The sequence below is a fragment of the Gordionus sp. m RMFG-2023 genome, chromosome 5 (genome assembly GCF_954871325.1).
Source record: "Gordionus sp. m RMFG-2023 chromosome 5, tfGorSpeb1-WG-v2, whole genome shotgun sequence".
Classification (NCBI taxonomy): Eukaryota; Metazoa; Nematomorpha; class Gordioida; order Chordodea; family Parachordodidae; genus Gordionus; species Gordionus sp. m RMFG-2023.
The window spans coordinates 2,906,424-2,975,780 of record NC_088779.1 but is presented as its reverse complement, the minus strand read 5'-3'; the positions used below and the strand labels follow the sequence as shown (position 1 = coordinate 2,975,780).

The following is a 69,357-nucleotide window of genomic DNA, read 5'->3' as shown; positions in this document are numbered from 1 at the left end:
TCTTATTTTAAAAAGCGTTTTCCGCGCGTTTCGTTTTTTAATTTTATTGTTATTCATTAATTTTTAATGTTTTTTTTGGCCTTATGAAATAAGATATGTCTAGTAATATAGGGTATGAATCGATAGCTAATCAAAAGATCTATTCAACTGGAAGTCAATCTCTCCCCCATAATGGGCTGGTCTAGGTTTTGGGGTGAGAAATGTTTTTATTACCTTTTATTTAATACCCATATCAAAAAAAATAATTTTTTACACCCCCCCCCCCTTCTCCACTCCTACCCTCCAGATCAAGTCATACCCATCCAGACCAAGAATGAAAACCTTCAGTCAAACCATATCAAAATTAGCTTTTATTTAATACCCATATCGATATTTTGTGTTGATAAAAATATTTCTCACCCCCCCCCCCCCAAGACCTAGACCAGCCCATTATGGGGGAGAGATGGACTTTCAGTTGAATAAATCTTTTGATTAGCTATCGATTAATACCCAATATACATATCTTATTTCATTGGGCCAAAAAAAACATTAAAAATTAATGAATTACAATAAATTTAAAAAACAAAACGCGCGGAAAACCCTTTATAAAATAAGATTCTTCTATATCATGGTTTAAACGTGATAATGCCGTATAGTTCTTATCCTTTAAAAAATTCTAATTTTAAAGGGATCCCCCCGGATAGTTATGATCCCTTTATAAATTACGACATATGTATGATGAAAAAAAAACGTATAGAATTGTTAAAAAATGGACCAAAATTTATAAATTATTTTTAAAAATACAAAAGAATTATCAAAAATGAGAAGAAGAAAGAAAAAATATAGTAAGAAAAATAAATTGAGAAAAGATACAAATAAAGAAAAGAAATCGCAAAAAGTTAGAAATAAAATAAGAAGGAATGACAAAAATAAATAAAAATTTAAGAAAAATTGAAAAATTTATTTTGAATGGGAATTTTCCTTTTTCGATTGACACTTTTCCTTTTTTGATTGAACCTTTTCCTTTTTTGTTTGGACCTTTTCATTTTTTGATTGAACCTTTTCCTTTTTTGTTTGACACTTTTCCTTTTTTTGATCGGACTTTTTCCTTTCTTTTTTGGGAATTTTTCTTTTTTGATTGACACTTTTCCTTTTTTGTTTGGACCTTTTCATTTTTTGATTGAACCTTTTACTTTTTTGTTTGACACTTTTCCTTTTTTTGATCGGACTTTTCCCTTTCTTTTTGTGAATTTTTCTTTTTTGATTGACACTTTTCCTTTTTTGTTTGGACCTTTTCATTTTTTGATTGAACCTTTTCCTTTTTTGATTGGGACTTTTCCTATTTTTGAATGGGAAACCCTGTAATTACATGAAAAAATGATCAAAAAATGTTTTTTTTTTAAAATTAATATGTAATTTTTTCAAAATTAAAAAAAAATAAATCTTGAACCCTGAACTAGTGTTGTTTAACGCCTCGTTTTGAGCCGATTTTTAAAAACGGCTATCTCTTAGCCAGAAAAATATTGCCTAGGCCTCAAAATTTCGCAAATATATGTCTAGACCTTTGTTCCTTCTATGAGCAAAATCTTCGGGCCTATTAGGTAATATTTTTCTGAATGAAGTTTCGAGTAAGCCGTTTTTAAAAATCGGCTCAAAATGAGCCGTTTAACAACACTATCCTGACCCCTAAATTTTAAAAAAGGGTTTGGTTTTTGGTTCAATGAAATATTGAGGGTTCGGGTTCTCGTTCCTGGATTACATATATATATGATATCACATTTTCCAAATTTACATATCGTTTGGCATAGTTCAAATCGATTCAATTTTTACGGCAATGTGTTATTTTTTTTTCAACTTTAAATCATTTTCTAAGCGCTTTTTTTAAAAAATTTAAAAATATGATTTTACCGGAAATGTATGCCGTCATGTTAGGAATATTTATCCTACGAATTTCCCACAATTTTCCCGCGAACTTCTAAACTCAATATAATTTATATTAAGTTTTACTTATATTTTTTTTATATAAAGTATAAATGACTCAAAGGTTCAGTCCGGTAAAATTTTTAAAAACACCCTCAAAAAATGATTTAAAGTTTGTAAAAATAACACATTTGCCGGAAGAAAAAAAACACATTGACGTTAACGTATACATTTATAACCAAACTATTAATTTAAAATTTGATATGCAAAAAATATAAATAAAATTGTTAGAGAAAATAATAATTAAATAAATTTTAAAAAAAATTAAAATGTAATAAGGAGAAGAAAAGGAAAAAAAAAGTTAAAAAATATTTTAATTAAAGGAATGGAAAAAAAAAAATAATTGTTAAGAAAAATTAACAGAAATATAAAATAGAATAATCAAAAATGAGAATAAGAAAAGATATAGATTAAAAATTAACTTAAAGAGATCGCAAAAAAATTAGAAATAAAATAAACTACAAATTTATTAGTGAAGATCAACGGTCGGGTCTCGGTCCGATTGTCGGACCGATCTTTTTTTGAGGACCGTGGTCTGGACCGGATTTTTTGACCGGTCTTTTATTATTATTTAAGTGCTTTACTATTCAATTAATATAATTTTTTTTGTATATTTTATAATTATAATATTTTTCTAGATAAATTATTTTAGATTTTGTTAATTTTTTATTTACAATATGAAAACCATAAGTTTGTCCAAAACATTTTACTTATAGTCCCAATAAAAAAAACATAGAGTATGTGTTCACTGCAATAACAAATTTTATGTATCGTCAGCAACAAGTAACAAAATAATTGTTTACAACTGTTTAAGCAATAAATTAATCAAAATAAGCAGTATTATTATTAAAATATTTTGGTTATTATTTATATAGTTCTATTTTTTCTTAAGAAACTGCCGGAATAATTCATTGTCAAAATAACTTAACCTTATTCTTAATAAAATAATTAAGTACCTTAAGCAGACATCTGATAAAATATAAAATATATACTTCTAATGATGAAAATGAAAATATCTCAAAAACATAATCTACTCATAATTTTAATATGCCCTCCACAAGCACAAAATCACTTACTTCAATACTATTGGATAAATTTTATTGTTTATATAATACTCTTATATTTAATAAAATGATAAAACAAATTAAATTAGGTTTAAAAAAATATGTTACTGGGTATCGGTCCAGTCCGGACCGTGACCTTCACTAAAATTTATAAATAACGATTTTCCTTTTTTGACTTTGATTGACACTTTTACTAAGCCTTTGAAACATTTCCTTTTTTTGATTGACACTTTGCATTTTAATTGATGCTTTCCATTTTTGATTGACACCTTTCCTTTTTTGTAATACCAAACGACATATAAATTAATAAAATATAATCTTATTTTAATATTTATATTTTATACAAACAAACATTCAATACTTCTGAAGCAAGCATAAATATTTTTTTTGTAAGTATTTTTAATACTACATTCTTCGATATATGAAATACGTAAAAATGAGGCAAATGTTATAAGCCATTCAGTCTTTTTTTAAGATAGCATTCAATTTGATGAGTATATCTTTTAAAAAGGATATATTATATGGGTGGTAACAATGAAAAAAAACATAATAGTACAACAAAAGCCCCCCCCCCTTCCCACATCCGCTGTCTGCGCGTGTGACTTAATGGTTCGATATTTTGAATTAGTGTTTCTAAAAGCTTATCTCACCTTTATGCTTAAAGCGTGGCGTCGTCATAGCCTTCCATTTTGTTTATAACTCGGATTCTTCTTTGTGATTCCCATATTGAGGAATTAATAATAAGTAATAATCAGACACTTAATATTAGTGGATAACAGATATAATTTTTCTATATTTTCCATTTTTTTTAGCATGATGCCATTTTTTTTCTTATTTTGCCTTTTCGTTATATCACTACTAAACGGATTAAATTAAAATGCAGTTAAAGAAAATTCAGAACAAATGCTTTCAAGTCGCTTTTCAATCGTATATTTGCGCAAAAATTTTGTTATTAATTATTATTTTCCTTTATACTGTCTACTACACTGGTTACAATTGTACATTCCACAAAACATTGGCATATTTTAGAACTAGCGCTTCCAATTATTCAGCTAGAGATGATATAAAGATGATCAAGGAAAATCAATAAATTAGAAACTTAATTGTTTTTAGGGAAAATCTGACCAAATGCTGGGTAATTTCAACCCCTCTCCCCACAAACGCCACTGAATATACAGTCAACAAATTTAAGAATTATTTACATTTTAACAGTTTTTATAATAAGCGAAAATTTTATTTTAAAAGGGGGGAATATAAAAATGAATTATTTTTTCCAAAGAATAAAATAATTATCCTATTAATATATTATTAAATTACATTTTAAACACTTTATTAATATTCATAGATGATTGTATTTACATAAATTATATATTAACATAAACTATAATTATATGTTATATTAACTATAAAACAGTATGGAAATATTATCTATTTTTTTTATTTTATTATAAATAATTAAAAATCATCATAGTTATAATATATTTAATTAAAAAGTTAATATTTAAAAAAAAACTAAAACAAAATTGGTTTAATATATTATTTTTAAAAGTTTTTTCCAAAATTATGAATAAATAAGCTTATAATATAAAATATAGATAACAACATTAAAAAAAAATTATATATTGCATAAATATATTTAATTACAGCATATTAAATTTAGTATATATTTTTTTTAATGAATTATAATATTAATGATAGGTAATTAAATTTCGAAATACAAACTAATTTGTTTTAGATTAGTGTGTATATGATAATATTAATATTTTTTAATAATTATTCACATTAATTTTTTTTTCGTAATGTATAATAATAATATAATAATAATGCAAAATATAAAGGTTTGGCGTTTTATATGCATTGATAATAGAGTTTGACAATTTTTCTAAAAAAAAATATGTATAACCCGACTAGACCTATGAATTACAAAATTAACATTATCATAACGAGAGGATTTAGATATAGATTTTTTTTTAAAACGCATTTAGACCACCTTTTAAAATATAAAGATAAGTATACTTTGACAAAATTTTTGGGATAAGTTAAAGTTTAGTGGTTACTAATGTAGAGCAGAGTCCCTCTCCCCTAGGATATAAGATTTATATAAATTTATTTAGAAATTGGGCTATATTATTATGTATTTGAATCAGGGACCTCCATGGACCTAATTGATCGGATCCGGCTCAGACCCACGGTGAGGCCCAGGTTAGGGCCCTGCCCATGGCCAGCTACCCGAAGTTAGCATGTAGGTTCTCAGCCCTAAAAATTTATTCTTCCTCCTTATAGATATAGTTTGACAGGAAGAGAATCTTGAAGGATTTTTTAAATTTGGATAAAGGGCTCAATATTATGGTATAGAGAATAGTGATCAAATCTATTAGAACCGGTTTTAAAATTTTCGAACCGAACCGATATTCGTTACGGTTTGGATCCCTGGATTTTGTTGTTATTTTATTCATGAAAAAAAATATTTAAGAATTGCAGGTTTGTCTTGCCCTAAGTCGAATAAAAGAATAAGAAAACGAAAAATCATAACACTAATGGGCTCGATAGTTATCCACCGTACTAAATCGCCGTTATCCCAGCTGATTTATTAAAATTTCTATTCGTTTATTTATTAATCTCATGACCTGTCAGTTTGGACAGGTTATAAATTTTAATATAAAAAAAACTATTCAAATTTATTAAAACCATTTGTTAATATTATCTTAAACACTAACCTATAACTCTCTAACCTTTAATCCTATTCCTTACCTTTCAGAAACTTGTTTAATTTTAGATATATTTCATCCCAATTAGAATAAAAAATTTTCAATTGAGCATTCCTAGAGCTGAGCTATTATCCTTTAGTCCCTTTCTATGTATAAGGAAACATATGTTACCATTTTTTGCTCATTTTAAGCTATGAATAAATATACTTGATCATGTGGAATTTTGCTATATTTGTTGTTGTTGATATTTTGGTTAATTTATTCGCATTAATTTATTTGTTTTTTAAAACATATTTTATTATCTTCTGCTTTAAAAAAAAATAAAATAAGAAGAATTCCTGAATAATTTCTCCACGTGACTATTTATTATATTTTTTTGTTTTACTAAATATCAACCGAACTAGAATTTTAAAAAGTTTTCAGAAAGGGAGAGATGTTATGTTAAGTTTTTCGAACCAAAGATTTATCCAAAGACCAAAAAAGAAGAAAATGTCAATTATCTCAGTTTAAAATAAAATTTAGGCCCATAGGAGGGGAAGGGGTGAGGGGAGATTATAAATTAAATGGCAGGCTACCTCTGGTCAAATTGGAAGGGTTAGATATTGGCGGGGTGAGCAATATATGGTCATGGTGAGGCCCTATTCAAAAATAAAATGGCGCATTTATTTTTTTTGTTACAACATTCTTCCGTAAATAGTTCTCTCCAAGCACTGAGGTGACAATGGATAAGATATCATATTCCTCCAAAAACATAAACACCCCCCCCCCCCCATATCCTCCCATCTTACAAATTAAGGTCATGGAAAGAACAAAATAAAAAATAAATGACGATGATGACTTTTTTGGAATGGTTCTGCGTTCATCGTTATATTTTAAATGACGGCTCAAAAGTCAGAGCCTAACCCTAATCCTAACCCCTGAGGTTCGGCAGTTTATTTCAACCCAGTCTTTAAAGAATTTGATGTTAAATGCAGAGTCAGAAGCCCTAATATGGTTTTAGGATTAATTTTAATTCATAAAATTTCCACATTAATTCGTAAGTTGCTATCAGCTGTCATCGATAGAAAATAATATGTTAAAATATTATTTACTCATTTATCCCCTTCTTGCGGAATTCCTATCACCTACTCTCCTAAAGGATAAAATTGACTAGTTATGTCTCATTCTTTTAAATATTAAAATATTACGAAGATTTGGGCATCTAAACTATGACCTATTATCAAATATAGTTGAATTTTAATGGTTGCTGTATCTCGTGACCATGGGATTTAGCGTCAAAAGATTTACGACTTTTTTAACAAAAAAAATATGAATGTTTTATTATTTGTAGTTAGCGCTTGTTAAACAGCTCGATTTGAAGCCGATCTTGAAAAATGGCTAACTCGATATTTTAGCCAGAAAAATCATGCCCATGCCTAGAGATTTCGCTGATAGGTGCCCAAACCTTAGTCACATATTTATTTAGCAGTTTAAAAAAAATCACCTCAAATAGAATCGTCTAAAAGATACTTTATAGTAACTTTATGTTATATAATCAATTTCCTTCTCTCAAACCCCATTTTTCATCTAATTCTATCTCCCCCCCCCTTCCTCCTTCCCCCAAAAAGGAACATTCATTTTGTAATTTTATCATATATATATATCTAATTCTACTATGTAAAAGATATTAACAAAAAAACATATTCCAATAATACAAAAAAAAAAATTTAATATTTTTGAAATTAAACATATTGCAAAAACACAAAAAAAAATGACGGTGTCAAAAAAAATAATCATATTCTGTTAAAATCAAACGCGTGTTTTAGATTAGAAAAATTACATTTTATGTATTTTTTGATAAATTGACAATTATGTGATAACTATTAAAAAATTATGTAATTTAAATAAAAAAATCTAAAAATTAACATTTTTTTTAAACGAAACACACTTTCCCACCACTTCCCTTGTATATATTATATATTATATTTTTTTTTCTATATCTATCTATCTAAAAACTAAGCATGTTTTTGTACAAAATTAGAGATAAATTTTAAAATCATTTTTACGGATGATTTTTCTTCTTCTTGAAAAGAGTAAATCGAGGTTGAAATTCAAAATATGTGAACCGGAAGTCAGGGTCCTCTAGCATAGGAAAAATGGAGGTGGGGGGGGGGGGTTAAGATAAAATTTCTTCGTTTAAAATCATATGGCGGGTTAACTCGGAGGGGGAGGGGGGTGTTAGGTCAACATACATACTCAGGTTCCATCAAATATCTGAATCTGGGACCGAAACGTATAAATAGGTTATTAACCGTTATTATTTATAAAAACCGAAACCGAAAAGTTAAAAAATAAATTATCACCCGAACATAACAAAATAAAACATCTAAAAACGGTATACTAACCGCCTGGTTGTATCTTTTGATATCCATAACTCTTTAAAAGTTTAAATTAATAATAAATTATTTTTTTTTAGATATTTATTGTATATTGCTAATTGACGATGCCCAGGGATCTGAAACGAATATCGGTTCGGTTTAGGTTCAGGTTCTATAAAATAACCGTTAATACCGGTTTAAGGGTCCGGTTTAGGTTTGGTTTGGATCCCTAACGATGACAGTTATCTACGGTAACGTATAGGAGAAGTGTTCTATTATGACTCATATATGATATGACCAAAGCCGATCTTATATAATATATATATAGGCTCATATAAGTGTTGTTAAACGGCCCCCCATTTGAGCCTATGTAAAAAAACGGCTTAATTCAAAAATTTTTGCCAGAAAAGTTTTGTTACCTTAACCTCGAGATTTCTCTGCTAGATATCCAAACGATTGTGCCATCAATGTCCAAACAATCTTAAGGCTTTGCATAGTATTTCTCCTAGCAAAATATGGAGTTAGCCGGTTTTTAAGAATCGGTTAAAATCGAACCGTTTGACAACGCTACCGGATCGTTATTATTTTCTCGGGGATTTGGGATAAACTTCTTTTTTTTTTAAAAAAAAATACGCTCTCTTTACATAACTCCAAATAAGTTAATATGGGATAAGGTTCTAACTGGCTTTGTATAGGTTTATAAACTGAGTCTATGATTACTCTTCACCAAATCAACCCGAACCCGTTATTTTTATTCGAACCTAAACCCGAACCGAACCCGGTATTTGTTACGGTTAGAATCCCAAGTTTCTTTAAAAACTGAATATCGGGGGGGGGGGGGAAGGCGGGTATCTCAGAGTTATTGGCATTCAACAATTTTAAATAGAATTTGTGCCAATATATAATAAGCAATTTATTTAAATTTTTCTTTTTTAAAAAAGAGCTATTATTACATAAATAATTATTCATTTTATAACTTAGAAGGTTTGAAAAAAAAATGCTCAAAAGATTTGAGCAAAAATATTTGAAGATATTTTTTTTTGAAGATTTTATATAAAACCCTTTATTTTTAAAATTTTTTATTTTAATCTAAATTTACTGTCATCTAACATGTCGCTCAATATTCCTTAAACTCATATTCCAACAAAAAAAATTGATATGTGTCATATCAAACTAAGAAATTTTCGTTTCTAACACTAGGGAAAGCTATAAGACATGGCATAACATGAAAATCTTTTCCTTCCTCAGGGCCTATATTTGGAGTCTGCTTGAGTCAGCTGTTTCGATAAAAAAACTTGATTTCTCCCTACACCGGTGAAATTGTAGGAGGTGCCTGTTATTCCTTCTAGTATTAAGATATTTGTAGTCTTAAGAACTCGGCATTAGAAATACTTTATGGTGTATACGTGAGAATTACATTGATTTTTACTATTTTTCTATACACATCATAATTTTAATTTTTATACTGACAATAAAAAATATAAAATCTCCCTTTTTTTTATTTATAGCCTATATGCTTAGGTATTTGGCATTTAATAGATTACGGTAAATAGTAGTAAGGTAAAATAAAAACGTAATAATCTAATCTAATATTTATAATGACTTTTAAAAAAAAACATTATGATTTATAGTTCATTTTTTTTTTTAGTTTTTTATTTGCCGTTTTTTCATTTTTATATATAAACGTTCGAGAGATAATTAAGGGATTTGAACATATAATCTAACAGCTTGAATAATGTAATAAATATTATCATTAATTGTATAAGGACCTCAGATCTATTTTTTTTCATATATTATATATATATTATATACATAGAGGAATTATATGGATAATGAATAATTTATAATCAAATAAGACTTTTCTGTATTATTATATTGTATATATATAATAATATAAAAACGATATAATATATTAAACCAAAAAATATCTCATTTAATATCTAATTAATATTGAAAAAAATATATATAAATATAAAAATAATATATATAAATATAAACATTAAATTAAAATTTTATATTTATATATAATAGATAAATAAAGTATATCAAGTAGGATATCTCTATATATATTTAGTTTTTTTTTGAAATGTTTATTTCGGATGATAATTATATGTGTATACCTGTTATAGCTGAAGCAGTTCAAAGATCATTAATATATTATAGGTTGATATAAGCTAGCAATATAATATTAGTTAAGGTAATTAAATATGTATATACAAAAAAAATATTATATAATAAACTATATAATAATTTCCTTAAAATACCAAAATAAAAAATTAATATATTAATTTTCGTTTAATTTTTTTGCTTTTTAAAATATAAAAAATGTCGTTTTTTTGTATTTTTGGTGAAAAAAATAGATGACGATAAAATGATTTAATTATATATTTTTATCTAAAAAATAACATATAAAAAAAAATATAAGATAAGATGAGATGAGATAAATACCTTTTCCTTAGATCATTAATAAAATAGCACCAGATTTGATTTTAAGCGATTGCTTGAATTTTTTATTTAATATTTAATTTGATATATGGTGAATTCCATATCAAATCAACAAAAAAAGTCGATTTTCAACACGATCCCCTTCAATTTTCCTTAAATTTTGTATACTGGTAGTATATACTATAACTAAGAAAAAAATAAAATTTTACCTTCCAACACTGTTTACCCACTAAGATATGACCGTTTAAAGCGCGGAAAAATGACACATTTTTGACAAATTGCACCTCATCTATTTTCAAATATCTCGAGAAATAATTATGTTAGAAAATTTTTTTTTGTAGCTAGTAAAAGTTCTTTAAAATGACATAAAAATAAATATGATAGACAATTAATTAATATCGAAAACCGGATGTGTAAAACCGGAAATCTGTAGATAGATATCACACTGCTTTATATTTGTACAAAATCCTAGACTGGGATGAACATAAATTTAGGAGTTATCACTCTTTATATAGCTAAAATTGAACAAATTTAACATTAATAGCAATTTACTGAATAGTTATGAAATAGTGTTAATTTAAAAATTATGTTTAAATGATAGGCCCTACTTTTTTTATCTTTATAAATTAAATTTGAGAGGTGGCTGGGATAATGAGCTGTTTAAAACTTTAGTTAAATTTTATCTCGATTAAAATTACTTGACTAAATAATTTAAATATTATATTTAGCATAAAATAATCTACCAAAATTGAAATTCAACAATAAATTTTCCCCTATATTCAAAATTAAAAGAAAGCATTAATATATTATTTGACGAGAATTCTATAGATTATAAAACATTCAAACAATGGATAGCAGTTCGAACTACCCTCGAAACACTGACAAAATCCGCTGACGAATTTGTTGATTATTTAATTAAATAATTAAACAATTTAATTCCTCATTTGTTGATAGTTTCACGATAATCATTAATTCGAAACTTTTTAAAATTCAATTTAAATGTTGGCGAATTCTTAGTTATTGCAGACTTTTCAGAAAACTATGCATTTGTAGTGCAGAACCATGTACAAGGATTTAATCAGACCAATAATCAAGCTACTATCAACTCTTTTATAATTTATTACCGTGAGAACAACATAATAAAACATGTAAATTTTGTGGTTATATCAGATATTTTAAAGCACAACGCATGTGCATTATATTTATTTTTAAAATTGATCGTATTCTTGAAGGAGAGATTTAATTGAGTGGTAAAATTTATTATTTTTCTGATGGAGCAGTAACCAATATAAAAATAAAAGATTTCATTAATCTCTACAATCATGAAATTTTGGGATAAAGGCTGAGTGACATTTTTTGAAACCGCACAAGGTATAAGTCCATGCGACATTTTGGGGGCCGTCTAAACCGTTAGCAGCTAGAGCAAGCTTGAAACGTCCATATGAACATCACATATTGACAACAATAGATTTATTTAACTATGCAAGAAATAATATCTATGGGGTAAATTAGATATTTGTGAGCAATAATGAATATATGAGCATAGAAAGTCATCTTGAAAGCAGATTTTTGAGAGAAAAGAGAATTTCTGGAACACAAAGTTCCAAGCTTTTATTCCGCTAGACGAAAACAAAAGTCATAATATATTAAAATTCCTTGGATGATTATAATATATGATATTTTTTATTTATAAATTTTTGATTGTACTATATGTAATGCAATTATGTAATGCAATTTGAGGCAAATAAAGTTATAAATATGTTTAGAATTATTTTGTCAAGTAACTTCGAGACAAAATTAAACTAAAGTGTTAAACAAAGCTCATTATTCCAGCCACTTCTCAAAAATTTTGATAAAGATTAAAAAAAAGTAAGGGTCTGTCATTTAGACATAATTTTTAGATTAACATTATTTTATAACTATTCATTAAATTAAAATATGATGATATTAATGTTAAATTTGTTCAATTTTAGCCATATAAAGAATGATAACTCCTAAATCCATGTTCATCCCAGTCTAGGATTTTGTACAAATATAAAGCAGTGATCTATCTATAGAAAAAAAATTTTGATAAAAAATACCTTTTTTTCTATGGCCATTTCCGGTTTTACACATCCGGTTTTCGATATTAATCAAATGTTCATCATTATTTTTATGTCATTTTAAAGAACTTTTATTAAGCTACAAAATAAAATTTATATTATTTTTTTAACTTAATTATTTCTCGAGATATTTGAAAATAAATGAGGTGCATTTTGTCAAAAATGTACCATTTTTCCGCGCTTTAAACGGCCATATCTTAGCGGGTAAACAGTGTTGGAAGGTAAAATTTCATTTTTTTTCTTAGTTATAGAATATACTACCAGTATACAAAATTTAAAAAAAATTGAAGGGGGGTCGGTTTGAAACCTTGGTTTATTTGATATGGAATTCACCATATATATATTATAATAAGTAAACTTTATTATTAAAAACCATGGAAAAGAAAGAAAAAAGGATAATTTTTTTTTATAGTTTTAGGGTTTAGGATAAAATGAAATGATGGTCTGAGACTATATAAAGATGCTAGTTCTTGAAACATTAATTTTCTAAAAAAAATGAATCAGGGGGAAACTGGGGTAAAACGATCCGTAATTTTTACAATTTTTTTTTGTACTTAGCAAAATTTTAAACTAAAAGCTATTATAAAACACAAATTATATATCATCGTGTAGATCAGTTTACCCTGCAAACCGCCATTTAAATCCTCTGCCCTAAGGTTATAAGAGCCAAGTCACAAATTTATTGCATCTTATTGAACCACAATATTAAGAATTTACACATTTAGCACATATTGACTGTGCCTATTTTATGGCATATGATACATTTTAATTATTCTTTTCCATTTGCTAAGATTTTTTTTTTTACACTTTTATTCCACATATATATGTTAGGGGTCAATGTGTTTTATTTTCGGGAATGTGTTCTTTTTATTTATTCATTTATATAAACTTTAAATAAATTTTTGGAGCGGCTTTAAAGTAAATTTTTTTAAAAAAAAAATCTGATTTACCGGAAACGTATTCCATCATGTTAGGATATAGTGTTGTTAAACGACCATCCAGAGAAATATTACGCGACCCCTGAAGATTTTGCTCATAGAAGGAACAAAGAGTCTAGACATATATATTTATCGAAATCTCCAAGCTTAGATAATTTTTCTGGCTAAAATATTGAGTTAACCATTTTAAAAAAATCCACTCGAAACGAGCCGTTTAACTACACTTCGGAATACCAATCTTACGAATTTAAGACTCCTCTTCCACGGAAACTTTTAAATTTAATATAATTTAATAATGAGATTTTTCCATAGAATATATTTTGACTTGAACATATATATATATATAAATATATATTTTTTGGTTCTCTATCTCTCCCCCCTTAATTTTCATACTTTTAAGAAATAAAAGAGGAATTTGTTATTTGACATTTTATGTGACAAGTCCTAATAATTTCGGTAGTTTAGGGACTGTAACACAAAGGTACTCGGGTTGACCACTAAATCGCATTGCTCAAAATAACATATGTTGAGTATGTTTTAAAAACCGTCTTCAAGAATAACATATTCAAAAAATGGCCGCCATATCTGAAGAAGAGATATAAAAAAAAACAACAAATAAAATTAAAAATTGTAAGTTATATAAATATAAAAATTGCAAAATTATATTTTCGTACTTTTTTTTTTGAAATATAATAATATTTACAGATGTTACCGACTGTCGCCAATAATACAGAATATACTTATCTTTAGTATTGTTAAATTTCCTAACTTTGACCATATCAATTGCGGCTTAGTCTTTGATTTAAACCCTGAAAAATTGAATTAAGCCACTAAGAAGTCGAGTCTCAACTTGAAGATTGATTGGAATATTTTTGGCTAAAAACGTGGCCGCAGTGTTTTATAGTTGATTTAAGGTTAGGGAGTTTAACAACAATACTTATCTCTTAGAATAACAAAATCTTAAAAATTTGAAGTAATTATTTAACGGTATAACAGGTTTGGATTTTAGAAAATATATATATTTATAAATATATGTTATTTATATTATTTAAATTTTTCTAGTGGTAACATTAAAGTGAGTATATGTATCGGCTATTTTGATTAATTTAGATCCAACGGTCTAATAGGGCTAAAAGTAGAAGTTAAATAAAGTGTAAAAACAAAGAATTTTTAAAAAAAAATTCCTACACCCCCCCCCCCCCCCTTTCCTCCTTTCTTTTTTAGATCACTTATCATGAAAGTTATTTAGTTCTATAGAAATTTAAATGGAATCGTTTTTAAACATGGCGTGATTTCTAAAAATTGTCAAAACGTTTATATCCGAAAATAAAATGATCGACAATCACTAACCTTGTTCTTCTGGTGGAAATGAATAATCACGGAAAATTTTCTTTTTAAATCATCTTATAAAAGAGTATACCTTATTATTTCTATGAAAATAAAGAAAGAAGTAATATAATTAATAAATAATTAGTCAATCACTTTAATTTTCGAAGATATCTCCGAATCGCGTGAGGAGAAAAAAAAAATCATAATATATGGTAATTTAAATTTAATTTTAAAACACTCTCTTATTTTATCGATCTTAATATGGGGGGGGGGGGAGAAAGGAGTAAAACATGACCAAAGATTCTCAGTTGAAGATTCGTGAATCACAAGATTCGGCTAAATATTGGCTGAAACTTTTACTTCAGAATAATCCCCACCCCCTCCTTCCCCTTATAATTTTTTATGTATATTTGGTTCGTAGATATTTTTTTTGTATTATCGTTAATAAGTGTTGTTAAACAGCTCAATTTGATCAGTTTATCCAGAATAATATTAGGCAGGGCCTAAAGATTTTTCTCGTAGATGGCACATAGGGATCGAAAATCTATTGGCGAAATCTTGGGCGCTTAGTGCAATATTTTCCCTACTATATAAATGTTGAGTTATCCATTTTCAGAGTTGTTAAAGGATCTAGATACATAAAAATGTGGTATCTGTATCTGTATCTAGATAGATTTTTGATTAAGATATCGGTATCTAGATATTATTTTAGACGATGTATCTGTATCTAGATCCATTTAAAAAGTATATTTTAACAACTCTGGCCATTTTTAAAGATCGGCTCAAAATCGAGATCGTTAACATATAGTATTAGTGGCAATTTAGACTAAGGAAAATTATAATATTTTTATTGTTATAATTTATCATAAAATTTTTTTTTCTTTCGTGTTACGCAAATTTATATAAAATAAACAATTTAATACAATAACAATAATAATTAGTTCGAGGAATTGATAAACACTTTCTGGAATTATTATTTTATTTTTTTTTTGGAAGATTTGACTTAAATAAAATCAGAAAATATTAGCACTTCCGTTTCAAATTTTGAAGAACAAAAAAAAATCTTCTGAATCTTAAAGGATTGTAGACTTTTAGGGACTCGCCTTTTTCTTTTTCCTTTCTTTTCCTTAAATTAATCCTCTTTTTTTTTCTAAAAAATAATCTTCCATTTTATTAATATTATTTTATTTTAATTTTTTTTAAAAAAAATAGACCAAAATTTTTACTAGGATATTTAAACTAACACGTATATAACAGTGCTTAACCAATGAGTCTTTAGTCAAAATTGACTTCTATCCCGTTACGCCGGATATATTGATGACGGTATTCTTAGTGGATCCAATGAGGAAGTCAATAAAGCCAAGGAATCCTGGGACTTCCTATTGGAATCTCTATATCAACCCAGAAAAATTCGATTAACTGAACCCAAACAACCGAACTGACAACCCTAGAGCAACTAAATCATTTAGACGTGCCCGTTGAAGAATTATACTACAATATCTTCCGTCCTTCTTTCCACCCTTGATGGGCATTTCGAGTTGGCTGATTTTATTTTCTCTTCTCCCCTCCCATAAAGCCTTTTTTTCCTCTTGAGGTGTTTATGAAAATGGGAATAAAGTCCTAATCGAAAATATTTTCGAACCTTAAATTAAGGTAAAATAGTGTGGACTCAAGCCACTTTACCCGCCAAGAAAGGTGGGTGGACTAGGTATCAGATCTCCTTCCAATCTTGCCTTAATAGCCATCATATCCAGTTGCCTATTAACATAATACATTGTAAATTCCCATAATAAAACATGTGCTCTATTTTCGAGAGATAAATCACGAATTGTTGTTGATTGCCCACTTTCAGAATAGAATAGGCAGAAGGACTGAGTTGGACCTATTATTGCGAGCTGCGTTGAATCACTCCTTTCCAGAATACAATTATCTGACCCTCCATTATTCTCCTTACTGCGATCTGGTCATGAGTTTCTTGAAACTATTCCCTCAGTTCATTTACAATTACAACTAAACCCAAAATAAGCACACTCACGCCATTGGTATTAGTTTAAGCTACCCTAATAATTTACCCTACGAGGGTAATGGAAGCCTCCATTATTTTTATTGTAAAGATCGAATTGTTAGACACATAATTTACGTAATTCAATTATCTTTAGAGCTTTCAGATCAACTCAAATTCCATCTATTCTTGAACCTTCCTGTTTTTTTTTGTCCTGTTGGGATTTCTCAAATTCCTTGGAAGCGAGCTAAATTCCTAGGTCGGGGATTACTCGCGCATTGATCCTTTGGTTCCTTCCAATCAAAAACTTAACATTTTCGAGAAAAAGGAGATGCTAAAAAAAATAGCATAATATTCTGAAATATCACAAGAATACATATTCATTCCCATTATTCCCACCACCCTAACAACCCTTGTGAGTCGTGCATTATTCTTTATCGAGGAATTTGGATCGCACATTCGTAAACTTACAGATGAACCTAGGGAAGGCTTTTTTTCTTTAGACAGAGACTAGCCGTAGCTATTCACAAGTGCTAATTATGTTAGCTTCATGAGTAGCCTCATCCCACAAACTGACTATTTTTAACCAGGGAGGTGAACCCTAACCCGTGTTCAGGTCTATTTAGCGCAAATTTTGATAACAGGAAGTTAATCAAAACCGATTGTCTGAGAGGGATCGATAAGTTGTACATCGGTCTCTGTTTGGTCTGTTGTATCAAAATTCCCAACCAAACAATTTTTGTTTTTAACATTAATATATGTTGTGCGTGTGGGATTTTTTTTTTTAAACTAAGTGAATATGTAATATTCTAAATGTTTTTTTAATGGTTAATTTACTATTTATGATGTTTGATGTATATATAAAATAAATTATAATTAAAACAAAATATATATATATATCTATTAATTTTTTTAATTTAAAAAAAAAAGGAATAATAAAAATTATGATGGGTTGTTTATAATTATCATTGGGTTAAAAACGGCTAACTCAATATTTTAGTCAGTTCATAGTGGATCCGTTCATATACGATTTAACAGCTGATCGATTTTTAAATCGGTTTATGAGAATCAATTTTTCTTTATTAAAACCAATATTCCTTAGGTTATCATCATGTATAAAATTAAAGATAAAATTAATATTATTTTAAAAAATTGATTCTCATAAACCGATTTAAAAATCGATCAGCTGTTAAATTTTGTCGGATGAACAACTTGTATAACCTACATAAGTAATATTTACATCTCTCTTTCTCATATTGTATGGCATGTTTTAAACGAAAGTTGTTTAAATTTAGGTAGTATAATTTATGTGGCAAATATTTCTGAAATGATTCTAATCCAAGGTTCATGACAAATTTTTTTTTTTAAATTCATGGAGTATTCTTCTCTGGAATACATTTCCGATACTTTTTGTTCTCACTTCCCTAATAAATAATATATCTTACTTTACAGAATTCATAAATAGGAATACCAGTATCTGAGTGGGCTTGTTAGATAAATGGGAGTTCCCCTCTAGAGCTAAATCAGCTGGAAATTTATTCGGTTCAATTTTCCCCATCGATAAATCTTTCAGTAAAAGAAAAATAGGTCGGGGTAAGTTTGGTATTTAGGATCAAAAACTCGAGACCGGGTAGATCAAAACCGAACGATCTATCTGAATGATTATGAGACAGTTTGGGTTTCTATGACAGGTCTATTTTTGGACCGTCGACCTTTATTTTCAAGATATTTTATGACATTCCATTCTTATATCTTGACACTAAAACATGGTCAATGACATATAATAATACCTAGACTGACGAAACATTCATTAAATAAAAAACAGCTGGGGACGCCATTTTGGTTACCCATATCATTATTAAAAATTTTTAAACGAGATGCCATTTTATTCCCATGCCTGTCACAAAACTTTATTAAAGAATTGCCTGATCATCGAGATAATTAAGGAAGCAATTTACCGATTTAGTAGTATTTTTAACATGAGAATAATCACTATACGGGTTACCAAAATGGCGGGTCCAGCTGATTTGCATTCAACGACGCTTACAAATGCATTATTATAAATTCACCATCAGTCTAGGTATCATTATATGTCATTGAACATGTCCTTTTCCAAAATATAATATTTCCTCGAAGCTGATTGTGCAAAAAAATCTTAGACTTATTCTTAATAAATCCAAGATGGAAATTTTTTTTCTTTGCAATCCGATTCAAGTTACCAGACTTTCAAATTTAGTCCTAAAACAACCTAATCCCCTATTAGGTTTACGCCCCCTTCCTCGTCGAACATCCATCCATCTAGAGAATCGCTATTCCAAAATCATCTACAATACCTTTTAGCTTGGATCAAAGTGCTTCAAATTTAGCCTAATCCCTCTTAGGTTCGCCTCCCATCAAGCATCATTCCATCCAGAGGAATCGTTAATCCAAAATCATTGACAATATATCTTTTTAGCTGCTCGGAAGAAATTTTTAAATATATTTCCAGCTCCCCCCTCTCCCCAACAGTAAATCATCCTTTCATAAAAATACTCCAACAATTCGCTCATCCTATATCTCTTGAAAACAAACCTTCTTCTGAATCACTTTTCTGAAACTTTCATTGGAGAATAAACCAGAATTTATCCACTTTTAAACTGAAAAATTGGTTTAAAATTATCTGGAGAAAAGGGGGGGGGGGAGAGGTAAGGCATCAACTTTAATATAGACTTCCTTTCCTCTTTTCTGTCTTCTCACTTAAATGAACGACTATATTTAAATTATTAGAAAGAAAGTAGAAGAAAAACATAAAATTAAAAGTGAAAATTTTTTTATCACTTAGTCCAAAGAATTATTAAGTAGGAATTATTATTCGAAATATTTTCTATTTTACATTTATATTATTGTGTATGTTAACGTTTTTATTTCTCAATTTTGTGTATTTTATTTTTATTTCTTTTTATATTTTCTATTTTTACTTCTTTTCATTTTTGTTTTTAAGTTCACTTTTATTTTTTATAGTGTTTTTTATTTCAATTTTACTTTCGTAGTACTTCAAGTGTTTTATTTTTTTTTATAAGACCTCATATAAAAATTATGGCAGTAAGATGTACTTACAAGCCACCACCAATCCCTCTTTACTTCTCTTTTTCTTAAAAATGATCTGAATACGCCTAGGCTTCTGGTTAAATATTATAGTAAGATTTTAAAATCTTATCATATTGGGAAGGATCGAATTGTCGATCAAAACTTTCATATTAAAAAAAAACAATCTTAACTAACCCCAACCCTTTATATTAATTTCATAGACCATCATTTTTTTGTCGCGACCCATAAACATTCAAAACCAAAAATAACCCTACATTTTCACAGGTTATCACGAATTGGCAGTAGTGCAGCGACACGCAAAATATGCGCCACATTTATGTACACTTCAACCGCCGCATCAGCTGTGAATGCATGGTTAGGACCTTTTCAAACCAACAAATATTCCTAAGAAAATTTTTATTTTGATCAAAAACAAAAATAACCCTAAATTTTTACAGGTTACCGCGAATTGGCAGCAGGGACAAGTAAAATACGCGCCACATTTATGTACACGTCAACCGCGAATCCGCGTCAGCTGTGAATGCATGGTTAGGATCTTTTCAAACCAACAAATATTCCTTAGTTAAATTTTTATTTCGAATAATTCAAATTTGTGTAAAATTTTTTGTACATAATTTCGTAGTTCTTCTACAATTAATAAATTTATTTAAAAAAACAGAAAAAATAATTAAAAAAATTTAAAAATGTTTTTTTGAAAAATATAAAAGAAAATGTCAATCATTTTTGTTTTTTTATTAACTGTCCATAATTTTTCTTTTTATTGATCAAAAAAATTAAAATTTTGTAATTTTTATTTTTAACTAATGATAAAAATAATTTATTGATTATTGATTGATTGATTGATTGATTGAAATCGATTTAAATTATTTAAATATTTAACAAAATTTTAGTAAAATAAGAAATTGATCTATTATTCTTCCTAAATAATTTCTAATAATTCATTTTAAAAAAAAGGATATCTAAAATTAATAATTATATTGATTAAAAATCATGTATTTTTAGAAATGAGAAAATGATTACGACGTAATAACTCTATTTATTATCTTTTCCGTTAATACGCAGCACAATTACGAAAATTCATATTTTTTTATAAAAGATTTTCGAGAATTTATTTCATGGAATAATTATTTTTAGTAAAAAAAAAAAAGGGCAGGAAATTTATAAATTTTTAATATTTATAAAAATATAAAAATAAAAAAAAAATAAAAAAATATTATTTTTTAAAATAAAAATAAAATATAATATTTTATATTTTTTTGGGGGGGGGAATAATGAGTCTGTTTGTCGAGAGTAATAGTCAACATTTAAGAGAGCAAAAACGTACAATCGTAATCAAAGTAAGTTGCGAAAATTCTGGGGGTTTCGACCTTAATTCGCACGATGATAATGACAAAGGATTCGCTAAAAACACGGACCCAGGCCCATGTGTTTACAACCTAGAACCCAAAGCCACGACAAACCAAAATCAGCTGAAATTCGCGGTGGATAGCATTCTAAATACCAGGAAAATTATTGGTAATAATCCTAACCATGATCCTTATCCTTTCTTGTCGAATCCTTTTAGTCGGAACCATAGCTTAGCCTGCCACAAAATGACAAGTGATTCTACAATCGTCTCTTCACCTGTCACGACCGCGAGAGTTGTTATGGGAGAGGATGAATATGACGATAATATGAGAAAAAATATTGACAATAGCAATAGCAATGATGACGTAGGGGTGTCGAATAGCATTCTCCCTAAAGATTTTGTTCCAGACAAAACCGCAAAATGCATGGTAAACCCTGGTCAAGATAGGGGAGCGCAAAGTCTGCTCTACCCTCACCATTTCTATTACTTGTGCTATTACAATTACTTGTTGCAACAGAGCGAATGGTCAATTAAATACAAGGGGGCACTTAGCGAAACAAAGAGTCACGAGTTTTGCGAACACAATCATCCACCAGATGGCATTAAGAGCAAGTACCACCTAGTGGAGCGAAACGAAGCCGATTTGCCAATAGATAATTCAGCTTATCAAAATAATAACATCTCCGACAGTGTCATTAAATCAAAATTAAAGCTAAAGGGATTGACGTGTCACAATCCCACTAAAGAAAAGTATATGCTGAACAAATTATTAGACAATATGAAATTGGCCAGACTTTCCAACGATGGCGCAGATGAGGGTCCTAACACAAATAATGCATTAGACTTTATGGAAACCGTTGAACCTCAAAGCGAGGACGTGTTCAACAGCACCGAAAATGTCCCTTCACTTTTGAGTTTCCCGTTCGGTTCCAACTTCTTAAACGATTTTAGGAATCAATATTCATTTGATCATCCGCCACCCAATTTTGCACTTCCTAAAGGGTTTATGAGCCCTTCATCCATACCTTCCCCTTCTTCGTGCAACAGCAGCAGAGCCGATTCCTCGGATAATACTACCAATCATAACAACGACCTTTATTTCAAGTCACAGCTCTGTAAGAGTGAAAGATTAGAGTTGAAAGACGAGAGCTATTTCAAAGGCTCCGATATGGAAATCATAACCGAAAATTGGCTAAAGTATCCCTTTCCGCGCCATTGGCCAGCATGGATTTACTGCACCCGCTATTCTGACCGGCCCTCGGCAGGTTTTGATATATATATATATATATAACTAAATCAATAACCGTCAGTTCGGTGTATAGCTTCTAACTTATTACACCTTCCTTGCACACTCTTATAGATAAGTTTAACTGTATATTTTTTAAAAAAGCTTCTTTTTATATATAAAATAAATATTTAATCCAAAAAAAAGTGTCATTTTTATAAAAGTATAAATATAATTGATAATAAAAATGTGTTTTCTAAGCGGTAAGGACTAAGGTCCTTTAAAAAAAAAAGGAAATCTAAATATTCTTATTTTCAAAAAAAAAAGGTTTGAAATTGATACTGAGCACAAGACACAAATATTCTCGATACTGACCAACACTAGTGTTGGTACTAAAATATTTCGTCCAGAAAAATATTACGCAAGCCTTAAGATTTTGCTCAAAGGCGGCACACGAAGGTTCGAACATCTGTTAACGAAATCTCGAGGCTTAGACCATATTTTTCTAGCTAAAATATTGAGTTAGCCGTTTTTAAAAACCGGTTCAAACCGAGCCGGTTTTACGACACTGTCCTAGAGTTGTGCAGATTACACGAATTTTAAAAAACAAAGCCAGGATTTAAAGATAAAAAAATATAAATATTTAAATTTTCTCTGGGGTTTAATAACAAATCAATTTATCCAATTTTTGTCAAATCGTTATGCTAGGTTCTGGATTTAAATATATATATAAAAATAAAAACCGGGGCAGGTATTATCCAAAAAAAAAGAATGATAGCATAACTAAGAAAATTAGTGTTTATGCACCTCTTGATTAATTGAAGAATGATAAAAGTAAAACAGTTTTACATCTTCGCCCGAGAATTGGGTTATTTCCAGATCCATATCAAAAAAAATATCTTTTTAAGATAAATTAATTATTCTTTATTTGCATAATAAAATTCGACATATATTTTCTCCTCCTTATTTCTTTCAAGGTTTTGATAAGGTATACTTTCATATTGAAATAAAATAGAAACTTAATTTTTACAAGATGGCACACCGAACTGGGAATCCAAAAGTGGATGGATATTTTCCGTACTGTTGAACACGTCTTCGCTTCGCGGTTCAATGGTTTCCTTAAAGTCTACTACATTATTTGGGATGGGACACTCATCTGCGCCAAGCGTGTGGGAACTCTGGCCAATTTCATAGTGTTTAATAATATGTTACGGCATATAATTTTTTAAAAATAATTGCTTTCCCGTAAAATTACAAAAAAAAGGGGGTACAATCTTAAATGTATATAGTCAGCTGCGAAATGATTTTTATTGTGGTCATGCCTTGGAATCTTACTTTATCCTTTATAGATTATCAGGCTAAAACAATCCCGGAAAGAAAAAAATATCCCCAATTGATAATTCTTAGAAATTAATTCCCCCAGGAATTGATTTTCTTAAAATTTTTTTTAAACATTTTATTTGTGGATTTAATATTTTCGTGGATATAATTTATAGGGAATTTTTTTTCTTCTTCCTATTTTACTAATTTTGTAATTTTTAATATTTAACATCTTAATAAACGGGGATTTTTTTATTTCGGGGAATTATTTCCTTAGATTCATCCCTTGATAATATATTATATACATTTTTTACAAAATAATATAGCATAATCTGAATTAGAAGCTATAACTTTTTTTTTGTGCTAGAAGTATAATAACAAAAAGTTATTAAGTATATTCAGATTCTTCCTTCCTTCCTTCCTTCCTTCCTTCCTTCCTTCCTTCCTTCCTTCCTTCCTTCCTTTTTTTCTTAGTTCGAATTTAATTCAATCAGGGCGCTAATTTGTCTAGGCCTTGGAAGTGTCCAGTTAGTAGGAAGTGTTAAATAATAATTTATTTATTTTTTTCCTCTAGTCTGAGCTTAAATCTAACTAACAAATGATATCGAAAATAAGGCTTATTTATATCTTTTACTCGCTAATCAATATTTCAAATATTTTTCCTGTTATGGTGGATGGAAAGATTAAAGGTTAATATCTATGAAATTATAAAATAAATATGTTATTATAAGAGATATTAAACAAAAAAAAGATAAAAATATAGAAATTTATATTTAGAATAATAAATATATTAATTGGAAAAAAAAAAGAATATAAGAAAGAAAGAAAGAAGAAGGAAAAAAAACATTTAAAATACAATTAAAAATCTCGAGGAGCGCCATCACTAGGACTAAAATTTATTTATCCCTTTCCACTCATCGCGTGATATTAATATCTTCGCCATTTTTGGTTGAAGATTATTAAATAGCCGGCTATATATATATATATTGATTTATTAGTGGACAGCCATCGGATTTACTTTACCCTTTCTTGATGAAATTGTAGACATCTCGGACTTGTAACTTCAAAGTTTAAAAACAATCGGAAAAAAAGAAATATTAAAATTTTTATGTTTTTCCCATTTCCTTTCTTTTCTACGAATCCAAGATTTTTAAAATAGAAATTATAGGTGCCATTATTAGCACCCGATTACTTTTTCCTAGATTTTCAGAACTAAATCGTGAGAGCTACTGTTGAACGTGGTTAATGTTATATACTGTACTAGTTGTATATCTGCATGAAATTTATCTATAGCACTCGTCAACCTTTTTAACTTTTTCTTCGGCTTCGCATTTGTTATCCGTTTCCTTGGCATAATTCCCCTATCTTTAGCACAATTAATTTACTTTTCAAACCTAATTAAATGGTTATTTTTTTAAAAACTATAATCAGTTTTCGGTATGTGTATTCTTCTTAAATCTTAATCCAAATTTGTATTTCTACTTTTTTTTCTTCAAACTCCAATTCTTATCATTTTTCGCAACCTAATTTTTGAAGATAATTTTAATATTTTTATTTAACCTAAATTTAATGTATTATTTTAGCGTCGAATGTGTTTTATTTTTCAACTTTAAATCACATTTTTTCGCGCAATTTACTGGAAATGTTTAGAATGGTGCCGATCTAATTGTAGATAATTATATCGTTAACCTTTTGAGTTTATTTATAATTTATACGAAAAGATCTACGGAAAAACTAATATGGCTAATTTTAAGTTCAAAGGTTCGTGGCAAAATTGTCCGAAATTCATGTTGAAATACATTTCCAGAAAAATCAAATATTTAAAATTTTTGTTTAAAAAAAAACGCGCTCAAAAAAAAATGATTTAAATTTTAAAAAAATTAAACATTCCCGCAAAAAAAAAAACACATTGCCACTAACATATATACATATTTTTTTGCTCTTAGTTATTGTCGTTTTAAAATCTGCTTCTTTCTTGTTCCTTTAATTTAGTCGACTTAATGAGTTCTTTTAGTCGACTAAATTAGTCGTTTTAGTCGACTACATTAGTCGATTTAGTCGACTAAATTAGTTGACTAATAGACTAATTTAGTTGCTAAAGTTTTTAGTCAAATTTTCGACTTAAAGTATTAGTTAGTCGTTTGTTAGTCGACAAATTTAGTCGATTAACAACACTACTTTTAATTAAAAAGTTAATTAATATATAATATTTTTTTAAAAAAACCCCCAGATCTCTTCTAACCCCTCCCCTTTTCCGAGCCAATAAAACAGAGGTCCTTCTAATGACCAAAATGGAAAATGGGTTATTGACCACTTAAAGACATAACCGTGTTAAGGGGCCCTGTATTATAACTCCGTTTTTTTAAATTCTTAGCTGTCATATATAAAAGGGGGAAGAGGCCATGCGATTGATCTTAATAAATGTTAGTGACATTTTAATCAGGAATTGGTTTAAAACGATCGTATATTTTCTATTTGCAGGTCCGCGTATCAGGAAATCTAAAATTCATGCCTCGTCAAAATTTTCTAGCATCCACGGTCACATCACTAAACACTCGCAACCGCTAACGCCGGTTAATAAAATTCCGAACCTCATTACGGGTAAAAAAAAAATTTCTATAAATCGCAGCGGAATTCATAATTAATTTTTTTTTTACGAATAGTTTTTGGCCTCGTATCATGAACTATGTTATGGTCAGCTGATTTAAGCGAGACTCATTATTGGTCAAATATAAAGCTAAAATGAAAGATTTAATACCATATTTACCATAATCTTAATAATTTTCCTTTACCGCGACACGTCATATATAAGATGGCTTTAAATTTGAAAGTTATTAATAGCTGTAAATTTAAAAGAACACGGAAAAAAAAGAAAGAAAGATAGGATGCTACTTATTTAAGAAAGTTTTATCTGTCCAAATCGAAATGTTACCTATTCTCTGCCTCATTTTTTTTAGGATAAAAAATTAATAAGTTATATACAAAACAATTATTAATATTGGAAATTTATATAATCCACCCAGAATATCCTAGTGAGATGGAGGATAAGAAAAACGTCGAAGATAAAAGACCCCGTACAGCTTTCACCAACGAGCAATTGGCCAGGCTTAAAAGAGAATTCCTGGATAACCGGTATTTGACGGAACAGAGGAGGCAAAATTTGGCTAGGGATTTGGGATTGAACGAATCTCAGATCAAAATTTGGTTCCAGAACAAGAGAGCAAAGATCAAGAAAGCCCTCAACGCCTCCATGCTGAATTGCGTCCCGCTTTCCGTCACCATAGCTTCCTACATTTCCGATTACGAAAGGCAGAATTTGGTCGTCAACCATAAAGACCAGAAAAAATATTAATTTTTTTTTTTATATAAAGATTTTGAGAATCCAAATGTATTATAAAAAAAAACTAACTAAATTTTTGAATTATGAAAAAAAAAATTTTTTTTGTTGAATTATTTAAAACTAACCAATAAAATTGGCAAGAAAAAGCCTTTATTTAAAGCGACCTAATGTTTATAAATTTATTTCGTTTCTTAAAAGCATTAATTATTATTAAAACGAAAAAAAAAAGAAGAAGAAAGGGCGACAAATTTTAACATATATAAGATATGGGGTAAGGGGGGGGGGAATATCGGTGATAAGTAATGTTGCGAAACGGCTCTAACTCTGTATTTTAAGCCAGAAAGATATTTTCCATAAGCCTAAGAGATTCCGATAATATATGATGTCTAGAGACCTTTGTTCCATGAGCAACTTCAGGGTTGCGTAATATTTTTTTCTGGAAGAAATATTGAGTTCGCCATTTTTGAGCCGTTTAACAACACTAGCGATAAGCCCGATTTTTAAGTTTCTAGAGTTTGGAGAGAAAAAATCTCCGAAAAAATAGTGCGAAAAAAATTATTTGTTTTGTCGGAAGAATGAACGAAGATTTTTGAGCCGAAAATCCTTTATTTAATTTAACTTTTCACGCACGCTTAACCCAAATCTAAAAAAAATTTCTTGAAGATTTTTCTATCAAACTTTGCTCTAGACCGGATGATATAATAACTAATACTTTGACCATCTCCATCGTGTAGTCAAGCTTTTAGGCTAAAAAAAATTTGAATTAGGCTTCTAAAGTTGAACCTCAACTTGAAGGTTGATTAGAATATTTGTGGATTTTTAGGCTAAAAAAAAAATTTGAATTAGGCTTCTGAAGTTGAGCCTCAACTTGAAGGTTGATTAGAATATTTCTGGATAAAAATATGGCTACCCTGTTTTATAGTTGACTAAAGGATAGGTAGTTTAGCAACACTAGTCTCAAAACGCAAATAATGCATTTCGAATGCGTTTCGTTTTTAAATTGGGAACATTTCCGTTTTTGCGTTTTTAAATTTATTTATTTTTAAAAAAAAACAACAAAATATCTTGCGTTTTCTTTAAAAAACGTTTTTTTTTAAATTTTGAACTGAATAAGCATGGGTACAACATCTTCTAAAAACAAAGTCAAATAATTATATTAAATGATACAATTAATATTTTTTTTAGCTACTGGGAATAATTAAGATATTACAAAATAAAGATTTTGCTAATGAAATATATATGGCAAGCCTTCTTTTTTGCTTTTAGACCTTCTATTAACAAACCTAATATAATGGTGAACAGATCTAGGTGGTATGGGCACACAATAAGAAGGCCTATGAAACTATTTAGGAGATAAGGTTGAGAGTTTAACGTAAAAGAGGAAGGCCAAAACTACAATGGGGCCATAAAGTGGAAAGCCAATATGAAGAAATATAAATTAGATAAAGAGATAGTATGAATAACATAAAGTGGAGAGAGATACTAAAGGAGCTTACCACCAGAATAAGGTGAAAGCTAAGAAGAAGAAAAATTTTTTAGACCCTTTCAATATAGAAAAAATAAATAAAAGTTAACGCTTCAAATTTAAACATAGCTGCGTTTACGTTTTTTTTTAATACGCGTTTTTTTGAAACGTTGCGTTTTGAAACGTTTCAATTTGTGCGCTGCGCACTATTATAATAAGTTATTTTTAGGAACAAGAAAAATAGGCGGAGAGAAAAGTTATAGCCATCCAAATAACCTTTACAAGAGTTTTAAAAATTCTATTAATATTTTTTTGACCTCTCCAAAGATTATTTTTTTTGAGCATGATTCAAATAGGATTGTTAATTATATTTTACAACTCAAATTCATATTTTATATATGTGGATAGTGTTGTTAAACGGCTCGCTTTGAGCCTATTTTTTAAAAAAAAAAAAATTCATTCTTTCTTTCTTTCTTTCTTTCTTTCTTTAGCCGTTTTTAAAATTCGGATTCAAATCATAAATATTTCTTAGAAAGAAAATTTTTACAATTCTGAATTTTACACTCAATTCTAGACCAAAATAGACGATTAGAACAAATTAATTAATATATCAGAAACAGGTATACATTCTGTTATAATTCTGTTTCAAGAAAAAGAATATACTAAATGTTTCCATGAGCATTTTTTAAAATCTTGAATCGTATAAAATTATTAGATTAGTTAGCGATTAACACAGATTAATGATCCTAAGAAGAAAAGAAAGAAAAAAATCTTGAATCCAGTTTAGAAAGCCGATAGTTATTTTGGCTGCCAATCAGGTCCTGTTTAAACCGATACAACTGAATTTCATTTAAAAAAAAATTCAAATTTTTTTTTTGAGAGAAAGATGAAATCGATTTATCTTATACTTGTCTATCTATCATTATTTTTTTAAATATATTCCCCCGTTTGATATTTATATTTACAAATAATAAAAAACATTTTTATTAATCTAGTTCTAAATTATTTGTTTTTTTTTGTTAAATCATGGTTTTTTAGTGTCCAAAATCCTTTATAAAAAATTTAAAAAGTTTTAAAATTTTTAGAAGTATTTTTAGAAGTTTTAAAAATTTTTATTAAAAATCGTATGTCAAATTTTTGAAATATTTAATAAAAAAAATTTTTAGAATTATAATTTTAAGACATATATTTTATTTTATATTAAGAACAAAAGCTATTTCTTCTTTTTGAACACGGCCTAAAAATAAATTAATTTCAAAAAAATTTTATTTTTGGTTTCTAAAATTCTTCTTTTTTTTGGAAAATTTTAACTAACTTCTTCTAAGATGCAGTTTTATCTCATTTAAAATATCTCTTCTATACTATATTAATACTATGATATTAAATGATGATGTGTCTAAGGCTTAAATCTTAGGTTCCCAGCAACCAGATATCCTAGATTCCTAGATGCCGTAATTTGAATTATTATTTTTTTTTGGTAAGTTATTTTAAAAGTTGCCAATGTTACAATACAAGTGTTTCACAAGTATTTTAAATATAATTAGTGTAAAAATAACGAATTCAAACTTTTATATATATAAATTTTGAAAAAAAAATTATAAATGTTGACGGATCTGGGTGATTGCTTAGAATAATTGAACGGACATATCTCAAAGGAGATCTCTTTAGCTAGAGTATCACCTATGGAGATCTCCGTAGTTCTAAGGTTTATGGGCGTCAAATGAGAATAAAATATTTTATTATCGAAATCAAATTATAAATTTAAAATTTGTCGTTAATTATGTTTGGAAAAAGTTTATCTCGAGAATCGGTCATTTTAAGTTAACTAAAGGGACACCAAGGAAGAAAATTAGAATATTTCTCGATATTATTATTAAAAATTTAACTCAGCAGTGATAGATATAATACAATCCAATATCTAAAGCAATCATAATTAAGCCATTGAGCCTCCACCCCCCCCCCCTCCCCTATTGGATCCGTATTTCTGGTGTTGTTAAACTACCTATCTTTAGTCAACTATAAAACAGGGTAGCCATATTTTTATCCAGAAATATTCTAAGCAATCTTCAAGTTGAGACTCATTAGAAGCTTAATTCAAATTTTTTAGCCTAAAAGTTTGACTAAAACACAATAGAGATGATGGTCAAAGTTAGGTGATTTAACATCACTACATATTTCTGTACTTGATATTATATACAATTTGTTTAATGGAAACTCACTTCCGTTAGTAAACGATTATAAAGTGCCGGGAGAATTTGTATGGACAGCTCATACTAAGTTTATATATAAATTATGGAAATTGATGGTGAGAATTAATAGATAGCATCATGGTTGTTGAGGCATCTATAATACATGTAGATAGGCTAGAGGATTGAAAGAACAATTTTGTTAAGAAATTCATAAAGGGTAGGCAGAATATGATTATATGCGGGAAAGATGCTAAGGGAGTGGATATGGGTATGAGGAAGTATTTCGAGGCCAAACATACAGGTTCAGATGCCAATCAAGGAAAATCATAAGGAACTATGGAAAAAAGATGACAGTTGAGAACCAAATGTATGGCGGAAGTAAAAAATTGTGATACTCGTCAGGACTATCCTCCAGGATTGAAAAGATGCCAGGAAATTAAGATTTGAAATATGGGATAGATATAATATATGTATATAATATATATATTTATATGATAAAAAGGTGCAAATGGATTGAAGTGCAGGATAAGAGAGATATAAAAGATGAATAATCTTTCTAATTTTCGATCTTCCTCTTAATCATGAGAATGAAAAAGAGATGAAGTTGAGGAGAAAAAAAAATGCATGACGTAAGAAGGAATTGCAATAAGCATTGAATACCAGGGCCGCGCGAAGACTTTAAGAGGCCCCAGGATAAAAAAAATTCCCCCAATTCACCTAACCTTAAATTATTTGTTTTTAAAAATATAATGAAAGAAAAGAAAGAAAAGAAAGAAAGAAAAGAAAATCACTTTTAAAAATTGGAATGAATAAGCAGTTCGGAATCTGAAAATACACATTATATATGATTTTGTTATCATTTCTGAAAAAAAAAACAAATCCGCTCCCGATGATGCGTTTATTCGTAGAACGCGACCACTAAAAATCTGTAAATATTATTTTTTAAAAAGAATAATATGGTACATGGATATACAAAATATTTAATATAAATAAAATAAATTATGTTAAATAAAATATGTGATTTTATATATATATATAGAAAGTAGGCGCCAGATAACATACATCGTTTATTTTGATTAATTAAAAAAAAATTAATTTTCTGTATTTAAATAAATTCGGGCCGGGCCGAGAAAAACTTTATAAAAAAAATTTCGGGCAGGGCTTGAAAAATTAGGCTCGATACAGATCACTAATATAAGTTACATTTATTTTTTTAAAAAAATTAAAATTATGCTATATCAAACGTTTTAATATTATTCGTTTTTCATAAATAATAGTTCCATGGGAGTGAGTTGAGTTTCGTAGGTTAAAACTGAATTTGATTGGATGGCATTTTCCAAATTGTATTCATCAATTATATAGTTTTTTTTTAATTATCGTGTTTTTTGTTCGAAAAAAAAAGAAAGAATATAATGCCTAGAAAATGATAGGCCAAAACATGCCCCACAAAAAGGATAATACCCCCCCCCCCCCCCAGTGTCTTTTTCGTAACTCAAAATTTTAACAGATTTTTAAAAATATATTAAATTTTTTCTCTTAGACATTAATTTCACTACCATAGATAAGTTTCTTCTCCCCCTTATCACAGCCTCTCAATTTTTTATATGGACAATATAACCCCTGCCTCCCTTATCCTTTTTTTTGGCTATTCCCTTATTTAAAATTTATCTAAGGAATGAAGCAGGGTTCTGATCTATTTCTATTATAAATAATGAAATTCATAAAAATTAGACTCAGACTCAAGTCAGGGTTCTGGTTGAGGCGGCTTCTGAGATCACTTTAGTGTTTTGTAATTTTATTTTAATTTGATCTTATATTGGGGATAAACCAAATAAAAAAAATCTTTTAATATATTGTTAAAACCTTAAAGAATGAGGATTTTATTTCGCGAAAAATTTATTTTCAACAATACTCATCTCAATTGTCTACTTAAGTCGTGATATATAAAAAAAAACGAGATTTCGAGATTGACACTTTGTCCTTGAAGCATCGTCAAATCTAGTTTTCTACGGATTGAGCTTAGTTAATTTCTTATTCAATCATTTTATTTTATTGGAGATATCGAATGCCTTTCGTAATTCAAGTTGTAAAAGAACCGACTCTAAATTGAGCACTACTAGACAATAAAGTTATTAGTGTTGTTTAAAGGGCTTGATTTGAGATGATTTTTAAAAATGGCTAACTCAGTGTGTTTAGCCAGAAAAATATTGTTCTAAGTCTCGAGATTTAGTTAATTGATCTTCAACCCTTTGTGTGCCACCTATGCAGTGGCGTAACTACGGGGGTGGTTTCTGGGTTTGGACCCCTCCCAGAACAAAAATCTATTTTTAGATTATACGTTCCTAAGACCTTAAAAGTGACTTTATATAAAATAAATACCTTACTTAATATTTATATTTTCTCGGTTTTTGATGTTTATTGATATTATATTATACTATTGAAATTATTCTGGATAGTATTGTTATAAAGTCATCGAGAATAATCTATAAAATTATAATAACAAATTTATTGATGCATTTAAAAAATATATTTATTATATAATATCGAAGATATGGTTATGATAAGTAAGATAAACCCGGCCGAAGGCCCGTTAAAAAGAGTCTGGGGGGCAAAGCTCCCAGGATTTTATATGTATGGACCCCCTCTAAGAATAATTGCCAGCTACGCCACTGCACCTATGAAACAAAATCTTGAGGCTTGCATAATATTTTTCCTGATAAAATATAGAGTTGGCCGGTTTTAAAAAAATCGGCTCAAAATAATCCGTTGTTTAACAACACTACTGTTTAGGCAATTACAGTGTTTGAAGATAGTGTTGTCAAACTGCTCGTTTTTTAGCCGACTTTTGAAAATGACTAACTCTGTATTTTTAGCCCAAAAAAATATTGTTCTAAGAGATTTCGCTAATAGATGTTCAACCCTTTGTTCCTTCTACTAAAAAATAAAAACTTCAGGCTTGCTTAATATTATTCTGGATGAAATATTGAGTTAGCCGTTTTTAAAAAAAATTAGGATCAAAATGATCCGTTGTTTAAACAACACTACTTAATTAGGAATGAAAAACGCGCTGAAAAAAATATTTCTGGAGGTAACAGTTGACAGATTATTTTTTTTTTAAAAAAGAAGATTATTTTTTGATATTAAGTTTTCCTTAAATTAATTGGATTTAATTTTATAAGTTGTTTTAATATTATGATAGAAATTTTTCAATGTGAATAAAATAAAAAAAATTTTAAATAAATAAATATTACTAAACAATTCTTCAACTAATGGTTGTTAAACGGCTCGTTTTGAGCCGATTTTTAAAAACGGCTAAACTCAATATTTCATCCAGAATAATACTACGCAAGCCTGAAGATTTTTTGCTTGTAGAAGGAACAAAGGTTTGGACATCTATTAACGAAATTTCGATGCTTAGAACAATATTTTTTAGGGCTAAAAATATAGAGTTAACCAAACACTATCTTCATACACTGTAGTTGCCTAAATCGTAGTGTTTGTTAAACTGCTCGTTTTGAACCGATTTTTAAAAACGGCTAACTCAATATTATAGCCAGAAAAATATCGCCCTAAACCTTGATATTTCGCCAATAGATGTTTAAACTTTTGTTCCTTCTACAGAAAATTCCTCAGGCTTTCACAATATTATTCTAGATGATTGAGTTGACCGTTTTTTAAAAAATCGGTGCAAAACGAGCCGTTTAACAACGCTACTAAATTGAGATATTATATTTAGTAATTTATATATCTCTTTAATTATTTATGCCATTTTCTAACTTTATATAAAATATAATTTACATGGTAAATGAAATTTATTTAAAAAATAATTCGTTTGAGTTCCCAGTGTACCAATATCGGAACACGAATTTTTTTTTAAAAAAAACTTAAATGAATATGAAAACATAAACTGCTAAACACAATTAATTAAATAATGTATATAAAAGAAATTTGTAAAAATCCTTTTTTTTAAAAAATTATATACATTTCAACAAAATGGACTTAATTCAAATTCAGGATAACAAGGTAAAGATAAAAATTAAATTAAAATATTAAATTATTTAAATATTCAGATAATTTTATAATATGGAAAATAATGTCCTATGATTATAAATTATCAATTAGTATTTAATTTAATCGAAAATTTGTGAAATCTTTATCTAAAAAAAAGTAGCATTCATTGGCTTTGCTTTGGATGGCCATTGATTTTCTCGACTACTGAGCATCTTTTACTCGTGTGAAAGAAAGAAAGAAAGAAAGAAAGAAAGAAAGAAAGAAAGAAAGAAAGAAAGAAAGAAAGAAAGAAAGAAAGAAAGAAAGAAAGAAAGAAAGAAAGAAAGAAAGAAAGAAAGAAAGAAAGAAAGAAAATGTTAATTTTTTTTTTTAAATTGAATGAGAGTAAAAAGAAAATGGTTCACATTAAATTGGTTCCATAACAATTCAAATAAAAATATCATCCCAAAAAAAAAATTGTTCAATTTGAAACGCATTAGTTTAGCAAATATTATATTTATTTACTATTATAGTAAAAATATAAATAACTTTGAAATTAACTAATATTAAAAGATATTTTTGTAAATTTTTTTATTTATAAAATAACAATTTACTTTTACTTATCAAAAAAAAAAAAATTTGACTTCCCTTAAAATAATCTAATTTTGGGCGAGTCCCTTGTTCGCTCAGATCTCATTGATTAGAACAAGTAAATAGCAAAGCCTTGAAGAAGTAGCACTTACGGATAAAAGATCTGGTAATACAGGACTTATTTATAGCAATGAACCCGTAGTCCATCCTATAGCTAATCCTAGTTAGATCTGCAGAGAGGATCAAGTCGAGGTTTATAAGAGGGTACGCTTTCCATAAGCATATGATTCTTTGGTTCGCGATATGAGGGTTCGATTTTAAGTTTGACTGCGCCTCAACTCTACCTTAAATCATTTTTATGAAACCTTCTCATAGTTTTGTTAAACGGCTCGTTTTGATCCGATTTCTAAAAACGGCTAACTCAATATTTTAGCCAGAAAAATAAAGATCTCGACAATATATGTCTAGACCTTTGTTCCTTCTGTTAGCAAAATCTTCAGACTTGGGTAATATTTTTCTGGATGGAGTAATGAGTTAGCCGAAATCGTCCCAAAATGGGCCATTTAACAACACTGCCGTAATCACATTAAGTACGTTTTTTTTCTTTTTCTTTTTTTTAAGGATAATTTTACGAAAAGTATTCTTTATAAACAATTCTTATCGTATCTTTTTTTTTCTTATCCCCCTTTATAAAATATACATTTATATTTTAGATTCGCCTCTATATATATATATATATTTATATATATATAAATTTATTTTTGTTTAACGCGAAAAAGTGATTATAATATATAAAATATTATATTATGTTATAACAGTATATCATCAAAATTATACTAACACAATTACACAAGCGTCAATTGACAATGTATATAGAATAATATACAAAATTAGATTGCCATCATACAGTTATAGTATATAAGAAAGAAAGTAGTTTCTTAAAAATAAATATCAAATCAAATTTCCTTGTATTTCGGAACCTAGAGGAAAGAAAAGGAGAGGGAGGGAAGGAATATAAATTAATATATTAAAAGAGATCATCATATGTATAATAGTTAATTATTAAAATCTAGAAATATCTCTTAAAAAAAATACATATTAAATATTTTTTAAGATTATATACTATAAAAAAAACTAAATTGAGAAAGATATTTATTATAGTATATATTTTTAACGATTTTTACCAAAAAAAAAATTATATAAATATGAACATTATCAAGAATTATGGATAATAATATGATAAGAGGATTATCAAGGAATTAGACAAATTGTATAAAATATGCTTGTTTGTTGTTTTAATTTTTGGTTGAGAGGCATAGTTTAGTTATCTTAAACTTTGGTTTTCGTATAATCACTTATTTGTTTTTTTTTATGAATTTTACTCTTTTTTTTAAAAAAATTTTATTAAAAATTTATTAAATGAGATAACAGGGTTATTAATATTCATCTCAGTTAATCATTCATTTTAAGCGAGAGGGAAAAAACCCCCACAAACTTCTATGAATTGGTCATTTGTCGTTTTTTTCGTGAAACGGCAAAATGATGGAGGAAAGGTGGGGGGGGGGGGGGTGATGACGATTCATTTATTTATTTATTGCTTGTTATTATTAGCCTCCCACCTTCTCCGTTTTCCTTCCGCCATTTTTTATATAATCACCTGATCAATCAATTTATCACTAGCATTCGTGAGCAAATAATAAATTTGATTGGACTAGTGCATGGATCTGCCTATTTTTTTTCCCTCAACTTACAATTCTCATTTTTTAAGCGTTAACACACTTTTCTCCCAAGTGATTTTAATAGAAGGCCTTCAAAATCAACCAAAACCGCAGAAACTATACTTTCTTAGTTTTCGCATCTATAACCACCAATCATTAAAATTTTTTATAAAATCACCTCCCCCCCCCCTTCCTCCTTCATATGCATGGTTACATTCATTATTAAATATAGGCATGGATAAATATTTTACCAGTTTCCTAGCACACTTCGGTACTAACCCTTCTACACCCCTCCAAATCTCTACCCCTCCCATCCCCACCAAGTCTACCTTACCAACCCCATAAATAAAATTTATCTAAAAGAAACTCCAAACAATTATCAAAAAAAAGGACACTTACTACCCTCTTGATTCTAATGTCGCTAACGTTTTCAAAGAGAATCCACCTAATTCGATTTCATTATCGAGCGTAATACTCCCCACCTTTCTTCCTGTTAGAAGTGCCTGCTCACTCCTTAATATTATTGTTGTTATTTAAAAGTTTCGTTATGACTATTTCCTTGCCCAAGACTTATAGAACCATTGTGAATTTCATACCCTAGCTTCGCCGTCCCTTATTTTATTTTTCTTTAATGGCATCGACCAGATGCCTTTACATCCCCCTAAAGCAGCACTGCTTTTCTCTGGAAACCTAAAATATAATTCTAACTACAAAATAGATACTGACCATGTATTTTTGACTAAGGGACCCCCTCCCCACCCCCCCCCCCCCGAGATTTTAAATGAGGCGATTCTCTGACATCGACCAACTTCTAAACTATGTTCTAAGATACTAAGTTCATCCCTTAATTCCCTTTTTTTTTAAAAAAATTTTCTTTGCTCATCATTTTATTAAATGATTTGCATATCTTTCGGGGAAGCTCTCATGATTCTAAATATCTCAAGTCAAGAGTGAAAAATATAAACAGGAAGGGTTTTACTCTGTTAGTGGCTTCTCTAGAATTCCTATTTTTATTTGCGGTTGATGGTTTAACTCGAAATTATCTTAAGCTCTAGGGGTCAAATAAGTAATAAGATAAGCTCAAGGAAGGTTAAGATAATAAGGACTATTGTCCCCTGAACCCCCTAACAAATCCTGCAGTTAGAAATCTTGAAATCTTTAATAAAATTATACAAAGGAGAAGTTTTTTTTAAAAAAACCGTATTTAGCTGAGATGAACCCCCCTAACCCAAACAGTTATAACCCCCTCAATGACTTTGAAACTTTTATTGTTCCTTATTGGGTGATAAAATTTCTAAATGAGAATTATTATTTTTTTTTATGCGTGTTTATTTATTTAAAAAACGCTACGATTAATTTTTTATAAAAGTTCGCTTCATGATATTCTTAAAGCTTTTATTCAATAATAACGTTTAATCAACCATAAAAACAAAAAATTATACATTTTCTCATATCAATCAATATTTAAACTCATTTTTAATACATTTTTTCCAATTTATTTAACTATAAATAAATTATTTCTCTTTCCAATTGTTTATTTTTGCGCAATATTGTAATAGTAAATTTCATAGCCAAAAAAAAAAATTTCATTATATTTTTAACAATAAAAATTTTTTCTTCTTAACACTTCCATCATAAGCATGTTATGTTAATTCGTTTTTTTCAAATTGATGATCAATATCATCAAAATATAATAAAATGCAAAAATAATAATTATTATTATTAGATATAATCTAAAAAATGTCTAACTAAATTATTATAATTTCTAAAGTTTTTATTTTAAAAAATAAAAATTCGATCATTTTGAATGGTTAAAAAAAAAATTTTTGACAAATAATATTAGATATATAATATAATATATATAATTTGAAAAATTTACAAATTTTTTTATTACTATAAAACTTAAACTAATATAATAATAACATAAAAGTTAATAGGAAAAAAAAATATAAAGACAAAATTAATTTAATAGATTTATTTCATTTGTTAGTTAATTTAATTGAATTTTCTCTTGTTAAAAAGTGTGAAAAAAATCTAAAAACAAAAAAAAAATCAATTATTTTGTCAAATTTGCTGTGATTTTATGATAAAATTTTTTTTTAGTAGGAACAGCAAAATAAAAGATTATCGGCTTTAAAATGCCAATTTTATGTTGTAAATGATATGTTTTGTAATTTTTTTTTTTGTAATAATAAAAATATAGCAAATAACATCGCATAATTTATTAATAATTTCCTTCAATTTATCTATTAAGTTAAATCTAAAAAAAATATTTAGAAATAAATCTATTTTAAAGTGAAATCTGAAACTGAACCGAACGTATCCACAAGATTAATAATTTAATAATTATTTATATAATTAAAAAAAATATATATATTATTATTAGTGAAGAGCGACTTTGATTTTTTATAATTTTGAGAAGGATATTAGATAATAACTTTTGTCTCTTATTGATTATTTTATTTTTTTAAATTTATATTGATTGATTAATGCCAATCATACTAATCAATTTTATATTTTTTAAGGCGGGATAAAATTTTAAGATTGACAAGTAATTCATATTAACTATAATTATGCCACTAAAAAATAATGATAGGATAAGTTTCTGCGAGGCTAGCTCATTTTCCTAGTGGGATTTTCTTGGGATTTCAAGATGGGTACGATTCGAAGATCGTTAAAACCGAGATGCGATCACGAGTCACGTGAACCAGGGCATCAAGCATTGGATTAGCAAAATTACTCTTAAGAAGGTCAAGAAGAAAGGAAGGGTAGTTATCTATTGAAACAATTAAACCATTCTCTTTGTTGATTAATTATTGAACCATTTATTTTTATTTTTGGGAACATATGGGTAGATAAACGATGGTTAGAACTCTAACAATATATTCTTTGATCTGGAAGATCTATTAGCCTGACTCGGAAAAGCAGTCTGGTTAAATAGAAGGAAGATCAAAAAGACAACTTGTTGGGATATGGCGATCGCTCAGATAAATTAAAAAAAAAATTCAAATGTTTATTACGATATTGTCTGAAATTCATGTAGTGGGCAATCTCCACATAATTGGAATTCATTCCTGGCAAAGTCGGATTTTTAAACTTAATAAAAATTCAAAACCTACTGCGCATGTCCGGGAGAACTCATCAATCGCCTTACCAAAATTTTAAATATTTCTAACTAATCATCTGAATAATTGAATTAGTTATTTTTTAAATATAATACCATAACTGATCAGATAAAAAATATTTGCCCTCGAATTTATTGTATAAATTAAATTATAAATCATCCAAATAAATATGTAGATATATTATTCATTTCAGAAGATTAAGGGACAAATCCGAGTCCGAACTGACACCTTGTCCATCAGCGGGCAGACACTTTCTAAGACAATTGGTTCTTAATTTAAAATTTACTTAGGATAGCAACAGGACTCTAACCCGGTCAGATATTTAAATTATTTTTTGTTTTCTCGATATTTTTTGATGAATATTTTTTTTCAATTAATAAAGCGCGAGGCTACGTTGTATCCGATACATTCTATTTGTATAGGAGTGGGATTTACGATACTTTTATTCTGACGTGGTATCCGGCTAAATAAATTATTTTCCTATGTTTTTAAACGTCATATATTGTGTATCGTTTAGAAAATTCAATAAATTAACAAAAATTGGATTACATGACTCGAATCATTTTTTCCTCAATAACAGAAGCGACTTAAACTTGGATCTGTTTTTAAAATCATCAATTTTTTCTGGAATCGGTTAAAACCGGGAAAAATAGGTCTTACCCTGTATTTGACAGTTAGCTGCGAATTAGCAGCGGTGAATGCGTGGTATTATAATATACAAGTTTTCTCAATTATTATTGACAGGAAATTTTCACGAAAACTCTTAAAAAGGGTATCAGAATGGTTCTATGACTACAGCTCTTTTAGAACATATGTTTGTTGAATTAAATATCACGTGATTTTATTTAAAGAAAAGATTCTATTGATAAAATAGGCATATAAACTTGGATCCTAACTCGGCACTGATCGAGCGTGTCGCTGATGGGGAATAGGTTTATATTGAACGCGTCAGGGTGATAAGAAATCTGCGTCATTACCGCCATTTTTATCCAACGGAGAGAGCCCTGGGAGATAACAGTAGGTGTTGAGCAAGTCCCTAAGGATATTGGACAATTCTTGGAATTTCGTGGGATATGTTATCTAAGAATACATAAATTATACTTAAGTTCTTGCAAAAGTTCCCCGAACGCTAACAAAAAGAAGGGGTTACATGAGCCCCTGTCCCCATTTTAAAATATTACGAAAAGATAAAAAAAAAAAAGAAGGCTCTGAATAGAATAAAAAAAATATTTGCTAACTCCAAATTTATAAACATCTTGTATATATTAAAAGTTTTCTAAGGAAATGAGAAGTAGGAACCCATTACTTCCTGACAGGGATTCGAACCAAACCCGAACCCGGTAAAGAAAACCCGGGTTGTTGGGAAAAAATTTGAACCCGAACAGAACCTGAACCCCGTTAATAAAATTTTCATAACCCCGAACCGAACCCGTAAATTTTATTTGAATCCGGGTTCAACCGGTTTCAGCGAATTGTTTAAAAACATATATTAATATAATATTTTCAAATTTCCAATTAAGTGAAGTGTTTCTATATTTTAAACAACTTAATTTCATACACGCCATTTTAAAAATCTTATTTAATTTATTCTTAAAGATTCCTATTGAAATGTTTAATAAATTTTAATTCATTTATGCCGTTTCATTTTTAGTTTTTAACTTATTCTCAAAGATTAATTAGAAGGAAAAATAAAAGTGAACAAGTCAAAGTAAAAAATATTATATTTGGATATTGTTAATTTAAGGAAATATGTCATTAAATTTTCGAAATTGATACATGACTATCCTCTGTATTTTTTAACCATATTTTGCCTATAATTAAAATAAAAAATCAATTTTTTATGCCCAAATTTATGTCTAATTTTTTAATTATGATTTAAATATAGAATTTTTTTTTATCAATTGGAAAATTCTTAAACCCGAGCTGAACCCGGAACCAAACCCGGGTTCGAAAATATTTCCCGGAACCAAACCCGGGTTCGAAAATATTTTCCGGAACCAAACCCGGGTTCGAAAATATTTCCCGGAACCAAACCCGGGTTCGAAAATATTTCCCGGAACCAAACCCGGGTTCGAAAATATTTCCCGGAACCAAACCCGGGTTCGAAAATATTTCCCGGAACCAAACCCGGGTTCGAAAATATTTCCCGGAACCAAACCCGGGTTCGAAAATATTTCCCGGAACCAAACCCGGGTTCGAAAATATTTCCCGGAACCGAACCCGAATTCGAACCCACCTATTTTTATTTTACCTTAAACCGAACCAAACCCGAACCGAAGTCGGTCAAAAATTTTGTCGGGTTCGCATCCCTGCTTCCTGAACCCTGACAGGCTCCTTTTTTTCCTTTGCTTTGATAATAACAGCTGATTTTGCGTTATTCCCAAAAAAAACATTTTTTAAAAAATATTTTTTTTTTAAATGAAGCTATATCAAAAAGTACACTTTATCCTAAAAGCGTTAAAGAAGCATTCCAAGAAGGCCTCTTAGATCTCGTCCTAGTTTACTTCTTTATCGTTGCATTTTAAAATAAAAACATGTTAAAAGGCAATAGTTTAGTGACTAATGAAGAATTAAGAAGTTCACATCGGGCACTAAATAATAATGAAAGCAGTCGGACATTTTAGAGTTTCTATATTTTCCGCTAGCAGTTTTTACTAATTTTTCCTATTTCGGCAAATAACATTTTTTTCTTTCTACAATCTACCCAAGACCGTGCAGAAGGGGTTCGAGAGAGCAGCCGACCCGGGTAACCGAAATTAGACAAATTTTTAGGGGCCAAACGGATAACACAATATTTTATCCAGAAAAATATTACGCAAGTGGCGATTTTGCTAATACATGGCATGGCATTAAGGTTTGGACACCTATAGACGAAATTTCGAGTCTTAGTCAACATTTTTCTGATTGGAATATTGAGTTGGTCGTCTTTAAGAATCGGCTTGAAAACGAGCCGTTTAACAACACTAGGCACGTTTCTTTCTTTCTTACTTTTTTTTTTCTTTCTTTCTTTTTCTCTTCTCTTCTCTTCTCTTCTCTTCTCTTCTCTTCTCTTCTCTTCTCTTCTCTTCTCTTCTCTTTTAATAAAAATTATCACTTTAAACATTGTTAAAGTTTTTAAAAAAAGCAGCGATATAAAAAATGAACTAGGAGTACAAAAAAAAAAAATATTTACTTTCCAATATAGAATATTTCTTTTCCTTTTTTTGTTTTGTATTGTTTTAAAACAAATTATTTATTATCTTTTTTTAAATAATAAGATAAAATAATCTAGTTTTAATATCACACACATAGACGCAAAAAGGATGGCCTTCCAGATGGCGCGCAAGGCTTACAAAGCCAAAAAAGCTCTGAAACAGCTGGAAAAGGCCAAGATAAACTCCTGGAGGGCGGCGCAGGGCTTACCCCCGCTACAGCCTTGCTATAAAATGTGTTGCGACTGGGTACGCGAAATTTTATTCGAAACATTTTGCCCCTGTTTAATCAAACCCAAGATGGCGGAAACGGAAGAGGAGAAACGGAAACGAATTTTGATGGAGGAGAAGGCTAGGGAAAGGAAAAAACTGAGTTACAAGCTCGGAAAATGTTACAAAAAATTTTGCTTCTTCTTGATTCCAGGGACCCTGGCCCACGAAGTGTTCAAGAGTTTCGCGGGGTTCAGTTTGGGATTGATCTTGACGACCGTGATGTTTTGGTACATAGCGTTGGAGTTAAAGTTTAGCCTGTTCTATATAACCGGGTTTTGCATGGTAATCGGATTTTTTCTCACCATGGGCCTGGCATTCGTTCCCGATTTGAGATGCCTCTTCATGCTTCTCATCCCGCAATTCTTCACTAATCAAGGTTTTTTTGTTCAAATCATTTTCTTTTTATCCCCCTATAGTTAATTTTTTTTCTCTCTTTCCTATTTTATATGTGTGAGGGAAAATATCTGATTTTTGTAAACATTATAGCGAAAAAATTGCAGAAAATAAACATTTTCTAACCCAATTTAAGTGTTCATTATATAACTATACGTGTTAGCGTCAAGATGTATTTTTCCGGCAATGTATTATTTATTCAACTTTGAAATCATTTTTTTGAGCACTTTTTTATTTTAAAATAATTAAAAAATCTGATTTTACCAGAAATGTATGTGCCCTCATGCTTGGAATATCTACTAGTGTTGTTTAAACGGCTCGTTTTGAGCCGATTTTTTAAAAACGGCTAACTCAATATTTCACTCAGAAAAATATTACGTAAGTCTGAAGATTCTGTTCATAGAAGGAACAAAGGTTCTAGACATCTATCATCGAAATCTTGAGGCTTAGGCACCATTTTTCTGGCTAAAATATTGAGTTGGCCGTTTAACAACACTAATATCTACCCCATGAATTTTTAGACAATTACTTCGTGAACTTATAAACATAATATAATTTATTATTAAACTTTTCCCCATTATATTATTTTTTAATATATAAATTATAAATGGCCACAAAAAATATCGGTAAAGTTATTTACGATTCATGAGATAAGGGATTATTTTCTAAACATGTTTTCAATACAATTCCGGTATAATCAAAATTTTAAATTTTAAAAAAATACGCGCCCAAAAAACGATTTAAAAGTTCAAAAAAGTAATACATTGACGCTAACATATATAGTCAATTTATTCTTTTATTGTAAGTTTTTAATTAAATTATCCTAAAATATTTACAAATTTTATTTTGTGGGAGTGAAACTCTGGGAATTCTTAAAGAATTTAGACTCCCTAATCCCTCTGGGGACACCACTGCCCCCCCCTGCGCGCGAATATTTTTTAATTAGGAATTTTATGGGATTATACTCTCTTTCGAATAATGTGGAGTGGAACGCTTAAATTCACGATGTATACACTTAATCATAAAAATCCCAGGTATTATATTTCTAAATAGGTTTTGGAGAATTCCTCGTCTATCCCTCTTCACCGACTGTCCATGCACTCGTGTATGCATTCATATTCATTTGTTTGTTTGTTAATTCATCTATTAAACTTTTCTCGTATTTATATTTTCATTTTTTTAAAATCTTCCAAAAAAAAAATATATATATATATAAATTAGGAAAAGGTTTGATATTAGGTTACGCCTTTATACTGGTCATGAACGGACCGGCCCAAAATATAGCCAGAAACACTCAACTATTAACTGCCAGTCTCGCTTGCGGTCAATCGCTCATCAAAAACATAACGGCGGAAATAACCGGCGAAGCCATGGCTCCCGTCAAAGGTCATTTATTTAATAAAAGTCAGCATTGTTATTTATTTTGTTTGAAAGCAAAAAGTAGCAATCAACGCATCATAACCTCAGCCAAGATGTTCCTGATGGGGGGGGGGGTCTATTAAGGTTTGAGGTTTTCCATAAATTTTATTAGAATGGCTTTAAGTTTCACTTATGGAATTTTTGACTAACGCCTATTACACTTTCGAATAACTTTAATAAAATTGATTATTTTTTCACGTTCCCTCTTTTTTATGGTTAAAATGCCTTATTAAATTATATACAAAATCTTATTTATATTTATAAAAAAAAAAAAATTTTATCGGTGGTTTTAGGCATGGTGAACAAGATAAAAACCATCATAAATAAGGTCGTCAAAGTCGTTGAAAGGGGTAAAAGGGCCTTTTTAGCTATCAAGGAATTATTCGCGGAGATATGCAATTCCCTTCAAAAGGTGGGAGCTTGGTTGGGCAAAATATTCGGCGTTTGCAACGCTAAAATGGGCGCCCCTCACGATAAGTGCATGAGGGTCTTCCAAGAGGCCTACGACAATTGCATGAGAAAGTTAAAGGTGGCCAAGAAGCTTTGCAAGATTACGACCTCGTTCAGGTTCGCCTGCAAGATAACGAAGCATCTCAATCGATTCTGTAACCCGCTAGAGAGGCTTAAAAATTTTATGGTCGGCAAAATTAAGAAGGGACTGTCCAAGGCCGTTCAGAATGTTTACAATCTTTTCTACTTAAATATTACGAGTAAGAAATGTAAATCATTTAAATAGATTTTTTTAAAAATATGGATAGGAAGGGAAGAATGATATTGTTATGAGAGATTCGGTTCTGGATTATACTTATTTAACACTACGCTCTGAACCGCTGCCATTATTCAATAATTTGGACAATTTAGCAAGCATAAAATATGATAACATCTAAACATAGTAGTCCATTTAAGTTCTATTAAATTCACGTCAAAATGATATAAAGTTATTTAATTTTATCTTATTATAATACATATACTTTTAGAAAAAAAAACAATAGACATAGATCTAAGATGGTTGTCACTAGAACCCTTTTAAATTAGCCGGGATTCAGTGGGCGCTTAAAATTAAAAAAAATATATTTAAAAAATCAATATATTCGTTACTCATTTGTTTTTGCGCGCTAAAATTTGTATTTTTCCATATTTTTTGAGGGAACTCTTAAAATTTTGAAGTGACTAGTTTCCCTAATACCCACCCCCTTTACTTAGTGACGCCACGAATGCAGCATAGAAAATGCGATCCAGAACGACTTATTAAGATAATTTTTTTAAAAAGTTGTTTAATAATGCCTTCCTCTCATTGAATTATTTACGATTATATCGTATATAAATAAGAATCCTTGTGCCGACATGACACAATCTGATCAGAACCAAACTTCGGTCTCGGGCGGGCGGAAATTTTTCTCGAACTCGGTGCGGTTTGAGATTCTAAAAAATTTTAAGGTCAGGCCCGACTTTATAAATATTTTGAAAAATTTTTTTTTTTTTTTTAAAAAAGTGTATATGTTTAGCGTCAACAATGTGTTATTTTTTACTACTTTATAAATCATTTTTTGCACGGATTTTTTTAAATTTAAAAATCGAATTTTTACGAAAATGTATTCCATTATGTTTGGAAATACCTATCTTATGAGAATCGTAGACAATTTTGCAATTGACCTTTGAAGTTATATTTTATATTTAAAAAAAAATATATGGAAAATCTAATATAAATTATCAGAGTTGTTAAAGGATCTAGATACAAATATCTAGATATAAAAATGGGGTATCTGTATCTAGATAGATTTTTGATCAAAATATCTGTATCTAGATATTATTTTAGACGATGTATCTGTATCTAGATCCATTTAAAAAGTATCTTTTAACAACTCTGTAAATTATATTAGGTTTAAAAAAATTCGTGGAAAAATTGTCCGAAATTCATGGAGTAGGTATTCCAAACATGATGGAATGTATTTCTGGTTAAATTCAAAATTTTAAATTTTAAAAAAAACACGCTTCAAAAAATGATTTAAAGTTTAAATAACACATATAAGATTTATACATATTCATATTTTCACTATATAATTTCTCACTCTACTTATAAAAAATGGTATACTTCCTATACAGTCTAATATTTTGGTTTGATTTGTTTTTCGTAGATGGAAAACTGAATCGAACTTATATTTCATAAAATTAGGGTTGGGATTGGAATGGATTCTGATCTTGGATCAAGATGGAGCTCAATAAATTAGCATATAATATCGTAGCTTACATATTGAATTCTAGTTATACTCAAAAAATTTTAACATTTAAGTCCTTTATAAGTGTAGGTTTTAATTTTTAAAAAAAAATTTATAAAAAAAAGTCTCTTATTTCTATTGAGTTGTAGTGAAGGATGTGTATATAGTAATTATTACCCCTCCTATATATTTTAGATAGCTTTACCCTAAAATTATCAATCAATCAATTTTAAGTTTATACAATTGATTTTTCCAATAAACTCTCCTAATATATTAATTAAAGTTAATCCCAAATTTTTATGACAAATTTATCTGAAATTTATGGGGGTAATACATTCAATTCCAATATCTCCTACGACATATATTCATTTATTTTGCGAAATTTGTGTTTTGATGATACATAACCCAAACGCCTACTTAGCTATATCCACTCTTATTTATTAGCTGAAAATTCTTTAATCTCTCCCAAAAGTTATTTTTTTTTAAAAAAATTATCTCTTTGAACCTATCATTGATTTAAAATTTTTTACAAATTTTTTGTTCCTAAATGAGAACGCTTATAAATTTTAAAGCAAAAAAAAATTAAAAATATTTCCCTACTATATAAAAAAAAAAAAATAACATCAATTATCCACAACAAACGAGAACAGTTCAATACCACTTCAATCTAACTGTCAGTCAGTCCAAAGATTTCGAAGAGATCAAGAGAGATATCACGAACGCCATCAAAGATAAAATACAGGTATTCCTGAATTTAGCGAACGCGTGCGAAAGCGTACTAGCGTTGGCCATACTTCTGTCCTTGTTCAAAGCGTGTTCTTACAGGAAAAGGTACCTGTGTACGGACGCTTTCGATAATTTATACATCACGTCGAGGTTCAGGGACATCGACGATAGGCGCGAAAAAATGGGGAAGGACAACCTATTGCCACTCAAATGGAGAGAGAAATGGACTTACATAGGCTCCTATTCCCTGCGGATGACGGGGGGCGAGTTGGGAAAATTTTTGATAGGCCTCATATTCTATCTGTGCGCGGTTTTTCATCTGATTTTCTATATGGTCGCGGATTACTCCATATATTGGATGCTATCGTTGTTGCAGGGTCATGCCGATGTCAAGGCATCCGATTATCGTAAAAAAATTATATTATTATATATATATATATATATGTGGTTAAACGAGAGTGTCATTTTTTTTTAGCTTTAAATCATTTTTCTGGGACCGTTTTTTATAAAATGTAAAATCCTAATTTTACAGAAATTTATTCCAGAAAGTTCTAATGCCCATCCTAAGAATTTCAGACAGACTCTTACGTCAAGAATGACTAAACATAATGACATGTAATAATACCTAGACCGACGACGCATTTATAAAGCATTTGAAAGCGTCTTTGAATGCGAATCAGCTGGAGCCGCCATTTAATTATTCTCATGTTTAAAAAACTACTATTGAATTGATAACTTGCTTCCTTGTTATCTCGATGATCAGGCAATTCTTTAATAAAGTTTGTGCGTTGGACAGAGGAATAGATTGGCCCACTCGTTTAAAATTTTTTAATAATGATATGACTAATCAATATGGCGTCTCCAGCTGGTGGACGCTTTTATAATGAATACATCGTCAGTCTAGGTATTTTTATTATTATGTCAAGAATGTCTAAACATTTAAATTACTTTCGTTTTTTTTTTCTCCTAGATATTTATTTTAATTTAATATAATTTCTATAATCAGATTTTTAAAAATTTTTAAAAAAAAACACGCTCATAGAATGATTTAAAGTTTAAAAAAAAACAGAAAAAAAAAGACTGGTGAACATTTGCCAAGAGTTGCGTTTTTTCCCCCACGTTACGTTTAAAAAATGTATACTACATTTAAAAAGTTGTTGCATTTTCTAACGCTATGATTATATAAGGCAGTGGCGTAGCTACGGTGGTGGTCTTCGAGTATGGACCCCTCCCAGAGCTAAACCTTTTTTCTAGATTATACGTTCAATAGACTTAAAAGTGACTTTATATTAAATAAATGCTATTAATATTTATATTTTTCTGGTTTTGATGTTTGTGGAAGGATATTATATTACTATTGAAATTATTCTGGATAGTATTATTATAAAGTCATTGAGAAATAATCTACTAAATTGTAATAACATATTATTGATGCATTTAAAAAAATATATTTATTATATATTACAGAAGATATGGTTATGATTTGTAAGATTAACTCCGGCCGAAGGCCGGAAAAAGGGCCGAAGGCCCGTTAAAGGGGGTCTGATAGACTACCTCTAGGAAAAATTTCTAGCTACGCCACTGATATAAGGTAATAATTTTTTATTTTATTTTACATTTTATATCTTATACTATAGTGTTGTTAAACGGCTCGATTTGAGCTGATTTTTAAAAACAGCTAACATGGTACAAACGTTTAAACATTTATTAGCGAGCTAGGGCTTAGGGAATCTTTTTCTGGCTAAAATATTGAGTTAGCCGTTTTTACAACACTATTTTATACTTGTAAACTAATATTATAATAATTTGTAGCCCAAATAAATTTTTTTTTAATCTTAGAATAACATTATTCAGGTAACAACACACGAACACCATTTTATACTTGTAAGCTAATATTATAATAATTTGTAGCCCAAATAAATTTTTTTTTAATCTTAGAATAACATTAAGCATTATTCAGATAACAACACACGAAATCCTATTCAGTGTGATAATATACATAAGGTTAAATATTTTTAAAAAAAAAAAATCATTTACGTTTAGATGGCAACCAGTTTTACCTTTTTCCTATCTTTTAACATTATAAATTTTTTTGACCCTTTTTTAAACGCAATCGGAGAAACGGGTATTAAATGGGAGGTTACATAATATATATATATTTTATAAAAGTTTGTTTCCTTTAAACATTTAATTTTTAAACAAAAGAAAGAAAGAAAGAAAGAAAGAAAGAAAGAAAGAAAGAAAGAAAGAAAGAAAGAAAGAAAGAAAGAAAGAAAGAAAGAAAGAAAGAAAGAAAGAAAGAAAGAAAGAAAGAAAGAAAGAAAGAAAGAAAGAAAGAAAGAAAGAAAGAAAGAAAGAAAGAAAGAAAGAAAGAAAGAAAGAAAGAAAGAAAGAAAGAAAGAAAGAAAGAAAGAAAGAAAGAAAGAAAGAAAGAAAGAAAGAAAGAAAGAAAGAAAGAAAGAAAGAAAGAAAGAAAGAAAGAAAGAAAGAAAGAAAGAAAGAAAGAAAGAAAGAAAGAAAGAAAGAAAGAAAGAAAGAAAGAAAGAAACGTATAAACTATATTTATATGTAGTAGATAAAAATAATAATGTCTCTTTTATTTTGAAGATTTTAGACCTATTTTAGTAATATGATGATTGTTATTTCAGACTATATTGTTGGACGATTAATTTACCTAATAGAGGCCAACCGAAACCGGTATAGACTGCCCCACAATCTAGAAGAATAGTCGCCTGCATTCTGATCAAGTTTTAGAAATCAAAATGGAAACTAGCTCATTTTGTCGGTTCCAATCGTTCTCTTCGGTTGGTCAGGGCCCACTTCTAGCAAATAAAACGGCCATTTTATTTATAGCTTTATCTGAATGCAGGCAGGCTGAAACGGGTTTTGAACCTGTTTGATTAAACACTTCTAAACTATAATCTTTTATAAGTTCCTCACAAATTGAAGATAGACATAGAGGGCAAAGGCATGCTCGCGAACATGTACAAAGAAGTCGTTGGCTCCTTCGAAAAGATGGGGCATTCGGTGAGCCAGGTGGAAACGAAAACGTGTATACCGCTACCCTACGAACCCGATTATGATGTATATCCAATCATTTGTAAGCGAAAAAAAAAATCTATGATAAGAGATATTATATTGTATTAAAGAGAGATTTCGAGGCTAGCACCTTAATCTAAGTTTCATCTCTTTGCGGGATCTTAATTCCATTGAATCCTGAATTTCTCATCAAACTTATGACATCTTTCACTGACAAAATTTATAATATACCCATAAATTATGAGAAATTGCACTTTCGTGAGTTTTTTGAGAGACGAAACTTATCCCGAAACTTCCATCAAATTTTGAAAATACATATTTAAATTCTCCATTTAAAAATATTCAAAATGTTTGACGCGAAATGATTTTATTAATTCTTTATTTTTATATTAATTATTCGATATTTTTCCGTAAAAAATTTCACTAATTGCTAAAATTTTAAACGATTAAAAATGATTAAAATTTTCACGAATTCGTAAAACTTTTATGAATCATAAGAACATAGGTCATAATTTTAAATTTTACATTTAAAAATGGTTTATATATTTTTTTTTCCTTTCGAATTCGCGTTTTGTACTTAGGACATAGCCTTAGCTTTGATCTTCTGGTATCATATTATTCTCTAATATTAACATAGCCGTAACTAAGGGGGGAAGTAGCATTATGAATGAGGGTAAGATCGCTTCAAAAATTTTATCTTTCACCCAACCCGTCCAATCTTCCCATAGGAAATTTTGCACATTTGCTATTTTTTTTTAGGCTGTATCCTAAATGTTTTGAAAAAAAAAATCTCAAAATTTAATAAATTTTCCCAAATTGATAAAATTATATTACGAAAAATTAAACATATTTAAAATTACTTTAGTTTTTTTTTATAAAAATTACCCAAAAATAAATTAATTTTATTCCCAAATTTATTTAAATTTCTATTAATTTTTATTAAATGACGAAAAATTGATTTATAAAAACACTATTTTTATTTTTTCTTCAAAAATTGAATAAATTTTATTTATTTAATATATATATTTTTTTTTAGATTTAGGACACATCCTTTAGTGAATCGCGAATTCGATCAATTATTCCAAATTATATATTTTTTTTTAGGTTAATGATAGTCACTACTTTACAGAGTTGTTAAAGTATCTAGATATAAAAATGTGGTATCTGTATCTAGATAGATTTATGATCAAAATATCTGAATCTAGATATTATTTTAGACGATGTATCTGTTCTAGATCCATAAAAAGTATCTTTTAACAACTCTACTACTTCATTACCCTATCAAATTTATATTTTGTTTATTTTTCATTTAGATAGGCACTACCAAATTTATTTATAATATATATTTAAATAAAATCGTGATTTTTGGAAAGCGCATCTGTGGCCTAGGCGGCAAGAGCCTAGCTTAACAATCCGACGGTTATGGGTTCGAATCCCAGCAATGATCATTTTTTGTTCTTAATCTAACTTGGTGGTTCCGTCCTTGGGGTGATGATATATAATAATCCGGACTCGATCACGTGATCCCTTTATAATATTACGTTAAATAATAAGGGTCTTTGTCTTATTTTAATAAATTTTGGTGGGTAATTTTAGCAAATTTGGTTGGTATTTAAAAAATTGCTGTACGTCGACTTGGTAGTGACTATGTCATTAACCATTTTTTTAATATAATAAAATCAAATTGCAAAAATAAATATTACCCTAATTGAAATTCTAAGCTGCTCATTCGCGAATCCTATTTATTAAAAAAAATGGCGGATTCAGCTGGACCCGCCATTTTGGTAACCCATATAGTAATTATATCTTGCTTCCTTATTATCTCGATGATCAGATAATTATTTAATAGTGTTTGCGTCAGACAGAGGAATGAATCGGCCTCTCGTTTAAAATTTTCAATAATGATATGGGTAATCAAAATGGCGTCCCCAGCTGATTTGCATTGATGTACACTTTTAATGAATGAATCGTCAGTCTAGGTATTATATATGTCATTGTTTTAATTTTAAACCAATCAGAAAAAAACTTCCTCGAAATATGATATTACTGTCATGTTTATCATTTTATATATATATATATTTCATACAAATATTTCCATCCCATCGTTTTATTTCATATAAATATCAATATCAAAAACCAATATTACATCCAATAGCGTCAATGTGTTTTTTCCGGCAATGTGTGATTTTTTTTAAAACTTTAAATCATTTTTTAAGAGCGCTTTTCTTAAAAAAATTTAAAAATCTGATTTTAACCGGAAATGTATGATCTCATGTTTGGAATACTTACTACCCTATAAAATTTAAGATAATTTTGTGTCATTAACTTTTTGAACTTATTATGATTTATATTCGTTTTCCCCAATGACATATATAATACCTAGACTGACGATTCATTCATTTAAAAGTGTACATCAATGCAAATCAGCTGGAGACGCCATCTTGGTTACACCTAATCATTATTAAACTTTTGAACGAGAGCCTAATTTATTCCTATATCTGATGCAAACTTTATTAAAGAATTACCGGATCATCGAGATAAAAAGGAAGCAAGTTATCAATTCAATAGTAGTTTTTAACATGAGAATAAATTACTATACGTGTTACCAAAATGGCGGGTCCAGCTGATTTGCTTTTAACGACGCTTAAAGATCCATTTTGATGAATGAATCGTCAGTCCAGGTATTATATATGTCATTGAATTAAAATGGCCACCAAAGTAAAGGAATTTATATTTGTTTATAAAAAGCAATTGTTTATAATTTTATTTTTTTTTAAATTTCAGGAAATCTCAAAATAAAAAATTGAATATAAATGTCGACATGTTTTCATATTCCGATAGAAAAAAATTTTATTTATCTAATTTAGGGGTGTGTGTCCTAAATCTGGTTTGAAAATTTGCAAAAATAAAAAAAATTACTTTCTAAAACTTTTTACATTTTAATCAAAACATATGTTAAGGTATTTTTGAAATACCTAAAATTTTCTTGAATTATGTTTAGGACACGTTTTTGTTTTTATATTTAAAATTAGATTATTTCTTTTTTTTTTTGTTTAAAGGTATATTAAAAGTTTCGTAGTTTAATTTTTATATTTAGGCCACAGCCTTAATAAAAATTAAATTCATAAACCTTAAAATGAAAATAAATAAATAAGCTATTTTAAATATAATAATAAAAACATGCCCAATAGTATAATTTCCAGAAAATTATTTAACCTAAAACGATTTCTCTTTAAAATTTTAAGATTTCCAAAACTTTTAAATTTTTTAGAAAAAAAAAAAAATTTTTTTTAACATGGCCTAATTAATGTATATATTTATTTTTTTTACAAGGTGCTACACTATTAGTAGTTTTCTTCTTGGTAATATTCGAATCGTACGGATTGAGATTGCGGCATATCATATGCGATTTCTATTACCCTCAAAGGGCTAAACAACGCGGAATTTACTTGTACAACCAGATCACGCTAAAGAGGAACAACGTGCTGGGATTCATGAGGACCCAGATCGAGCAAACGTCCGACACGGAGGAAGACAAAGTCGACATACGAGATAAATTGGCCATGCAGTTATATATATTATTAAATACAAATATATTTATCAATTGAATATGCAGTAGTGCACTCATTAACAATTATTTTTCATTGAAGTGATATATTTTTGGAGATGGGTAAATGCTTAGATTTATTCCCCATCCCAAATATTTTCCAACTTGAAAGATACGTGAAGGCAGCGACCCGAACATCCAATCAGGTAAAAGTTGACAATGGCCGTGATGAAAAATAAAAAAAAATGGAGGTGAATTTTATGAACGTTGATTTAAAATGTCATTTGTTATTTTTCCCCACCCTTTATAACACGCGAGAATTATGGTGGTATATACGAAGATATAGAGACAGCGTTATCGTGAGTGGAAAAATTTTGGGAAACAACACTGGTAGATTTATCCCCTACCAAATTTTTTTCGCAATTAACCAACCCTCTTGGGTGCTTCTCTAGAGACAAATAATTGCTCTTAACTCCCTCACCTCCCTCTCTTCCGTTCACGTAGAAATTGGTTTGAGATCGTGTTTTATCTCGTCAATATTCCCAATATAATTAATGAATGAGGAAGTTGGGTACGGATTAATGCATCATTTTTAAATTTTAAAATAGACGAGTTCCGTTATAAACTCCGCTAACTATGGGTAAAGTCGGGAGCAAATATTAGCGCAAATCACTAGAAAAAAAAGGAGTAAATATTTCCTTCTTATACTAAATTTAGTAAAGCTGTGATTAACAAATAAGATATCGCTGTTTGCGCGTGTTGTTCAAATGCTTGGGTTATGAAAGGAAATATTGCAGCACCTGCTGCAAACCTGGTCACAAGAACGACAACGAACGATTCAAGGAATGCATGAATTCCACCTGTTTGATGGTGTACTGCAAGGAATGCGTAGCGGAATCGAATAACATCTGTAACTTGTGCCTCATGCCCATAGAACCGATCGAAGGAGATCACAGTGAGGAAATGTATGAATCATATTATAACCCCCCTTTCTTACTTAAAATATCTAATTTTTTTGTTAAAAAAACAAAATTTAATAATTCAGCGATTCGAGCGACGAAGAGGAATATAAGAAAATCAGGAACAAAAAATATTCCAGCCAGGGGTCCCCGGAAAAATCCTCTAACATCGAAATGATGGCATGACATGACATTTGTTGTTAATTGCTAAAGGATTTTTCTAATTTAAAGAATTTATAAAAGACGGGGAAAGATCTCTGAAATAATAATTAAATCCATGAAACTATCAATGAATTTTATTATTTTTTAAAAAAACACTTCCATTCATACAGCATGGGTGTTGAGAGCGGAATGAATTCCGATCCTGAAATGGCATGATCCCGCGGAATTTATTTTTAAAGATTTAAAAATATTTATCAGAACTTCAAAATTTCGATGTAATAATAAAAAAAAAATCCTTTTTATAAAATTTATATATATATTGCCGATTGAGTATTATAATGTTCCATGTCCATTTTGTAGTGGAAAATACGTATATTTTTATCTCCCTAGATAAATAAATTATTCAAGCTTTAAAAATTATTCATATCAATAACAAAAATGTGAGCAAATCTTGGGCGACCTCTAAATTTTGAATAGAGCATTCTACCCAAAAAGCCGCTAAGACTAGGAAGTCTTTAAATTATAGCTTTTGGATTAATGGCACATTACTATTTTTTTCTATTCAGACAGCCATTTAGAAATTTCTAGATAGAAATGTGAAGGGATAGGATCCAGTCTTAGAAAAAAATTTTCCCTGCGTAATAATTTGCGAAAGATTATTGTCATTGTCATCTTTTTTTTTTAAACTAATAATCAGAATATACATTATATAGTTTCTTCTTTCTATCGATGATTCAGAAACTTGGGATTCAGACTCGAAAAACTATTCGTTTTACTTTCTAATTTTTCAGCCTCCCCTAATTTATATAAATATTTATTAACTATTCCTACTATTAGTGTTGTTAAACGGCTCGTTTTGAGCCGGTTATGACGGCTAACTCAATACTTCATCCAGAAAAATATTACCCAAGCATGAAGATTTTACTAAGGAACAAAGGTCTATACATATATTGTCGAAATCTTGAGGCTTGGTCGATATTTTTCTGGCTAGAACTTTGAGTTAGCGGTTTTTAAAAATCGGCTCACAACGAGCCGTTTAACAAAACTTACCTTCTACCTTATGTACTGCAGAAGATGGTAATAAGTAAAATTAAAACATGACTTCGGAATACTAAGAAAGATCCTTTTTCTTAATAATCTAACCATTTTATCGATGGAGAACAAAATTTATTCAAATTAAATACTGACGAAATTATAAATTTCACTTTTTCTTACCCAAATCTGTCAAAATTTATTTTAAGTATATATTTTTATTTATACTATATACTAAAGATCGATGCCATAAAAATATTTTTGAAATTTGTAATTGAAGTTGGGCGAGTCAAAACTAAAATTAACTACTTTTTTTAGAGGGTATTTTTTCGGTGGGGGGGGGGGTATTCTGATTCGATCGCTCAGAAAGCCTAGGGGCCATCTCTAATAATGAGAATATAAAGCTCAAATCACGTGATTCATTAAAAACGGGATTTTTTTATTTTACAAAATAAACTTTTCCATTATCCATATTCTAATATTATATCATTGTGTTGATCTATTTCCATATTTTCTGGATATTATATGTTGTACTATAATTTGGGTGTAAGTCATATTTAGCATAATGTTCCATCTCCACTTTGAAAAAAAAATCAATTTTCCAGGAATACCATCAGGAACCTTTACTGGGAGAGGAAAGAAAAGAGGGGGGGGGGGGAGTTATGACCCAAGGTAGTCATCGAAATTGGACGAGGGGTAGATAATTATAGTCATCTGAATGAAATTGGAAAATGGCAGAGGGTAGTTTTAATTTATATTTCCTTTTATGCTGCTAATTTTGATAAGAAGGTCGTCATTGACTTACTTAGGAGATGTAATATTTTCTGGATACTAACAAGGTTAAATTCATAAGCATAATCTATAGTTTCGTTGGAGAAGTGCTTTCAAAATTCAAAACATGGGAAAAATAGTATTTTATTAGAATTTAATTTTAAAGTTATGATTTAATTCTAATGACATAATGTCACAACCTTTCAAATAGATAGTGTTGTTAAAAAACCCGATGATTTGGTAAATATGAGTCCAAGCATTTCTGCCAGCTATGAGCAAAATCTTTAGACTTACACAATGTTATTTTGGTTATAATCTTAATCGGGCCGTTTTTTAAAATCGACGCAAATCGAACTTTTTAACCACACTACTACTTTCAACCATTTCCGGGAATATGGAGTAAATTTATTCTGTTTTCATAAGAATCCCCAAAATTCCCCCCCCCCTCCTCCTCAGTTGTTATCCAATGATCACTCATTTTAAGAAAAAAAATCGATATTTAGATACATTCTTAAATATACAGATGCTCCTTTTAAAATATTTTTAAAGCTTTCAATTTTGACCCATACTCATTGCCGGCACGAATGGAAAATTAATCTTAAAACTATTTTTATATTAAAATTTTTAAATTTATTTTTGTAAAAATTCATCTAAATTTTTTTTAAAAAAACGAGAAAGGAAAGTTTTTAAATCTTTTAATTTTGTCCTATACTCATTGTCGGCACCAATAGGAAAATCAATCTTCAAAAATTTATTTTTAAATTTTTAGCCTTGCATTAAAAGGTTATGAAATTTATTTTTGTAAAAATTCATCTCAATTTTTTTTTAAAACCGATAAAACAAGGAAAGGAAGGTGCCCCTTAATTATTTTTTTTCCCTTTTTAATTTAATTTACTTTTTCATTTGATAATATTAAACGAATTATACCATTAATTCTCCCAATAAATACAACACGTGATTTTCCGGAATCAGCTGTTACCGGATACCGTATTCGGCTAAAAAAACCCAAATCTTATTTATTTTTTTTCACATTTATCGATAAAAACAAAGTTAATAATAATTACTAACATACAGTGCTTATTAATCTTTAATCATTTGTTTTTAAATCAGATATTTATTGCAAGCATTGGAAGATAATAATAATAATATAATAATTCAAAAAAATAAAACTATTACACTCAAAATATCACAAAAAAAAATAAAAAAATAAAATTTTTTTTTTTAAAAATGTTTATTTAGCGTGTATTTCTTTATTTTGCGGGGAAGTCGGTTGTTTTTGGAGGGAAAGAATGGCTTGAATTTTCATCTGAATAACATCTTCTATACCTTTATATTCGTAAATAAAATTTTTTTTATTTATTATAAGGAAATATTTGGGTTTCGGTCACCCAATAGAATTTCATCATTGGTGTACCAGCTCGGCGGTAAAATTAACCCCCCGCCCCTTAAAAAAAATAACTCCCTATTCTTCATTTTTTTTGCCAGATTGAGCATCACAATCAGAGATTTGCAATGCCCGGACCAGTATAAACGGGCCGGGCAAAATATACATTAGATGAGTTATGATTATTTGATAGAAGTAGTAATCCAGAAAGTAGAGCGTTTTTTAATTTAACCGCCACTCCCCAAGATTATACAAATATATGTTTATTTTTGGGGTGTTCACAGCTGGGCCGGGCATGAATCTAATTACCACAGGACAAGGGATCCTATCATTTTGCAGAACCTTCTAAACATATGATCTAAGTTATTGCCGAACATTTAAGATGAGAATATTCCTTTTAGGCTTTAAAAAAAAATTGGGACCGAGATCGGGAACGTTTTACAAGCCTAGATTTTACTCTCTCTATTTTTTTACCATCAGCATGTAATGGAAAAAAAAATCTATCGAATTTTGCAGGTCACCCTAAAGTTCTTGGCTACATTCCAAAAAAAACAGGGGCATTTTGGCCATTTTAGGCCTGGGTGTTTGCCAACCAGTACAAACCATTGACATTAGTGCTCTGTTTCATCGTTAAGACCAGCCACCTAGAGTATACATACATAACTGGAAAAACGATTTCATAGCTGTCATTCCCTGCATGATCTTGATGGGAATGCCAATCCTGCCATTCAACTTGTCACTACCAAATTTCTTACTAGAATCATCATTAATAATTTTATTATATCCTTTATCAAATTTAGAATATTATTTTTATACTTTAGTTTACTTTCGAATTTAAGTTTGTTAAAATTTCTTCACTGATTATCCCAACTTATTTCTATTCTTCATCTAAATACTCCAGCAGAAATTGTGCCCAGAGGTCACTTACGAGATTAGCCAAATATCCATGTATAAAGAACATCCTCCTCATAATTAGATAGTGTCACTAGTTTGTTGATAAATTAAAGCTCCTCACATTTTTTAAAATACAAGTGGCAAAAAAAAACCTTGTATAAGCTTATAATTTTTCTCACAAATGTGCTTAATTTTCACTAAATGTTCAGTCATCAAATTAGAGTTTGTTTATCTATCCTTTTAATATTATGTTTTCCAACAAAAGATGAGAACATATCTTTTAGTTCTGTTAGTAAGAATAATTCTAAAATACACTCACTTAACTAGTGTCATTAAGTGGCTCATTTAAGCTGATTTTTTAAGGATAACTTAATATTTTAACCGGAAAAATATTGCCTAAGCTTTGAGATTTGCCTAATAGATGTTTATATATGAGCAAAATATTAAGGCTTCCATAATACTTTAATAGATAAAATATTGAGTTAATCATTTTAAAAATAAGGTTATTTCGCAAAATCTTGGCTACTCATGTTATAATATATAAAAAATATATTATTCAATGGTATATAATAAGAAAGGTTTAATAAAAAAAAATTATCTCATTATACAATAGTTGAAAGTGGATTTACCTTTTTTGAGACTTATTTTGTCATTTAATGCAGGTTTAAATTTATCTAATTGTCTGCTAATAAAATCCATTTTTCTTTTAAAATAATCTTTTGCTTCTTTGACATCCTTTAAAATAAAACAATTTTTGCATATTTATACAGTGATAAGTATAAACCTTTTCTATATAATATCCTGTTCCGATATCTATTATCAGTTTTGTAGGTAATTTGATCTCACCATTCACATATAACTAAATAAATATTTAATTTTGAATTTATATTTATATAATTTATTACACTTTGCGTAAGAGGTACCATAGCCATTTGTGATTCCGCCTTAATTTTGCCTAAATATTCTACAGAATTTAAGGAATTTTGCAATTTTTTGAGAGCAATTTCTAGTTGTTCAAATGAATGGGTTAAATATTCAATATCCTGGATATACAGATATTAGTAAACATATGATAAACTATTTAATACGGCATCGATGTTCTCCCTCAAACCATCCAGCTGAGGTATTGTCAGTTGTGTTAAATTTACCACTTGTGGATTATTAGATGTCATTTTTTAGGGGAAAAAAAAATATTTTAGCTGACAGCTGTTTAAAAAATTACTTAATTTTCATATCATATAATTAGTTCCTGCTAAGCGATGACCAGTTAACATTTCAATCATAGAAAACTAGATCGTTAATTTTAATATCATAGCCTAAGTTTCATAACACTTAAGTTTCCTGGTTTATTTTAATAAGCTGTTGTTCATAAATTTTAAATCGAATTAAAATATTTTAGATAGACAGCTCAAAAAGATAGAGAGCATATATCCCTTTTAAAATATTTTGATATATTTAAATCGTGATACTAGTTTCTATTCATAAATTGGTAGAAAAAGTATCCCATTTCTTGAAAAAAAATTAGATAGGGAAAGACAAAAATTAGTAGCTACTTTTTTGTAAAAAATGTTTAGATAAATATACTAGCTCATTTTTATCCTTCTCACTCGCACCTTTATTCTCCATCAGCTGGTTTCTGCCTGCTCATTCATCTTTGTTTGATCATCTTTTAATTGTGGTTCCTTATCCCTGATCTTTTCATTTTTTTTTAATATTTCTCACCAAATTTATAGTCAATTGATTTTTCTATATTCATTACCGTTCTTTTACAATATAAAGAACCATCTTATTCTCTAATCTTCCATGCGCTTATGACCTACCTCATTTCCACTCAGACATTTGTATGCTTTTTGATTCACTATTTCTGATTCTAATACTCTATTTCCCTTATTACTTGGAATTTTCACCCTTTGCGTTTCACTATTCCTGGTTTACCATTTTCACTTTATGTATTAAATCTATCCTCATGATTATTCACTGGACCAATTATTTTGGCCAATTTCACGTTCTGAAATTTTTCACCTTTTTAATCAATTTTTCCTAAGTCCGAAAATAGATTTTTCTCCTAATTAACATTCTGACACATATTTTTCCCATTAATATTATTCCCCTTATACAGACGCGTACCCAGCAAAGCTAAAAAATGCAGATGCCGGAATATATTTTTCAAAAATATTGTTTATATTAATATATTAGTTAATTTATATTCCTATCTCATATTAAATATATATTTAATTACATTAATATCACATTCATCAACTAGGTTATTTTATCAATTAATTTCGATTTCAAGTTTTCCAGCGTAATATTTACTTATTATTTTCAAATTTTTAGTGGCGTAATATTTATCTACCATTTTCAAATTTCTACCAAATAATAATTATTCTGAAATTGTCCAACAGGCAGAAAGAAATTGCAACCTTGTCCAAAGAGATAGAGTCTCCGCCATCAAGCAGTAACAGCTTTTATGGAGTAATTGAGCCAATTATTTGCTATTACTGAAATATCACATTGACCTGAATGAAATATTTCCTCAGAAGCAAGAAAATTATTGGATTCAATGCTTATTCCAAATTTTTTTTCTCATTAGAATGTATTATTTAATTATACAACTATTTTATCTATTACTTTTCAAAAACATGACATTGACTTGATTAAGAAGATGAGAATAGAGGAGAGAATTTTATTAGAATTTAAGGAAATTAGGGCTAATGTTGATGAAGAATTTTTTGTTATTGTTAAGTTAAAAGCAGAACGTGTTTAATATGTGTCTCCCTCGATTTGCAGCAAGACAAGCTCATAGTTAAACCATTAATATAGGATCAGTACAAGAGTATATCTTAGATACAGATACATTATAACCCAAATAAATTAATGGTTTTTAATTCATCATGCAGCACTTACCAATCTGCAAATATTATTTCCATAAAAGCCTCCTTAACCTTTTTAAGATGGTGATAGAAAAAAAAATATTTGTTGAATTTTTATCATGAAGATGTTAAAGTATCATATGATGCCTTATTAGCTGAATAACTATGTTTATAAGAAATGCTATGGATGCTCTGTATTATTTCAAACACATTTTAGATTATATTCCCAATGTATTAAAAGGGTTTATATATATTAGCGACTCTTCCCATTAGTAAACTAATGAGAGAACACTTCCTTTTTTAAGGAGAATAACAGAGCCCTGCAGAGATACCATTTGCAGGGCACGGCCCGAATTTTTTTTTAAATTTTTGCGGCTCGGCTCGAGTTTTTATAAAAAAAAATTCAGGCCCGGCTGGCTTTTTTTAAAATCAAATTTTCAGGCCCAACCCAGATTTTTTTAATATAAATTATATTTATTTTTGATTTTTATAGCTAGACAATAACGATTTAAAATATAAACTGTTTTAAAATACAAAGCCCAGACCGGATATTTTTTTTTAAAAAAAATTTCAGTCCCGGCCTGGGTTTAATTAAAAAATATTCGGGCCAAGCCCGGGTGTTTTTTTAAAAAATTTCGGGCCCAGCCCGGCTATATTTAAATACAAGTTAAAAAACCATAGGCATTTGACGACATGAACGAAGATTGGATTTTACGTTGTAAATATATAACATACAAAATACAATTATTCCTAAGAAACATTTTGTGTGGTAATTTATATTTCTAACATTTAAATTTTTTATACTTTATATATAAATTTTTGCGGCTCAAAAAATTCAAATTTTCTATTTGGGTCATTTAAGTGATTCTTTACATATAATTAATTTTTTTTTAATTCACATTAATTTAAAATTGTGTATTAGAAATGAGTTATTAGTCCTAATAAATTTTTAGCTTGAAATTTTTAAAAAACAATAATATTTCTTAAAAAATTTTATTATCTCCCCCCCCCCCCAGACAAAATTCCTGCGTACACGCCTGCCCCGATAACATCAAGTTTCCATATCCTCTCTTCCAATTTCCTTTAAACCGATGTTGTTGACATTTCTTATATGATGAAAATTTCTTCTCTTTCAAAAATATAGTTACTATTTTACACCATTACATTTACTCTAGGGAATCCATTTACCATAATTTAACTTTCAGTCATAAAAATACTCTATAATTCCAATAATCTTAGTTGGTTCGACATTTGACGTTATTATCAATTTATTTTTCTCTACTTCATTCTCATAATCATGGATTTTCCAACATTCATTTTTTTGCTAAAGCCCTTACATCCCTATGCTCACATACGGTCATTATTTTAATTTACTGTATGTCTTATATTTAAACACGTTCTCGTTTTATTACTAGCTTCATTTGCTAACACAATATCGATCGGCACTAATTTCGATATTTCTCACATTCAAATATTGAGTCCTATTTCTCTTTAAGGAAAACCTTACCAAGTTCTATAATCAACATTTGTACAATTGTTTGCTACATGCCATAAAATTCCACAACCAGTGCACATAAAATCCTCAGATTTATTTGTTTATACTCTTATGGTCTACTATCATGCCACCATATTTAAGTATTTTCAAGTCCACATTTTTAGTATCTTCCCTATTTTATTTACACAATTCATTTTAAGCGTCCCAGGTGATCGCAAGCAGTCTGACCATCATATCTATTTTTTAAATTTATTACCAATCAATAGCAATCGCAAACGGTGTTCAATATATATTATTTTATAATGAGATATATCGCAATTTGTCTCCCCATTCCATCTTTTATCTTGCATAAGGTAGTAGCATGTTATGTTTTACCCAGTAAGTCGTACTTTACATTCAATACTCAAGGTCTTACACTTTTGATATCCCCGTTTTACTTAATGTATCATCCTAAATACTAAATTACAAATAAAAAATGATATCACTTTTATTTTTTTAGATATAAAATCTTTAAATATTTAATTTCTACGGGATATTTTATAATCGGGGATGTAATTCCGGGAGAACGGGCCATTGGAACAGGCCTAATTTCCTGCCATATGCTAAATTACTATCAATAATGTAACCACTCCTATAGATTCTGACCTATCCCAGGCTCTACAACAAAAGCTTATCAATCCTCTGTCGTCCTGCCTCCAGAATTCAAAAAGACTGTGATGCTCCATTGATCCTCCGTTCCGTTGAATACCTTATTTCTAACAGAGACATTAAGGAAAATCCCAATAACTTAATATTAAGTGCAAACTCAGGCCATTAATGATTGGAACCATCCCCAGTTAATCTTGGCCCTCCTCATGATTGGCGAACAGCTAAATATATAAAAATCACTCCTTAAGATGTAATGCTGTAGTATTCTCCATTTGCATAGATTGTGGCTAGCAGATCGAATCAAATGCCTACAATCCCTTGCACTGCAAATTCTCTCATAGACGATAACCCTGCCATCATAAATCCATCAACAACATTCTCCTAACTTCCCTCGATTATAATTTCATCCATCCTCGAATCAGTGCGCATTTCAAATGAAAACGCCGTTAACCCTGATGGTATCCCTCATTTCCTGAACTAACGGTCTCCCTCTGACTTGGGATTATACTAGTGTCGACTAAAGTCCGACCTTTCATATTCTGCCATCGAAAAGGCAGAAATCCTTAGAAAACAAATATGCTGGCCTCATCAACACGGTGTTCATACTAATCGTTACCAATACCATAGGCATGTTCGGAAGTGAGGCCCTCAATTTTATCAAAACCATAGGAAAAAAATGGGACAGATCACAGGGGACCCTTTTAACGGATTAAGAATACATTCTTCTCTAGGTAGATAATTTTTAATATATATATTTTTTTAGTTCTTTTTAATGTTTTTCTATATAAAAAAATATAAATATATATATTTTTTTTAATGTAATTTTTAATATATTTTTATTTGTATTTTTTTAAAAATATATTTTTAATTTGTTGTTCGCATTTGTATTTAATTTTTTTTTTTTAAATATTCAAACCGCTTTTTTTTTAATATAAAAAGGAAAGGAAAGGAAAGGAAAGGAAAGGAAAAGGAAAGGAAAGGAAAGGAAAGGAAGATCCCAATTTGAGAAGAATATGCATTAACGATCGACAGTGATGGCAGGTTTTTAGCATTTTTACTTTATTTCAGCGGCACAGATTCCACGGGAAGGGCTGTGGAGCTCTTGACCCATCAAAATATTCTATAAACAAGATAGTTCTGGTTAAAATTTTGAACATCAAATTTTCCTTTAAAAAATTTTCGATCTGTATAAAAATAAGTGGAAAATTAGGTTCAACGACAAGCAATTTAGTAGTGATAAATAGCTTCAAACACCTCTTTTTATATTCGTTTTGAGCCGACTTTGGATAGGATAGTATTCTTATGGGAAAACTATTATCATAGACTTGACCGAAATTTTAAGTTAAAGGATAACTCAATCTTGATAAAAAAAAAAGAAGGAAGAAACAATTCATGCCTCGTGGGTTAGCAAATATTTTTGACGATTGAGCCGATTTTAAAGAAAAAACTTTAATGGTAAGAAATACAATTTTAAACAAAATCTTTAAAATATTTATAGGAATTCGAGAAAAATAAGTCGGAGTATTTTTTATTTATCTGGTTCTTCGCGGTTCTTTTTACTAATCAACCTTTTTTTTCTTTTCTTTTTTTTATTGATTGAATTATATTTAAAATAAATAATTAAAAACAAATTAAATTAAGATTATTTATACTAAAAAAAAAATTACAAAATAATTTTCCAATATTTTAAGATTGTATTTAATGAACAAATAATTTGATCGAAATATAAAAACGAAATATTTTATTAGATGTTAAGCTTTTTCTTTTATAATTATTTCTTCGTATTCAATTCGAATTTTTTGATTTAAATAATTGTATTTCGAATCAAACCGTATACAACGAATATAAGAGAATATTTTACGGATGTCACTGGAAACAGAAATTAAACTTTTTAAAAATAGACCAATTATAATTTATCTAGAAAATATTCGGCAGCCCCGTCTAATGGATAGCCTGGAATGGAGAGGGTAAAAATTAATTGAATAAATTTTAATAAGAAAGAAGGAAGGAAGGAAGGAAGGAAGGAAGGAAGAAGGAAGGAAGGAAGGGAAGGAAGGAAGGAAGGAAGGAAGGAAGGAAGGAAGGAAGGAAGGAAGGAAGGAAGGAAGGAAGGAAGGAAGGAAGGAAGGAAGGAAGGAAGGAAGGAAGGAAGGAAGGAAGGAAGGAAGGAAGGAAGGAAGGAAGGAAGGAAGGAATTAAGGAAGGAAGCAATGAAGGAAGCAATAAAGCAAGAAAGCAAGCAAGGAAGCAAGCAAGGAAGCAAGGAAAGAATCTCTTCTCTTCTCTTCTTTTTTATTTAAAAAAAAATTCTTTTCGGATATATACTTTTTTAAGTAGCCGTTAAAACATAAATTATCTTTTTTTTTTAAAAAAATACAAAATAATATATATAAGTAAGCGTCAATGTATTTTTTTTCCAGCAATGTGTTATTTTTTTTAAACATTAAACCATTTTTTGAAGCGCGTTTTTTTTTAAAAAAAATTTAAAAATCTGATTTTACCGGAATTGTTATGCCGTCATGTCATGTTTGGAATACCTATTCTATGAATTTCAGACAATCTTTTCCATGAACTTCCAAACTTAATATTATATACGGTTTTCCCATAGATTTTATATATAAATTATAAATGAACTTAAAGGTTTACTGCAAAATTATATACAATTCATAAGATAGGTGTTCCAAACATGCTGGAATACATTTCCGGTCATATCCTATTTTTAAATTTGAAAAAAAAAGTGCTCAAAAAATGATTTAAAGTTGAAAAAAAATACGATGGCGTTAACATTATAAATAAATGTCATTGATAAAAACAAATTTTTACAATATGGAAATGTGACGTCAAAACAAATTAATTTTTTATAATATGAATATACAAATCAATTTACCCTTTAATACGCGATTTGGCGAGAAGCGAATAAGATTCAAATCAAATGAATATGAAATGATTCCTAGGCTTCGAGAATATACCGATAAAAGATAATTAAATAAAATCCCCTTAACTGTCATGATAACTTTATCATGCAGTACTGCCTAGTTGGGGATTTTCGTCTTATGAATTTTTTGTCTAGATAAACGAGCAAATCTAAAAGTAAATATAATTTGTCAAATTTAAGGTCATAAATATTAGTGGAACTTCGATTATCAGAATTCCAAATCCGTATATCAAAATATGGAAAATATATCATGCAAAATGTAGTCCCACCCCACATCCCCTTAAATTAGAAGTATCCCACTTTATATTGATGCAGTCTAATTTTTGAAGGGGGGAGGGGCGGCTTCTAGAGGGATATTTTTTTATTAGATTGTAATGAGATTTACGAAAATAGGCAAATTTCCTATGGGAGTGGAGGAGGCATTTCTCACCTTCTCACTCCATGGTTAGGTGCCTGAACAGGTTCGACAGTAATTAATAAGGGTTCTATTCTCTCCTATCAAAAATATTCTTATAGAGATTTTGTTTTATTGGTGCCGCTCGGAAGTTTTTAAACTTTTCGTCTCATCTTTACTATTCTCGATTATACAGCTCGAATATTTATTTTTATTTTTTAAAGATTTTTCATATACATTCAAAAAATTATAAAATATGCATTTAAAAATTCGAGGTAAAATTATCTGAAATTCACATCTGTGGATATTCTATACGTGCTAAAATTCATTTCCTATCAAATCAGTTTTTTTCAAATTTCAAATGGCACTTAGCAAATGATTTATAATGGTGAGATACGAATATCTTTTCATTTCGTATCACGATGGCACTCTTAATATGTATAAATAATTTGTAATTCTAATTGTTTTTATATTGAAATATATATAAATTTAAAATTCTTACAAATATTCCTTTTAAAGTTTTTAAAAATATATTATTTTAAAAAAATTAAACACGCCACCTAACAGATCAAATTTTATAGATTTTTATTTTTTTTTAATCATTATTTTTTTTTAAATTTTAATTAAGAAATAAATAAGAATTATGTTAAAAACTATAACTTATTACATTATTATGCCAATTTGTGGAGTAATTTTATAGGATAAAA

At 29.0% G+C, this 69,357-nt stretch overlaps 2 protein-coding genes across 2 annotated transcripts; one reads left to right on the top strand and one right to left on the bottom strand.

The window, feature by feature from the left end:
* Nucleotides 1-21,153: 21,153 nt before the first annotated feature.
* LOC135929802 (DC-STAMP domain-containing protein 2-like) lies at nucleotides 21,154-56,346 on the top strand. The gene is made up of 9 exons (XM_065466523.1): nucleotides 21,154-22,604; nucleotides 43,594-44,142; nucleotides 45,381-45,545; nucleotides 45,872-46,288; nucleotides 48,445-48,927; nucleotides 51,453-51,620; nucleotides 54,893-55,127; nucleotides 55,847-56,071; nucleotides 56,152-56,346. Exons 1-9 carry the CDS (start codon nucleotides 21,263-21,265, stop codon nucleotides 56,249-56,251), a joined length of 3,684 nt encoding a protein of 1,227 aa, XP_065322595.1. The 5' UTR covers nucleotides 21,154-21,262; the 3' UTR covers nucleotides 56,252-56,346.
* Nucleotides 56,347-59,110: 2,764 nt separating this feature from the next.
* Nucleotides 59,111-61,534, bottom strand: LOC135929949 (prefoldin subunit 5-like). The gene is made up of 5 exons (XM_065466707.1): nucleotides 61,397-61,534; nucleotides 61,214-61,351; nucleotides 61,093-61,167; nucleotides 60,938-61,043; nucleotides 59,111-59,356 (listed from the first exon to the last, which is right to left on the bottom strand). Exons 1-5 carry the CDS (start codon nucleotides 61,478-61,480, stop codon nucleotides 59,262-59,264), a joined length of 498 nt encoding a protein of 165 aa, XP_065322779.1. The 5' UTR covers nucleotides 61,481-61,534; the 3' UTR covers nucleotides 59,111-59,261.
* Between the last annotated feature and the right edge of the window lie 7,823 nt (nucleotides 61,535-69,357).

Coding starts and splice junctions, on each gene's coding strand:
- LOC135929949 (XM_065466707.1), bottom strand. CDS start 61,480: ATGACATCTAATAATCCACAAGTGGTAAATTTAACACAACTGACAATA. Junction 61,168..61,213: donor TGGTACCTCTTACGCAAAGT/GTAATAAATTAT, acceptor ATATTTATTTAG/TTATATGTGAATGGTGAGAT. Junction 61,044..61,092: donor CAGGATATTATATAGAAAAG/GTTTATACTTAT, acceptor TTTATTTTAAAG/GATGTCAAAGAAGCAAAAGA.
- LOC135929802 (XM_065466523.1), top strand. CDS start 21,263: ATGAGTCTGTTTGTCGAGAGTAATAGTCAACATTTAAGAGAGCAAAAA. Junction 44,143..45,380: donor GCAATTCTTCACTAATCAAG/GTTTTTTTGTTC, acceptor TATATAAATTAG/GAAAAGGTTTGATATTAGGT. Junction 45,546..45,871: donor AGCCATGGCTCCCGTCAAAG/GTCATTTATTTA, acceptor CGGTGGTTTTAG/GCATGGTGAACAAGATAAAA.